Source organism: Centroberyx gerrardi, chromosome 18 (genome assembly GCF_048128805.1).
Source record: "Centroberyx gerrardi isolate f3 chromosome 18, fCenGer3.hap1.cur.20231027, whole genome shotgun sequence".
Taxonomy (NCBI): domain Eukaryota; kingdom Metazoa; phylum Chordata; class Actinopteri; order Beryciformes; family Berycidae; genus Centroberyx; species Centroberyx gerrardi.
Window position 1 is genome coordinate 5,673,479 of NC_136014.1, and position 72,089 is coordinate 5,745,567.

General features: G+C 42.5%; 2 protein-coding genes across 8 annotated transcripts; both read right to left on the reverse strand.

The window, feature by feature from the left end:
* Window positions 1-14,303: 14,303 nt before the first annotated feature.
* Window positions 14,304-27,713, reverse strand: tfap2b (transcription factor AP-2 beta). 7 transcript variants are annotated; one of them, XM_071921335.1, is made up of 9 exons: window positions 27,666-27,713; window positions 24,726-25,187; window positions 22,786-22,840; window positions 21,541-21,560; window positions 21,294-21,299; window positions 20,968-21,170; window positions 20,446-20,564; window positions 19,203-19,344; window positions 14,304-14,592 (listed from the first exon to the last, which is right to left on the reverse strand). In XM_071921335.1, exons 1-9 carry the CDS (start codon window positions 27,711-27,713, stop codon window positions 14,304-14,306), a joined length of 1,344 nt encoding a protein of 447 aa, XP_071777436.1. The 7 variants fall into 7 exon arrangements, with proteins under 7 accessions (XP_071777436.1, XP_071777433.1, XP_071777434.1 ...); XM_071921332.1 differs by lacking the exons at window positions 21,294-21,299; window positions 21,541-21,560; window positions 27,666-27,713 and adding exons at window positions 21,366-21,395; window positions 24,009-24,044; window positions 25,588-25,614 and having other exon boundaries at window positions 20,968-21,187; window positions 22,786-22,830; window positions 24,716-25,187; XM_071921333.1 differs by lacking the exons at window positions 21,294-21,299; window positions 21,541-21,560 and adding an exon at window positions 21,366-21,395 and having other exon boundaries at window positions 20,968-21,187.
* Window positions 27,714-35,752: 8,039 nt separating this feature from the next.
* tfap2d (transcription factor AP-2 delta (activating enhancer binding protein 2 delta)) lies at window positions 35,753-51,781 on the reverse strand. The gene is made up of 8 exons (XM_071921357.1): window positions 51,743-51,781; window positions 50,535-51,053; window positions 47,270-47,330; window positions 40,551-40,716; window positions 38,798-38,916; window positions 38,493-38,634; window positions 37,111-37,224; window positions 35,753-35,969 (listed from the first exon to the last, which is right to left on the reverse strand). The coding sequence occupies exons 1-8, from the start codon at window positions 51,779-51,781 to the stop codon at window positions 35,753-35,755; spliced, it is 1,377 nt and encodes a 458-aa protein (XP_071777458.1).
* Between the last annotated feature and the right edge of the window lie 20,308 nt (window positions 51,782-72,089).

Below are 72,089 nucleotides of genomic sequence, written 5' to 3' on the forward strand. Positions count from 1 at the left end.
TTATTAGTTACAGTTAATTTTGACTGGATGCTAAGAGGGATGCAAAATGGCTGCCAATGACCACTGTAACACTGAGTGAACAGCTAATATGGATATAAAATAATATGGAATAACGAGAATTTGTGATTTTGTGAGAGTCATCAAGCTCAAGTTCAAAATTCCTCAAAATGAGTTAAGTTATATTATTCAATAATATCAAACAAAGTTATTATATTACACAGCCAGCGAGTGGTTTAGCATTTAGTGGTTAGTTTTTGAAACTGTTGAACAAATTGTGGAACAGCAAATACAGACAGAGAGATAGATAGATAGATAGCTAGATAGATGGAACAGTGAATACTGTTGTCATTGGGCATACATGAATGCGTGCATGCAAGCATGTATGTGTGTGTCAGCATGTGTGTGTATATGTCAGTGTGTTTGTGTGTGTGTGTGTGTGTGTGTATGTGTCTGTGCATGCATGCTTGTAGCTTGAGGGAAAGGAGCCATGTGCACATTCAGGTCAGAGCTGTCAATCATCCCATCTGAGTGTATGCCCAATCTGTTAGTTGTTTGTGTGTGTGTGTGTGTGTGTGTGTGTGTGTGTGTGTGTGTTAACACGTGATAACACTAACCTAGAACTAGCCATAGCAGTAGCCATTGGAGAAGTTTCCCCACCCTGCATTAGTGCTGCAGGGGTGTGAGTGTGTCCAGATATGACGTAACTAGATTACATTTACACCTTACATTAAAATGTGTCTCTGGTATGCACAGTGAAATCTGATTTCTTTGTCCCTCGCTAAAACAAAGATCGCTGCACACGTCACTTCCTCTTGTAATACGTCCTTTAAAACTGACAGTAACCTTGAATAGCTTGTTCTCCGTCCACGAGTATCATGACAATCCATTTTGCTAAGTATTTTACTATCTGAGCTGCCTGCTGTTCATTTTTGTACACTTCCTGGTTGGATCTGCTCATGTAAGTTTATTTCTGTTTACATAGTTCTAGAGGGCTTTCAGGTGATGTAACACACCTTCTGGCGGCCATATTGGAGGTCTCTGCTCTTGGGCAACAATAGCTGTGAATAGCTGGTTGTTTCTCTAAATGCACAATTTACAAATCTCAAAAGAATTGAAAAGACCCGGTTAATTTTTGTACTGTTTTTGACTGAGAACTGATCATTTCACCACTGATACTGTAACCGTAACCAAATTGTTTTAGTTGCCCAACATTAACCCTAACCTTAACCAAAGTTGTTTTACATGCCTAAACTTAACCATTAGCTAACCTTTTCATTTGATGAACATGTGAAAATAGTGTGTCCAATTCATGCTATTGTCACATAATCTAATTTGGAATCTTCACATCATTCATGTCCACAACATATATTTCCTTTTTAAGTGTTTGTGCTCATTTCACAAAATTTTATTGTGTTGGATACATCTAATGGATTTTGTGTTTAGCTTAGGCAGCAGCTAACCATCAGTGTCTTCTTGTAAACCCAACCCTAGCAAATGTTAGCATTAGTAGTGGCTAGTAGCCGTATGTTAACATTAACATCGGTTGCTTTGCAAAATTAGCCTGCTGGCTAGTTAGCTAGCTAACAAAGCGAAAAACCAAGTTTGTTCTGGCTAACTGAGCTGACTCTTCTCAAGCTAAACTTCCGAGTGTTTTGCAGTAGAGACTAGGGCTAAAGACAAGACAGTTTCTTCTGTCAGCGTAACCTAAATCTGGAAACAAATATACCGTATCAAACTATTCATTTTCACTTATAACATTACTGAATTGACCTACATCCACACCACAACAATCTTTTTCAGATATCTCTCTTTTTCTAGCCCAGTTTTTAGATATTTAGCCGTTATTTGCACACAGCCAATTCCCCTGGACCTCCATGATGGAGTAAGACGTGGTTGCTCGGAGATTTGTGACACATCTGTAAAGCCTCTATATGTGGACAGGAGACAGGCTACATTTATACTTCACTATCAATGTGGTCAAAAGTGTCTCTGAACACCTCCAGAGGGTAATCTGGGTGATCAGATCTTCAATGCATCTTAGGTGCATTTACACCTAGATTTTATGCATTTTTGCTCTATCCGTTTACTATCTGTTCACCCAGGACGCATATTACTGTAATATCATGTGGAAAAGTAGGTCTACATGCCACCTACTTGATATTGTGGGTTCAAATCCGACTTGTGTCTTTTGTGAATGTCATTTCTTTTCTCTTTCTCTCATCCTTCCTGTCACCCTTCACGGTAGGTTGCTTATTAAAACTAGAAATGCTTTAAAACAATCTTTAAACAGCAGGGTTTCTCCAGTGGTAATATCTGTCTAAGTTTCCATTCCATAAGCAGCCAACAGCTAAACAGCTCATTTTAGCACAGCGGGATTCTTTCTCTTTCTCTCCAGGGACCCTCATTGGAAGCTCATCTAAGCAAAACACAACACGAAAATCAAAAGTAATAATTTTTGACAGGAGCTGTAAATATGAGAAACTACGCCAGAGGAGCGTGTCAATATTTTTTCCAAAAAGGTTAAAAATGATTTAATTTGCTCCAATTTGAAATGTAATTTCCTCAACTTTAGAACAAGAGAACAGACATTATGCACATCCCAATGAAATGTTTATCAGGTGCTGGAGTCTATAGTCTATAAAGGAGAACACTGCTTCCAATGTGTCCAAATATTTATTCAATTATCTTACAACATTTCAAGCCTTGGTTCATCAGGTATCTACCATAGAAAGAAACATATGTCTATTATAGTCAATCGATGACATCACTTCCTGACATAGAAAGTTGTTCAGATACAATAAAAACACATTACAAATTATGCCATACAATTCCAAAGTAGATCAGCATTAGAAAATATTCAATGAAGCAGAAAAGTGAGAAAATGCAGCAATCAGTATACATACACCAACATCAATTAACCACCTCATAGAAATGTATTTCGAAATGTATATAATTAAATCCCCACAAACTCCTCAAGTATAAAATCTACAAAAGCGTACCAGAAATACAAAGCGACAAAATATGGTGCCAAATCTATAAATTGACTAAATGGACACCAGTTTCTTCCTATGGCAGATACTTGATGAAGACCTATGGGTTGAAACGTGACATAGTTGAATAAATATGTGGCAGCATTCATTTTCTTTTAATCTTCTCATCGTTCTCATGGGGGAAGTGGAGTGGTCATCTTAGCTATCCAACGTTTTGGCCTAGCCTAAGCCTACAGTAAGGAACTCTGGTCAAACTATAAATAAAAAATATGAATGGTTATGATTTTGTCATTTTCCATGGCCATTCATGATGTTGGAAGGTCAGCAGCTAGCTAACTAGCTTACCTAGACAAACCTAGATAACTTACTTTGGCTAGATTGCAGTTTTTCAGTTAGTAGCGGAGTGCTAGGCTTCACAATATTAGCTTCCTCCTCTCTTATCTCTTGCCTTTTTCACTCTGCTTCAGTCTAACATTACTTAGCCAAAAAACTTGTTTGGCTCCGTCCATTGAAGTTTAGTAGTAGCTTAAGTAGTTCAAGTAGTTTACATGAAGAGTAATTTATCGGAAGAACAAGAATACTATGATATGATGTTTTGGCCTCATGCAGCACCCAGCCTGACCACTAGCTAACTGGTGGCTCTTTGTTTCCATTGGCTCGGCTGCCATTGACCTGGCCCTGATGTCAGAGATATGACATGACCTGCAGGCATCTGTTCTCCTTCCCTGGAAGCTTTAGACACACACACACACACACACACACACACATACACACCCATCACACACACTCTGCGACACACACTCCCCACACCCCTGTCTTGTGGTATTTCTCGGGTATCCACGCCCCGCGTCCCATGGTGTGTCTCCCGTAGAGGAGTGTATGTTTTGTTTATGGTCAGTGACATGCACAAGCACTGTGGGGCCTAACTGAATGTGAGCACTGTCAGAAAAGATTAGAGCTACGTGTGTGTGTGTGTGCGTACGTGTGTGTGTGTGTGTTGGCTAGTTGACTGGTGGGGAGACACCAGTACAGATGGGGGCTTCAGATGTGATGAGCGTCATGGCCGGGCCTCCTCCTGTCCTCACGGTTCAGCGTCAAGAAAAGCCCTGCCGCTGCCGTCCAAACCAGCCAAGCCAGCCTATAGGCCCGACCGCTCTAATGTCCCCTTTGTCTCCTTGTCTCTCTCCCTCTCTCTCTGTCTCACACACACACACACACACACACACACACACACACACACACACACATACTCGCACTCAGACAGACACACACAAGGCTTCAACTGATATGGGTTTTCAAAGGCTGTTACCAATACCGATACTTTTGGATTGAAGCTGCCAATAATAATGACTTGTCTATGGCTTCCCATATACAGCCAGTGTCATATTGATCAGTTATACAGTAAATATGTAATCAATCAAAATGCATCATATCCTCATATCCATCATATCAGAGGTAGACAACGCTGACATCCAATGCTGATGCTGATATCCAATGTTTAGTAAAAGGTCAATATCGGCAAACAAATATCGGTCTAGCCCTAACATGCACACACTCAGACAAACAGGCAGGCACAGGCACACACACTTGCACACACTCACACACACTCTCTCCCACACACACACACACACACACACACACACACACAGTGTTATGAGGGTGGGCTGGATGCTATAGGGGTAGATGGTTGGTTCATGGCCTTGCCCACTCGACCAGACTAGGCATTTTGTTCAGACACTGAACAGAGACCTCTATCGCCCTCAGGCTGTCTCTCTCTCTCTCTCTCTCTCTCTCTCTCTCTCTCTCATTCTCACTCTCTCTCTCTCTCTCTCTCTGTGTGTCTGTCTATCTGTGGGCCAAAGAAGAATTTCCATTACATCTCGTAACAAACAACAGACAATAGAGTTTGTCTGTTCTGGTCTCTTTCTCTCTCTCTGTCTTCCTCTTGCCCTCATCATCCTCTTTTGGAACCCATCATCAGCCTTCTTATTTGCAATGCATGTATATAGCATTTTTGGATAGAATTCAGCATAAGTCTATTAGTGACAGTATTCCAGTGATGAACAAGCTACAGAAATGACTTCACTACTAAAATTGATTCTGCATATTTTCCACTGTACAGCCCAGGATATTGTTCCTTGGTTGCAATTTGATTATATTGTTACAACTTGAATATTCATTGCCATTAATTTCCATTCACTGATAAAATGTTCATTTTCCTCGTTTTCTTATTCCTTCTTATTTCTTCCTTGGAGTGCTCTTAAAGGAAAAATCCACCCCAAAACACTTAAACACTGTTAACAAACAGCTTTTGGTGATGTGCTTTGCATTCCTGGGTCCATTTTGTTGTTTGGTGGTGTATTTTTGTTATTCCCGTGGAATAAGCTCTTACTCTTTCTCTTACTATCACTATTGCTCTCTTCACCTATAGGTATGACCCACAGCTGAGGGCAACAAGTTCACTCCCCTTATGTGGGGGTTGTCAAAAGGCATTCTGGGAAATGTAGAAAATCACTAAGTGAAGTAGAAGTAGAGGCAGGTTGAGAGTAAGTAGGTACACCAAAATAGTAAAAATCACAAAATAACTCCTGGAATGCACTGGACATCACAGATCCAAGGGTTTTTTTGTCCTCTAAAAAGTTAAGTTGCTTAAGCATAAAAGCACAAAGGCAGCTTTTAAATGTAAACTAATTCATTCACTAATTCATTCTGACCGCAACTCTTGCCGATAACATCCTTAGTCGACTTGTTCTTCCTCTTGTGGTGATCCTCTTGCTCCGTTGGTTTGAGTTTGAGAGTTTCATTCCCTCACTGGTTTGACCAATACTAAAAAGGTATACACTTTGGATGTGTGTAACGTATATTTATAACTCTTCTTTCAGCTGAGACCTCATCATCTAGGCTGGATTCCCTCGTCTCATTTCTGACATTCTACTGCGACAGCCTGCCTTCCCTTCACAGGTCCTGCCTGCCTGTTTGTATGTTAGTAAGTGATATGACCTGAGCGCGCCTCCAACAATAAACACAGCTAATAACAACTGGCTCTCAGGGGAATGTGTGTGTAGGGAGGAGAGGGGGGTGTCAATAATGCACTTACACACACACACACACACACACACACATACACACGCGAGCTGGAGTTCAATAGAAGTGCTGTACACACACACACTAATCTTTAAACCCCCATACCATCCACCAATAACTCCTACCTCATCCCCTCTTTCTTCTTACCTAAAGTACATTCACACACACTTGAGACGACGTCCATAGTCGTCCATAGCTGCTGCCTGCATTGTTTTGTAAGATCAAGATCTAAATATCTTTCTGAAATCAGTTCAAAACAGTTTCCACAGCTGTTTTAATATGAAGTTTTACCTTGTCAAGCCATCATAATGTGCATATTTTGTCCTTATTTGGATTGACATTGGACTTGGCCTCCTCCTGCACTTACTGTGCATGTGTACATATACGTATGTGTGCATATGTGTGTTTATGCATCAGTGAGTAGGCATGCATATGTGCATGTGTGTGTACATGTACATATGCACCTTCTTGCTTATGTCTTAGTAGGAGTGTTTCCGTCTAAGCCAGTGGTGTCCAGTCTTGTGCGATAGAGGAGTCTGCAGGTTTTCATTCCAGTTAAAAACTACAGCTGATTTCACTGACTAGCACACCCAGCAAGCATTTGATGGACAGTGACATGCAGGAGGAGGCCAAGTTCAAGTCAACCCAAACAAGGTATGGTAAAAATTCCTATTAAAACAGCTTTGGAAACTGTTTTCAACTGATATCAGAAAGATATTTAGGTCCTGATTTCACAAAGCGATGCAGGTAGCAGCTATGGACAACTACAGACGTTGACTCTACTTTCATTTTGGTGCTGTATATACACAGGTTTTCAACGTCGTATCAACATCTATTCAACATCAGAATGTTTGCTGGGCACCTTCAACCAGAGAGGAGGAACTAATCAGTGAAATCTGCTGCTGTAGTGTTTGGTTACACTGAAAACCTGCAGTCTCTTCCATGGCACAGGACTGGACACCGCTGGCTTAGAGAACATTGCTTTGTACATATGTGTGTGTATGTGTATGTGCGTATGTATGTGTGTCTAAGTGAGCGTGAGAAGCTCTGTGGCACGAGCGTACTCTCCTCTGCGTAACCTTGACCCGTCAGGAGAGGCGGCCCTGCCTCAGCAGCAGCAGCAGCAGCAGCTGTGTCACTTCAACTCAGCGTCTTCACTCCAACCTTAAGGGACCCGGACTGCCCCTGTCCCTGCCTGCCCACATATCCAGCAAAGGACCCCCCTGATAGAAGGACCGGCAAGACCCGCCCCGAGCTACTAACAAACACACACACACACACACTGATAAAAGTGTTCACTATCAGAGCAGCAGCGGCAGCAGACAGCGGCCCGGCCGGCCGGCCGGCTGGCTGGCTGGCTGACTGCTGACAAAGCCCAGACTCAGCCCGCCTGGCCCCGCAGACACGAGGACAGCGGCGGAGACAAACACTGGCCTCCAGCCACTCCCAGTCAGCTCTACATATGTCACATGTTAATGACATCAAGTCCGCGGCCACCCACAGACTGCGGCGGACTGGAGGGCAAGCAGATCAAGAAATAAAGTCATTTCTCCTTGGAAAACGCCACTCTTATCCCTTTGCCGTGGTGTCGCGCGCCGGGGCCCGGAAGGCGTTAACCCCGTCGCTTCCTCTTCGTCTCCGCTGTCACGTCTCTGGTCACCTTCCTCTGCCGTCTCCAGCCGCAAACTGCGTTCCCTCACACGCCGGCTCGGATCAGCACACGATTTCCGACTCAAACGCATTTGTTATATACAAATATATCATTATGTTTATAATATTTATGACTCATGTTGTGCTTCCTGTGAAATAATTAATATTTGCAGCCTCAAGGCTTCCTCTGCTAATTAATTACGTGAACTAGACTGAAAAGGGGGAAAATAAAAATCATTGTTTTGGTGCCTCAGTTCGCCATTCTGTGTACGTTCATCTGTTTCATGGCAAACGCAAGGAGTCATCCCTTTGTTCTTTTAGGGGTTTTGAGCCAAAAACGGTGACATCCACAGCTTTAATCCTTATCCCATTAGTGGACGAGTCGGAATAGTAAACAACGGCGATGCTAGACTCCTCCATGTGCAGAAAGGAAGCGGCGCGGCGTCTTTTGTCAGACACGACTGATTCACTCTCCCTTTTTTTGTGTGTGTGTGGGAGCTTTGCCTTTCATATCGATCACGGTAGTGCCAACTGTTTGTTTTGTCTTTTCAAATAATGAACCCTGGGCCCTCGGTGAGGCCCCGGCGGAGCTTTGCTCCACGCTAAAGGGCTTTTTGTGAGACGGTGTCACGCTCCCTCGTTCCGGCGAGGCTCCGCGTTTCTTATTATTCATGGCTCTCTCCCCGTTTGTTGAGCAGGCCGGGATCAAACAGGCCGATTTGCCACGCCTGACACCCACTGCTGCGAGTGTGTGTGTTTTGTGTGCGAGCGTGTGTGTGTGTGTGTGTGTGTGTGAACTGGGCTCTGGCTCGGTAATGACAGGATTTGTTAAACAGTAAATTAATGAATAATGAAATATCCAGCACGCGCCTGCCTTGCCTGCAGCACAGTGCCCCGAGCATGAATTACTCCCGACCGGCACTCGGCTGTCTGCATGCTGGATAACCTGTGTGTGTGTGTGTGTGTGTGTGTGTGTGTGTGTGTGTGTATGTGTTTGTGTGTGTGTGTGTGTGTTGGATAAGCATTTTTACAGCCCATTGCGTGACAGAATGCTGAGGGGCTTTGCTGATGGGGGACAGCTCTCTCACCTCCTGGCAAACAGAGAGGCAGACAGACCTAAAGACAGACATAGACTGCATACAGACAAGACTGGCAGTGCTGCTTTCATACCGTGTATCTACAAAATGTACCCATTTTTCTTCAGTAGCTCAAACCATAACCATCGTTGAACACCCTTCCATTGGTCCTCTCGTAAAGGTAATAATCTGTGACATTTTGCTGCTCTCTATCACTGATTGCTATAACACAATAGTGATTCAACCTATATCCAGTTCATGAAAGCTTTTACATTTGCTGTTTTAAACACCCGGTTAAACACACTCTGGTTGGTCTTTCTTGGGAAAAATCCTCTGGCGCACAGAAAGAGATGTGTTTTACGTTTCTGATTTGTTTGGAATAAATAGAAGAAGCGCTGGGTAGTACTACAGAAACTCAAACTTCAACAGAAACTCCAAGGTGATCTCTGGGAAGTGCAGTGCAGAAACACCACAGCAAGGAGCGCTGAGCACCAAAGAATGAGGAGCAATGAGGAACTCGAGGATTACCACTTTAGAAATTCACAGCAGTAACGACCCAAAGGTTGAAAGTCCTCTATGGCAGTGGTACTCAAACTGGGGTCTGGGGACCTCCAGGGGTCCTTGAGGGCGGTTTTAGGGAGTCTCATGGAATAGCCAGCCTCAGACTTTTGGGGGCTCTAAGCAAGATTTTGGTCGAGGCCCCCCTCTTGACTGAAAGCAACGTCAGAGGATCTTGGTACATCTTTCATCCTTGTTGATGCTGTATTGATGTTGGTCTTGGTATTATCCTACAGTTGGAATTATTTGGCATTACCCAAAGCTCACAGAAGACTTTTGAATGAGTGTCTAGGTAAGAATAGGCAGGGAAATGGGAGAGAGTTGCATTAAAAAGCTCCACTGACTCCTGTGTTAGTCTGTCAAGCAAAGAGGTAAACGGAAATGAAAGATGATATTTTTATATTGCGTATTCTATGTCTACAAATTGAATTTCCGTGTTAAAAATCAGTTGAAAATCAAAGCATGCAGCGTTTTAGTGGTGGGGGACGGCAGACAGAACAGCCAGTCTGTGGCTCCAGCAGTAATGGACACATAGGACTTTTTTCCAACGACTTTCCCCCCCCCCATAGTTGTGTATTTTGAATTGATTTCACAGAACGTGTCGAATGTGTCGAACTAAAAACATTGCTTTTATTAAATTTCACGCAGATAATCAGAGCCTAAAATTGCTCAAATATAGATCGGGCTGCATCGGTGTCCCTTGGAGGTCTGTAAGGTCCGCCAGGTTCCATATATCCTTTGACAATTCTGGAAAAAATTGTCTGTCTTCCTCTCAAAACAAGACAAATTATCAAACAGACAGACACACACACACACATACTAACATCCTGAGAAACGGCATTGATCGTGATTAAGATGAAATTTTGTCATAAGTTTAAGGTCCTTTTTAACTATATCCTTCAATGACTGTGACTCATATGCTATAAAACAGAATTTAACTCAAACACATTATCAACCAGTCAACCAATTTTGCATCTGCTTCTTTAGGATATTGACCATTTTATGTTGTGTATGCAACATAATATCTTATGCAAAGAGTTGACAAAACAAAGATATAATATTGCACATACAACACATATCATGTTGGCAGGGGATTAAAATCCTTATGCAAATTATTGGCTTGATTTCTGAAGGAAGAACCAGCAGTTACAATAATAGTGTTGGCTAGCAGGTTCCATCCAGGTTATTATAGACTCAATCTTAGTGGAACAACCTAAATACTATTTCTTATAAGCATTGCCTTTTTAAAGTCACCTACACTGTACAAAATAATTTTAAGTCAGCATCCAATTTTTGAGTATATCATGATATAATAGAAAAAAAAATCTGTTGCCTTCATTTTTGTGAGTAATGAAAAGTGTTGAAGCTTTTTTTTTATTAGCATTTCTCTGTATATTCAAATCTTTACACACTTTATTTCTAGCATTTTAGCATTATTTTTAGCCTTATAAAAAGGAAATGCTCAACAGTTACTTATGCACTTGAGTAAATTCCGATTGCTTATGTTATTAGAGGAAAATCTACCCAAAGCAAAAAACGATTCCTGTAAGAGTGATATTTGTATGGCCTTGGAAGGCTCATTCTATACGTTTGAACACAACAAGTATCTCCTTCAGGTAGAAAACAAGAGCGTAGACTCCGATTTTTAACATCAAGAGAAAAGGCCTGGAGCTCCATTGACACAGAATAGAAATCCAGTTGTGTGGGCACTGTGAAGAAATCCTATACCAGAATGTGGATTAGAACTAGTACTAGCCTATATACAATTAACCTAATTTGAGCATTAAGCTGATAAAAAACATTCTGTACACCCACAAAGTCAGTTTGTAGCCTATTTTAATGTGAATGGAGTAGTTGAAAGCAGAAAGTCCTTTCTGGAAGATTCCTTGACTCCAGGATTTCTCTCTTGAGGTTATTTCTCTGGTTTCTAATTTTGAGGTCACAAATATTGACTATACTGGTAAATCGCAATGATCTGCCAGTGAATTCTGTTTTAGGGAGGATTTTGCTATGAATTAATTACATTTAACATTTTCACTTTAATTAAAAAGTCCCTGGTCCTCCCTCAGTAGTAGCCTAACCGTGTTCTTTAGCACCTTTGCACCTTAAAAATTATTTTGTTGTCATTTTATTGAGTTTTCTACCCATGTATGTATCGAATGAATCACCTTTTTAAGCTTGAATTTTGGTCTGTTTTGGTATGCTATAGGTCTCAGAAAATGGTCAATTCCCCCACAAACTCCAGCACCCATAATGCCTCAGTATCACCCACCTCAATCAATGCACCTGCTACTTGTTAGATATTTGTTGAATTGAATTGGTTCATTCTTATGAAATGTTCAGCTATGTTTACTGGAGATTTGTTGTCAAATTTAGTTAATATTAGAATGCTTGCTCTTTCACTGATGCAATGTTAACTCATTAAGGTTTAGGCCTATTTATTGTTCGGTAATGAAAGTTGTATTTAAATTGGTATTTCTTATAGTTTTAATTCCTAGAATTCACAAAACCAATTGTAGCTAATTGTATCCCCTACTGTCTTAATAAATTACCTGGAACAATGTAGGACATGTTCCAGGACATTAAGATGAATCAAAAATCACAATTTCATTCAGTTGTTTTCGATTGAGGCCCGTGACTCCCGCCTTACATCTTTGATCGACTGGATGAACGGCCTGTTTGTCCCTGTATTTGTTTGTTTGTTTGTTTGTGTGTATTGTTTGTTTATTGTTCCAGCCAACCTGTCGTTGGTGCCGTCGATGCTGAGCAGCTTCCTGTCTTTGTTGAGCGGGAATCGCTCGCGGACATGCGGGTGCTGAACTCTGCACCTGCGTCACGCGGCGTTCCACTCCACGGGTCACACTGAGCCCGCGGGACACACTCTCTCTCTCTCTCTCTTTCTCTCTCTCTCTCTCTCTCTCTCTCTCTCTCTCTCTCTCTCTCTCTCCCTCTCTCTCTCTCTCTCCCACTCTCTCTCTCCCACTCTCTCTCTCTCTCTCGTCATTAGCACACACCGGTGGTAGATCCCCACCGCAGAACCGGGCCCGCGAGGCACGATTCTATTCCCCCTGCGCGCGCGAGAGAGGGAGAGAAGCCTCTCTGAAACGAGCGCCTCACTGGCTGGAAAATGCAGCCAATTATCTCCCTGGAATAAGACAATATCCATCATGGTGTGTGTGTGTGTGTGCGTGTGCGTGTGTGTGTGTGTGTAGATGTGTGTGTGTGTTCATTCCAGGTAGGGGCATTGCAATATAGACTGCAGACATTTTTAACAGGGCAAAGCTATCATATTGCATTATTATTATTCGTATTATTATTATCATTATTATTATTATTATTATTATTATTATTATTATTACGTTTTATGTAGCATGAAGTGTCATTTTATAATATAATTTTCTTGGACATTAATATACCGTATGTGATATATAGCAGCTTCAGTAGGCTATATCTATATCATTGCTAATATCATATAATATATTTATACATCTATCATTTCTAACAGCTTCAACATATCTTCTTCCCTGGAAGATGAGGGGCTAGATAAAGCTGAGTGATTTTTTTTTTTTAAGGAAATGTCTGAAATAATAATTATTATGTTCTATTTGTATTATTTCTGAGTCTTCATAATGATCAGAAATGGTTTATTGTTATGTTTAGAAATTATTTACTGCTGCAGCAAATAAAAATCAAAGGACGGAGCTTATTAGTTCAAATGGAAACTGGTGAAAAATGACTACAGTGGAATTGGTTTGCTCCAGCCGTTGATGGCCCGCTCAATAGATCTCCTAAATGGGTTTCATCAGACAGTTAAACTAGCAAGACGTTTTGGTTATGATGAATAGGCATTGGCAGGTAAACTCTTATTTCATACAAATTAGAATGACTCACAATGATGCCTACTCATTTCACACAACCCATGAATGGATATCAGGATCAGCGTTGGGGTCAATTCAATTCCAATTGCACCGATTCAGAAAGTGTCGTTTTCCTCTGAATTCAAAATTTGAAAACTTGCAAATGTTCATGTATCTTGAATGAAATAACTGACAGTGAATGCATCATTCACTATCACAGCATGTTTCACTTTACGTTTCCAACGGACCTGAATTGAAAGTGAATCGACCCCCGACCCCTGACCGGCACCCTTGTGGAGGATTTCCCTGGAGAAAAGGCGCAGGCTACACACCTCGCGTAATAAAACACATGGTTTATTATCAATGTGATAGAAATGAAATCACTGGACAATTAGAAGCATGTCTACCCATCATCAGCACCATGACAACAGCTCTATAGAACAGAAAAACACTGGATGAGTCCCGTCCCCCCGCCGGCTCACAAAGGTCAAATCACAGAGAAATAGGCCTACTCCAAAATAGCTGGCGCACCTATTTACACAACCGTTCATTTAAATTAATATAAATAAATATTTACACACATAAATAAAGACCCTCCTCCCTCTTCTTCGTGTTAAGAAGTCACCAGACAAACCTGTATCACAGATAGGATGCTCGTCACCCACTCTTCATACCCACAATGCTTTTTCTGTGCGAGGACACACACACCGATGTTGACGCACACACTCACTCAGGCGCGCACGCACACACACACACACACACACACAGTGTTGTGGGTCTGCTGCTCACAGCGTCTCAGTCTCACAGGATGCAGGCAGGGGGAGCGAAATGGATGTAACACAGTAACCAGCATGTCCTCGGGGGAATGAAAAGAACGTAACACAGATGAAAAATCCCTCTGTGCTCTCTGACACTGGCCCACGGGCGTCTTCCTCTCCCTTTTCTCTCCCTCTCCGTCCTCCTCCTCCTCAGCCCTGTGTGTGGTAGGTCAGTCGCAGTGGTGTAAAGCTAGAAGTAACGGTGTAACGGCTCTGTCTGTCTGTCTGCTCCCCTCCCTCCCTTCTTCTTCTTCTTCTTCACCCTCGGCTTCATTTCCGCTGCTTCTCCTCTTTGTCGGCCTTGTTGATGGCGTCGCCGTGCCGGCTGCTGGGCGGGTTGTTGAGAAACATCTTGTCGAGTCCTTTGAGAGCCTCGGTGAGGTAGTTCTGGAGGGCGGTGAGCGCGGCACAGATGGCGGGTGAGCCGAAGCCGTGCGTGATGAAGGAGAAGTGGGACAGGCAGCTCTGGATGCCCGGTTCCAGGATGGGGCTGGGCCGCGAGTTGCCCAGGGGAGTCCGGTCCTGGGCCAGCAGGTCTGTGAACTCCTTACACAGCTGTCTGCAAGGGGGGGGAGACACAACAAGACGTCAGGAGGGAATTCTACCTGGTATATATGGGGCTTTGAAGGCCGATACCCAGAGTTTTAGAATTTAAACTGCTGATTGTGTTGTTTGTGCCGATTGTGAGTGTTTCCCCCAGAATTTGAATCTTGTCAGAGTGGAAAAGCCTCTGAAACAGCATTTAGACCATCATGGGACACTAAAACTCTCCACTGAAACCCATAATACTACTATTACTATTGCTATTACTACAGCTACTACTACTGCTGCTACAACTAACAAGGATAAGAATAAGGATAAGAACATATTCATGCATACTTGTGTGGAATCTGATCAAAATGTCGTATTAGAATCAATTCAGGTTAAGGGCTTCCCATAGACTACCAGTGTAGCATTGATCAATTACACAATACATATGTAATCAATCAAACTGCATCATCATATCAGATGTGGGCAACATGACTGACCAATATCCCATTTGTAATAAAAGGCCAATATATGCTGCATAGATCTGCAAACCAGTATGTCGGTCTAACCCTACCTAGCATGCTGCAAAACTCAATGAATACACCCAAATAAAATAAAAAACCTCTCACAATGAAATAAGCTGCATTTTAAGCATCAGTTTTACTGTAAAATCCAAGTTTTTTTTTTTTTTTTTTCCTGTGGGAAAACAACTCCACAAGGCAGATTCTATCAGGGGAAAACAATGATGGTTGTGCTGATGTTACAATATGTTAGGATAGGTGATTTCGCAGTATGCCGGTTGCCAATTCTACATCATCAGCTGGTGTACTGCAAAAAGCCCCAATTACACCTAAAATCACACACGGCTAACTTCCTACACAAGGTGCCAATACAGCACAGCATGTTAAAGGTTTCCTCCTCACTTACTCTGATAGCCATGTCATGACATTTTCTTCCCATGTGCTAATCCCCTCCCTGCGGAGCAATGATACTGTCTAAATCCCTTACTTGAAAAAATGAGTATTATTCCCTTTACACTGTGCGGTCACACTGGCACCTAACATACTGTACAGATGGATCCACTGTCCTACTACTAATACAGCAGTAGTGGTAGTGGGTGGGGGTGGAAGGAGGACTGCAGCATATCACATATATCACAATCAACCATAATAATCCCAACTCACATACACTAACACTGACTTTTTATAAAGCTAAAGCAGTGTTTTCCCCAGAATTGTATTCTTGTCAGGGTGGAAAAGCCTCTGAAACAGCATTTAGACCATCATGGGACACTAAAACTCTCCATTGAAAGCCAGACTATTTCAATTCTTTTTGGCAGCTCCTTAAGGCCACCATATCTATTCAATGGGAGGGGAAACTCTGAGCTAAAGCACACTGCATCATGCTGTGCTAATTTCTCTCTTGACTTGAATCAGGGTGTTAAACCAGGATTGACTGACTTCTAAAATCCCTTAAAATCCTCCTCAATCACATGCCACAGATTCTACTGTGGCACCATGGTTCAGTAGCCCTAATAAATCTTCAATTACATATCAGGATATTATCTCACAGGGATATTCCAGGGTCACAGTGTTTTACTTGTATTGTCTTGCCGTTGTTTCATCCTTTGCACTCCAATGACTGCTTGAAATGTTTGATACAACAATTTAAGCTTGCACTGGAGAAGAGTATCTTCTAAATGCATAAAATGACATTAAAATGGTACCATAAGCCATAAGCAATCCCCTCTCAGATAATCCTACACTGTTATATATAATCAATCTGTGATGTTCAATGCATTCCAGGAGTTATTTTGTGATCAAGTGTTATTTTGTGATCATTCATTTTTTTTCGAACCCACTTTCCACCAACCTGCCTCGCCTACTTTTACTTTAGTTAGTGTTTTCCTACATTTCCCAGAATGCCTTTCATCAACCACCAGAGAAGCAGCATGAACTTGTTGCTTTCGGCCGTGGGTTTTACGCGTAGGTGGAGAGACCGAGCAAGAGAGCGGGTTTTTGCAGTCAAAAACTGAGAGTCGGCCCTTACTCGAAACACAACATGTCTTGTGGCTGCATTGCATTCTGGTCTATCGAGGCTGCTGTCGGTGGATGGTGAATCTAGAAAGAAGCCCTCGCTTTTTGGATTCTGTGGGACTGCAATCAAAACCGGACGTTTACTGTGTATGTTTTAGATCGCTGAGAAATATTTCTTCTATCAAACTCCATTGTAGTTGTGAGAAAAATGCACCACCAAACAGCACAGTGGGCCCAGAAATGCGGGGTACATTGCCAATAACTGCTTTTTTTCCCTGTAGCATCATAATAATGCATCGTATTCCTGTAAATTCCTCTCATATACTCGAATACTACACGAACGGTAGCACTGGATTCCTGGAAAATGAAGCGAAACTAACGCCAGAGGATGGAAGTTACAGGTATATCATGAAGGGCAAGTCTTATATGTGGCATTGGAGGTATAGACATAAGACATGAGGCACAAATAATCAAATGGATCCTCATTCTTAGATTTCAGGTGAAAACGTAAGGGGAAAACAATACACCTTTCCACTGCTCTCCTTGTTAAATTTCAACAAATCACCCACTGGTTTTAGGCCCACATTCTGCAATCAGACCTCTCTCTCTCTCTCTCTTTCTCTCTCATGCATACACTCATACTTGCACGCCCCATGCACAGGCACACACACACACACACACACACACACACACACCCTATAAGCGGCCTAAGGGCAGAGCAATAGCAAATGAGTGACAGGCTGTGCGGGCCGAGCCCAGCTGGGGTTAGGGGAGTAGAGAGGAGAAGCCGCCACCCGGGGCTACACTCAAGGCTCCGACTGTTGTTTTCTGACGACTTGAAACACTTCACTGCTAAATAATGAATTTCTAACAGGCAGCACCGACACACAGTATTGGAACAGGTTTGAATCTGAGCATCAAACATCCACCACTGAGCACACCGTACATACTGAGTGCTGCGTGGATGCACACACACACACACACACACACACACACACGCACACACACACACACACACACATACACACATACACACACAGATGGCTTATGCAGGCCAGCAGACAACACTATGAATGCAAGCTAAAAATATAGGCCTCCTGAAGGGATCTTTGTTTCTGCTTACAACTTTTTCCCTATATGGAAAAACTGAGTTCAGTGAGATTTCTTGAGGAAAATGGACACAGAAGAGGCTTACTACTAACACATTGTCCTAATTATTCAGCATCATAAACTACTCAGTAATTGGCAGAGCAGCTTTTGTAAAATATACTGGTTGAGTATCAAAAAAACTCAATAATCCACTGGGATTCTGTGATTAAATACATAACATTGTGTGTTTAAAAAATTCTGTCACAAGGACTGCTGCGGTGTTCAGTTGGCAAAGGTAATCAGAAGGTCCCGGATTCAATTCCACAGTTTAACGGCCATAAAAATTGGATTATATAATAATTATGAGGGGTACCAGCAAAATGGATGGCTTCTAAAAGCAGAAGTAGAGGGGTCACACATGCACTAGCAACCCCGCTGCTTGTAGTTTTTAATCTCTATTTTCTAAAGGGCTCTGCATCAAAGAAGGTTTATCTATGCTGGAGCTAAAGGTTGTGCTCGCTCATTTACAATGTGATGGGGATCACACCATCCAACGGATAATGCAGATAGTCCTAATCTCATCCTAATTTACTTTTAATTGCACCATTTTACGGGGTTAATTGATATTGCAATCGAAAAGTTAAAATTGTTCCCTTTTTTCTTATTTAAAAAAAAAACATGGGAAATTACTGCTGTAACGATTTTAACGTGGATTTGGGCTTTCTCCTTAAATTGAACTGAAATGTTTGAATTGAATGTAACTATTTTTTCAGTAGCTATGGCAATGCTTTATTCAAACATTTTATTACAGATTAAATCCATATCATATGCAATGTGTTTTATTAAGAAAAACTCCTTTCGCCAAATGTCAATGCCATTTTTGCTGTGGCAGAATGGACTGTGTGTGTATATGCTATAGGTGTGGCATATTCACACATAATGTGTAGTATAAGCTATAGCAGTGGTACTCAAAGTAGGTTCTGGGCACCCTTAGGGGTCCTTAATTAGGTGCCATGGGGTCCCCAGCAAAATAGGGAATAGTTTAAATTCACCACAATTGAAATCACTAGAAATTATCCTTAGAGAATGTGGATGACTGGGTTTCACTCCTAGGACTGTATTTTTTACCCACTAACAGTGAAGACAGTTATGTAATTCAAATCAACAGCAACAAAAAATTTCCCTTATGGGTCCCTGGGACAAAATCTTATCAAATGGGGGTCCGGGGGCCCTAATGTGTGTCTATTCGGGGACTTGTGTGACATGAAAATGTGTGAGAACCTCTGCTCTATTATATCATCAGCTGTTTTTCTCTTGGCAAGGCAATATAGTTGACTGATGTGAGGTTGTGTTGGAGTTTCTAGTTGTTATGGGCTATACAGTACATTACATATAATTCAAATCAACAACATAAATCTTCCTCTAGGCCTATACGGGGCGTCCCTGGGACCAAATCTAATCAAATGGTCTCATGTGTGTCTTACTGGGGGTGCCCTGGGCCAACTGTAGGACTCACTTTGTCGCCAGCAGCATGTTTTTCCGCGCGTGCAGCTCGTTGGGGTCCGCGTGCTGCCGGTTGAGGTACTCGCTCACGGCCTTGGTGGGAAACTCCGTCTCGCAGATGTAACCGAAATCCCGGGCCAAGTGGACCGCTTCACCTGGGGGGAGGTATGAAAGTATCATGTATTAATGCAGATAATGTGAATAACACGCGTTACCGCAATGTTATTTAGCCTACTTTCCTCAGTAACGAATAGTGTAACGAATTACTATTTAAATTTCAGATATGATGTTACAGTTACCAATACCAAAAAAGGTATGTTGTCGGAGGCTACGTCCTCTTTTCTATCCACCGGTTCGTTTTCCACATAATTAGCCGTCGTCCTCTCAGTTGCCAGCTAGCTTAGATGCAAAAATGGACGAAAACTGAACTTTCTCCGGGTGGAAATTATCATTTTAGTGAGAAAAAGGAGGACAAGAACATTGGACATCTATACTGTTTGGTTTCCTCGTCATTCAAAGGAGTCGGAACTGACCTAATTTTGAAGGTAAGAGAGCACACCAGTCGTCAAAGTTGGGGGTGTAACGGAAAAGTAGGCTAATGTAGCGAATAGTGTAACGAATTACTGCTCCCAGGCGGGAAAAAAGTAACCGATAGACTTTTGAAGAGTAAAGAGTTTTAGGCAAAGTAATAGGCTAGGCTACATTACTTTTTCTACTTGTAATGCCTGGGTGGAAGATAGTTGAACTGCATTTTACAATGTGAGGACAATATTGTCTGACAGTAGAGCTGCAAGATAATTATTAATGGAGATGGGCAGATGGGGCTAAAGCAGTCTCTAATCAATCTCTACTAACTAAAGAAAAAAAATCCCCTCTATCTCTCTCCTTAGCTTTCATTCTATTTCTTTTCCTGGCACTTCACTCGGGAATAGGCCTATTGTAAGGCTTAGATCCTGACCTTTGCAATCCTTCATTTTGGTCGCAGTATTTTTTTTCTGCTGGACTGTAGGCTACTCATAAGTGGACATGGACAAGATGTCAGCTAAACAGACGCCTAAAATCCCGAATGTAACTTTCGCGTTTTAGCCTGTTGCCACAAATTCCAAAGTTATAGGCTAGGTCTAGAAAAATATTTACACGACATAATTATTTTTTTTTTATCTTGTTATAAACCCATGGTAATCCCCTCCAGGAGAAAAATAAAATGAGAAAATTGTCATTTGGTATGTTTGGGCGAAAAACCATGAGACAGTCACCTTCTACAAGAGATGTTAGTAATGTGACATTGGCAGCCTTGCGTCTTCCAGCGGGTAAATTCAGCCCAATCTTCTCCAGCTTTTCCCTCAGAGATCTTCCACCGTTTTTGGATTTTGCTCTACGAACACAGGAAAAAATAAAAATGTAATTGTGTATACAATGTAGCGTGTAGGTCTGTTTGTTCTGCATACATGGGCTATAGGAAAGTGGGGTAAGATTTATTGTGATGGCGCATTTATTCATGGGCGTCAAATTGGTATGGAAAACCAATGTTCCCTCTAAGATCGTATGTCTAATAATTTATCACATATTGACCAAATAATATCTTGTCACTGCTCCACTTGATATAATTCTGTTGATATAATTGGAGGTTTTGGTGGTAAATGACATCAGATGCAGGAAATTAACCGTAATGTGTAGTGAATTTGCATATAGTTCAGCAGGCCTAAGCTTTGAGAAATCATCTGGTTATTGGTGAACATCAGGGCCTGTACCAACTCTGTCTGAGGCTGTAGCCATACCTTCTCAGCACGCCTCCCAACAGAGAGGCGTTGAGGCACTCGGGCGGGGACAGTCTCCTCTGCACCTCCCCTACAGTCACTTTGTACTTAGAGGTGGAGCTGAGCAGCGACAGGCGGCCCGGTACCGAGCAGAACACCTCGTTTATGTTCACGGTCACTCCACCGATCAGCCCGTCCTTGCCGAGCATCAGAGAGCCCATGCTCTTGGGCGGCATGGGAACTGAAGGAGGGGTTAAGAGGAGAGGAAAGGTCAGGAGGCATCCTATTGCACCGCGTGCCATCAAGTTTTAAAATCCCTTGTTTAGTCTGTTGCATCCCATTTATACATCACCCTTCATGATTGACGTGGATTTAATAGGTAAAATAAATTAGGCATCATACAGTAGCCTAGCTGTCACCACCTGATCTCGAGGAAAGAGAAACTGGTCCTAATTGTTTGTGCAGTCAGTGTGGAACCAATCTCTCTCTCTCTCTCTCTCTCTCTCTCTCTCTCTCTCTCTCTCTCTCTCTCTCTCTCTCTGTCTCTCTCTCTCTCTCTCTCTCTCTCTCTCTCCCTCTCTCTCTCCCTCTAACTTTGTTCAGTGTTAATCCTCCTGACCACGCGCTCCGAGGGCGGCCCTGGCCTAATGAGGCGCCCACGCGTCGGGCATTTGCTGTTATTTAATGTCGCGCGACATTCTCATTACGATATTATCGATTGTTGATTGGCTCGCGCTCCCAAATCGCATTAACCACCTCCCCGTCTTTTCTCCACGGCCGGTTTACTCCCACCAGCGAGGGAGCTTCTTCATCCCGGCTCCCACGTTAATGCTCGCGCTAATGGTGTAAAGAAGCAGCCAGCTATAGTGCGCGAGGCCAGCGCGAGGGGTTTTGATGGCTCCACGGGGGATAATACCGCAGATTAGCTCTAAACGAGCTCACGAGATCTCCGTGAGCGGTGCCATTTATTACATCAGCGGCTTAAATGCCCCGCGGGGAGCTCAGTCACTCAACATCCCGTAACTAAATCACCGCACATCATCAGAGTGGCAGCGCGGCAGCCAGTCACCGACACACTGCCTGGTAGTCAATATACCGGGATCCGTAAACCGTCTTAAACCTCCTCACCCTTGGACCCAAACGGAGAGAGCTCAGCCTGACCAGGCTTTATTAGAACCTGCTGCTATATGAGATCCACTAGAAATACAGTTCCTGACCCATTCTGGGTCCCAGCCAGGGATGCAGGCCCAGCTAAAGCCCTTTATTTGCCAGCAGTTTACCCTGCACCTTTCTAGGCTCATACAAATATTGAGGGCATAAATTCATAGCACACACCATGTTAATATGTAGGTTATATGAGGATAGAAAAAAAAACTTGAAACTTTGACCATCCCCATGGGGGAATAGGGTCGTTGCAGCAAACAGGATACAGCAAAGACAAATCAGATAAAAATATAAACAAGAAGATACCAAATGGCGTTATTAAATAAAAAACGTTAATCTCAACACTATATAATATAAGCCATATAAAAAGGTTTACAGCATTATAAATAAATTATTTTCTGAAAACATTTGATTTTTGTTGATCTTGGTGGTTCTTTTCCTGATGATGATCATGGACTACGAAGTCATACCCACCTTTTTATTTAGCACTACATGACGGTTCCCAGGAGTTTAAATGAGATGCTGAGGTTTACTTAAATCACATCAAAATATAGGCTACAACAAACTAAAGCCTACAATTTAATGATAACATTACTGGCACCGTTGCCATTGTGTGCGTATGTGTGTGTGTGTGTGTGCGTGTGTGTGTGTGTGTGTGTGTGTGAGTGAGTCTACCTTTCTTAATTACTGATTGATCCAGTATGTTCATTCCGTTGTTGTCTTCAATGCCCTGTTAAAACCAAGATAAACACAAAGCATTATAGTCTGCTGCTTACAAGAGGCTCAGCAAAACCCTGTTTAGGGCTTAGTAGGTCTACGAGTCCTATTTCTAATATTTAAATCGAATTAAATCACAACTGTTTTCACATAAACACCAAAACGAATCAACTAGGCCTATTAAATAAGCCTTAATCAACCTTGATTCATTTCGTTCACTTAAAAAAAGTTAATTGAAGTTACTTTTCCCGTAGCAATCAAGTCTGGTTTATAATCCATTCTCATTCTTGTTTATTAAACCTCCTCACCGCACACATTTGTTCTTCTCATTTGTTCTCATTTTTGTTCATATAAGACGAAGTTTGAAGCTTCAAGTTTAAAGCTTCATTCATTATTCAAATCACCCGGAGAATTATGATAATTTCCTTGTTAAATAGACATGTTGTCATCTCATGTCATTGCCTCACACTCAGAGATAAATAAAAAAAAAAAAAAAAAAAAAAAAAAAACAATAATTCGTTAAAATAAATTAAACAACACAAACAAATACAGAAAGCCAGAAATGAGAATCTATTTTAGAGGTTAAATGGCAAGATATTCCTAATGGTTATACCCTTAGGGGAAACTAGGGGAAGATTAAATCCTACAAAGCTGAAGTCTGAAGACATAAAGTCTATTTCATTCATTCTTCGGCAGCTTGCTTTGTACATTTGACACCTTAGCAGCAATACAACACTCACAAGCAGCAGTTTCATAAAAATAGGCTAACCATCCCCAAAAAATAAATTCAAATTTCAACAGAAATCATAATATTAATAATATCAAAATATGAATTCTATTATTATCAAGACTAATTACACTATTAAGAACAGCAATATAATAGCCTAATAATAATAATAATAATAATAATAATAATAGTAATAAATGTGATATTGTTACAGCAGTAACTGCGTAATGTCCAGGTAGGTTAAAAATATCAAATGCCATGAAAAACACACAAAACTAATGTTAAATATATTTTCTTCTGCATTAAAATGAAATGTTAAATGTAAGATGTTGCAGCATCCTCCTCACACCAGTCTGCTGTAAATATATATTGAACGGTCGTAGTGAGGGCTTTAATGCAGTATTTAACTTGACACAAGCAACATTTGAGCTCCACACAGCAGTTTATGAAGCACCGATATGGCAGTTATGATAAATCTGGGTAACATCTTCTCATCAAATAGGATGGCCCAGGTCTATAGGACAGTTTTCTTAGCTGTGGGCCATTTGCATTAGGCTACAGCTGCTGTAAGACTCCAGCCCTGAGGGACTTTACTCACTGACCTTAACTCTGAAGGCACTGATACACGGGCAACATAAGGAGACAATATAGAAGGCTAATGCAAACAATTGTGACAGTATGCTTTCATTGTAAGTGTTAATTTTGCCTATTCTTTTATCGTTTATTTTCCAAATACAGAGAAATAGGCTACTGCCCACATACATTTCCGCCTAAAAGTTGACCATGTATCATTGCCTTAAAAGCAGGGGTTCTGAAATGTTTTCATGTCACATTTGCGAGATTTTGCACCAGGAACCCCTATATTGAAAGATTTTTGTTGTTGCTGATTTAGTATTGAATTGTGGAACTAGGCTACATTGTATGTGGGGAGAGAGGAGTCCATATAAAATTCTCACTCTTGTGCATTGTGTGTGGGTTGATTTCTAGTGACTATTGCTCATTTTGTTCAAGGACCCCACTTTGACAACCACATGGCTTTTTGAGTAAAAACCCATTATAGTTTTCAGCCTGATACTAATCCAGCAGCATTGGAAAATAAAATCTAAAATGTATCACACGCAGTTTAACCCCTGTAGGACTACTTAGCTGTGACCTTTGAACCCAGACTCACCTGAACGTCCTCCATCCCGTGCAGCCCGTGTAGCAGTCCGTCGCCCATACCGGGCTCCAATCCCGGGTGAGCGGAGTGGAGCAGCACGTCAGGCCGCCGCACGCCGCCGTAGTCCCGCCGTGGGTCCAGACCGGACAGCTGAGGCAGCGAGGCCCGGGGCTGGGCTAGCAGAGAGGAGCTCTCCATCCGCTCCCCGGCGGCGTCCTGCCGCTGCCGCGCCCCCCAGGCGCCCTGCTGGCTCTGGTGCAGGGAGTTCAGGGAGTACGGGTCGCTGACGTGGGAGTACGGGTCCTGGCTCTGGTAATGAGCGAGCGGCTGGTACGGCGGCGGGAAATATGGAGGCTGGAAGTCCGAGGAGGGCGCGTGAGACAGCGGCGGCGCGCTAGAGTAGGGTCCCGCGTGCGACACCGAGCCCAGTTGGGACAGGCGCGAGCCGTGGCTCGGGACACCGTCATGCCGGTCCTTCAGAAAGTGCAGAGAAAACAGATAAAATAAATCAGCTCACTGTATAATAGAACATCTAATGACAGAAACTCAGACACGGAGGCCTAAAGACATCAAGTCTGTTAGGGACAAAACGCAGCAAATCCAGTGGTACATCCAAACAGTGACAGAGCAGCTTAACATGCTGTCATATTTACTGCCCCTAAACAGCACTGATATTATCAAAACTGGCATGGGTTCGTCCAAACAAAAACATATGGGGGCCTGAAGAAAACAATGCAATAAAGATTTAGTGATAGACGACCATGTGTGCAAAATCCTCTTGCGTCGTTAAAAAAACTATCAGCAATATCTATGGATTCACTATTTGCACAAACGAATTCTGAAATACAGAGTCTGCAGCGGGGAAAAAACTCACCGTGGTGGAGTAGGAATGAACTAACATCTGTATACCGTCTGCTGGTGTCACGACCGGGTTCACGGTAAAACAGCAGGGCAGGAAAGACCGGGTTGGGCCGGGACACCAAAACTCATTCCAGGTAAAAGCCGCGTGTTTGTATTTGTCGGGACGGTCTGGTCTAAAGCTCCACGCAGAACCTTCTTCAGCCCGGAGCTGACGCCGCTCTGAGTGTGAGCACCGAGCTCCCGCCTCTACCCCCGGTATACGGTGTAATTGTTATTCATGACTGAGACTTACAGGAATATTAATGCGCGCGAGGCAGGGGACTGGCGACACACGGAGCGTGAAGGCTCTCGCGCAACCGTGAGTGACGTTTAAATTCCGTGGAGAGCCGAAACGGCGTGCACACAGCAAGAGATAGAAAGAGGGGGACTCTCTCTCGCAAGAGAAAATGAACCGGTCGCCCAAACCCATAAGGAACCCCCGTCACCAGAATTGTGCACGTTGGGGGGCCTTTTACAGGCAGAATCTGACGCTGAAAAAACACTCCTCACATCACAACTCCATCTGCATAAACCACCCATGGCTTTTGCACAAACTTTTCCACAAACATGCTTTGACATGATAAAAACCAATACAATTAGAGGGTCCTGTATAGGTCACTGGATAGCAATATAAACAGGGGGTCCTGTACAGCTAAATGGGTCGAGCATGACACTAACTACCAGGGATGCGGTTGTATTCCCACTGGGACCACTCAGCCTAAAACATGTATGCACTCACGACATTGCAAGGCGACGTGGAAAAAGCATTCCACCAAATTGACTACAACATTCAATATAATTTACTTTTACGCACAGACACAAACTAACTGCGTAAAGCTCCTACCCATCTTAATCATTAAGATGAATCATTGAGTTAATTAAATCTTGGCTCCTCTGAGTTGTAGCCTAATTTAACTCCCTATCCGATCCTTACTCCCAGGCCTTTTACCTAAACTTCACCCCGCCTGCTAAACTAACAGTCCTGAATAATAAAGCCGGTTGACGTTTGGCTGCAGCTGCCTTTGATTACTGGCACGAAAACACACCCGAGACACTACTGGGTGAACTGGGGGGTGAAAAGACGCGTGAGGGGCTCGTGTGAGAGGTGTCACGGGTGAAAAGAAGCGATCAAACTGTATTGTATGCCGGCCTTTTCTGCCCTCGCGGATCACTTGTATAACAGCGTTGTAGTCCCCCCTTTGCGCCGTGGGAGAAAAGCCATGTGCGGCACGAGACAGCGGCTTCCCACCGGGTTGAGCCGAGGGGCCTCGCGAGCTGCCCTTTCTCCGTGCGCTTTGTGCTCGAGCCCATTCAGCGCGAGCCGAGGCAGCATTTCGCCCCCGCGCGCGGCGGTGCTTTTCCCTTCCTCTCTATGACTTCTTTTTCTTTTAATTTATTGTTCTGGGATCAAAGCCAAATGATTTACATACCTCTGACACTTCACCCTCCTCTGACCCAATGTTTCTCAATGAAAGTTTTTTTTCCTGTTATTCAGCATCTGAAATTATTTCATGTAAACTATAATTTCGTTTTGAATGAACTTTTTTGCAGCACCACAGATTTATTTTATATAGCCTATATATATAGCCTATATTTAAGACCTAAAAAAAAAAAATCTGAAACTCAATTTAGATTTCGATTTTTCAATACCCCATTTCAGTACCATATTCCTATGTGAAATTTCACAAAGGTAACATACTCTAAAACAAATTAGCTGTAGACAAATATTTCCCTCTAATTTTACGAATAGCCTTTGCTCCAATGCGTAGGCCTGCAGAATATTCAGAAACATAACTACAAGATAATTGACACTCAAATAGATGTGAGCGAAAATGAGCAAAATTTCTGCCTGAACGAAATTGCCATTTAATGGAATGTCCTCCAATTCCTATTCACAGTCGCCGCATCACAAAATAACAGGCCTAAAGCCTACTGGAAAACATCTGCCGTAACTTACACAAGATAACAATTCATTTATTCTAAAAAAAAAACAACAACATATCTATTAAGTCTGTTTCCCCCAAGACACAAACAGCTGGACGGTAACGTTACCTCGTAAATATCTTCATACTTGACATTCTCAACTAGCTTCCACAGCATGGTCGCTTCTCCGGTGTCGGTAAACCGAATGCAGCCAAGTGAGGAACGGATGCCTCAACTCTCTCTCTCTCTCTCTCTCTCTCTCTCTCTCTCTCTCTCTCTCTCTCTCTCTCTCTCCCCGCCCTCTGTAACGCCAGACAGGCTTTGTGAATGGGGAAGCCCTGTAAGGACTCTCCACTACTGAGAAGAGCTATAGGGCAGGTTCAGAGCAGGCTGATGCGTGTATAGTATAGGGAGTAACAAATAAATACATGGAATACATATTTTATTGATCATGTAATTTTCCATGCACAATAAAGAGCACAAGCAATTCCAAACAAAAGAGCCTGCATGTGCTACACACACCAGGGATGGGTAACTCATGGGTGATGCAGAGGGCCAAATCAAATTAGGCAGCTGCAGGGGCATCATTTCACTAAAGCCTGAGCTATGGCAAAGTCCCTGCATCTAATATTATTTGCCACCAAAAGTTGCACTTAAATTGACTGAATTTCTGGGGACAAAGTGGAGCAACGAGAAGATATTATTATTTAGTCAATGTGATAAATGATTAGACATAGATCACCAAACTATCAGCCTAGAGGGAACATTAGTCCACAATGATCCACTGATAGGATTTTTTTTTAGATATGGCTTCTAAATAGATTTCTGGTGATTTTGCTTGATCTTTGCTCTGCATTATAATGATAAAAAATACAAGATAAAATTTGGACTCACTTGTATATGGCAAGAGCCACACTCACCAGTATACATGTTATGAAACTCATCCCAGGCATATTGCAAAAAGGCAAGAGAATATGGCCTGTAGCCTAACCCTGCAGATGTAAGACGGGTTTGCTGTTAGGTCCTCACAGAAAAGAGGACAATGGATGTTTCTGAATGCAGTTACTAACAAAACAGAGCCTTGTAGTATATGGGAGTAATGGAGTAATAGCAGTAGTGTTGATGAGGATATATACCTCTCTCTATAGTTATTTGGAATTTATTAACCTATTAGCTTAACTAGCATTGAAATACAGAATGATGGGTTTAAAATAATGACCCTATCAGTGTATTAGCATTGACTCGTGGGATTGGTGGAGTCACCATCTATACCCCCTTAGCAGAATATACACTTTTCAACCACCTTTACACCAATAAAAATACATGATGAAAAACAAAATAATAATAATGTAAGTGCGTGTACACATTGCTGCACAGCCATCACAACTCAATATCAAATGAATTTGAATTTGAATTTGAATTTGAATTTGAGGGTCCAGCTTTGATAGACTGCGTTTCTGGCCATGTTTTAAAACAGCCTTTGGTTATCAATCACATCACATCACATCACAACTCATCACATCACATCACATCACATCACATCACATCACATCACATCACATAACATAACACATCATAACAGCGGGATGATATGCAAGAAATGGTTTCTTTATGTTTTCCCCTTAAATTAGATTAGTTGTATTTACCAAATCTGCACAACAAGGAAGACATGAATTCCTAATATTGAGACATTGTTCATGTCTCAATAGTCTCAAGGCTTAAAATCTTTCTTTATCCTCCCCTTCATTTACTGTACATCTTCACTTTATTAATAAAGTGGATTTAAAAAGCAAAAATCAGTAAACAATCATAGCTTTCACTTGGAGTCACCAGGCCAGTATATATTCTATTTAGTAGAAAGACCAGGTGTTTCTAATATTCTGTATCCTTGATGTATGTTTCCCCCTCTCTTAGTGATCCACTGAGAATAAGCACAGAGGAGAAAACCCTGACTAATGTAACACATATGAACTGGTCGGTGGGAAACGGCCTGGTGGGAAAACTCCCCATTTAAATCTATAGGCTAGTTAACAAGGGGCATGCATGTAATAATCACTGTGACAACAAGGATGCCATTCCCCTACATCCACATTGCCTCCTTGCGTGTGTTTGTCCAAGTGTGTGTAAACTGCTCCCCCTAGTGTCATAAAGGCGCACATGCAGTCTCCTCTCCACATTGGTTGTTTTCAGTGTCTTATTCTCCCAGACTCTTCCTAATCTTTGAGTTCAATTTTACCAGGATTTCCTGGTTCAAAGTGTAACTTACTCTTAATTTCATGACCCGGTGTTGCAGATCTCAAATGTTTTTAAATAATAATGGATAATGGGAGATTTTGAATGAAACTGAAATGGAGGCAATATATGTGTGTGCATGCCTGTGTTTGTCTCTCTCTCTCTCTCTCTCTCTCTCTCTGTGTGTGTGTGTGTTTTCTCATGTATGTAATCTTACTATTCCGTCATCCATACCCCTTAAATGTGTGTGTATATCTGCACACATAACGCTGAACTCTTAACAACTATATGTGTATAAGGGTGTGTGTGTTTGTTAGAGCTTGCCATGTATGGCTAAAAAATGCACTTTATGTTTTTATAGCTGGGTTTGGGATCAGTCAAAACTATACTCCTTGGGTTCAGTTCAGGTTTTGACTTAAAGTTCATATGTATGAGGCCCAAGTCAAGCTCTAATAAGGTTATCTGTGTTCTTGTATGTGTCTGTATATGTGTCTGTATGTGTCTGTATGTGTGTATGTGCTCTCTGACATGGCTGCCATGGTTAAGCCCCTTTGATGTTCGGTGCAACAAAAGCCACCGAGGATAGCAGACATGAATGTTTAAGAAGCACGGCTGTTCCCCATGTTCTCTGGAATGACCTGCTGCCAAAGACTCACCCATCTCTCTCACACACACACACACACACACTCTCTCACACACAAACATGGCAGGGCATATGACTGTTAGCAATGACAGATGTCCTGACAGGCTGGAAGTCTGGAGGCATGGTTGCGGTTGTCGTCCTGCAGGGCTTTGACACACGATGTATCAGCATACATTACGCACATGTCACACTTACAGTCCCGCCGCCTCCCCGCATTTTGTTTGCAACCACGTACAAACGAGACACATGGATTCGTTTTTGTACTCAGTCTTCACTCTCACTTCATCCTAGTGTGTCTGCTCTTCTATTTTGGCATCCTCTATGTCATCAATACCCTGCTTCACATTCATACAGTCGGACACCAGTTCTACTGTCAGTCACTGAAGCACTGTTAGACATTTTCATAAGGTAAAAGTACTAATTGTGGTTATAGTTATTTCTCTATTGGCTGACTCAGTACAGAGGAAACAGCTTCATAAAAATGTTTATTTGGGTATTAAAAGATATGAGTAACTTAGTGTGGTGTAGTAGCTATTACATGTGAATGAGTAATCCAGGTGTTACCACCAAATACCACAACACCATAAAACACCTGTTCCCTCTGTATGTTACCCAAGACTACCTTTAAGGCCTTCATACCCAATCCAGTGTCATGTTGAGTTTAAATTATGCAGACTTGTGGCTGCGGTTCTGCTTTCGGCCACTAGGTCGCACTAGAGCATCACAGAATAGAGGTGAAGCCCAGTTGGAGAGGCAAAACACTGATACCTGAGTTCAGCTTTGATAATTACCTACATTGTATGTCAGTAGATGTGGATCTGGGGAATGGGTCTCTAAAATAATTCAGGGAAAATGTGAGCAAAGTATATTTCTAACACCCACATATTTTCTTTTTTTTTTGTCTTTTTTTTTGGTAATTTAATGAATATTTGCAGCCTCAAGACTTATTAGACAGCATTATGTACCCGTGTGCTCATGTGCATGTGGCAGACTCACTAGTGGGGCATCCAGTTGGTTTTAGGGTTTGTTAGTTAAAAAATAATTGAGGACTAATTCATAAAATAGTCAGAATATGGAGGTGGGGGGGGGGGGGGGGGGGGGTATCTTTGCATCTTTGGGTTGAGGGTTCCAGGGTTGAGGGTTCCAATCCCTGTCTATCTGAACAGATGGAGCCTTCCTCTGACACTGCCACCCATACCCATACTACATCCAAATGTTATGCTGTAATAGCTTCCACATTCACATTATTCTCAGGATGTGGCACTGATACGTGACAAACAGAAACAGCAGAGGTTAATAATGGCCTAATGCAGAATAGTGCGTTCCTGTCATTTTGGCTGTGGGAGGCTGTTGTGTGTCGATGGCAGGTTTGAGGTGCGTGTGGCTTTACAGAGAGTGACAGGGACAGTCCAGGTAACGGCTGAGGAGAAAAGGCCTGAATGTTCCTGGGACCGAATGGGATCAGGGCAGAGGAGGAAGAGGTTTTAGCAGTGAGGCAGGGGAGGAGGGTTACGGCTTTCAGGAAGTCGAGATTTGGACAGACAGGGCTTAGAAGTTGAGTTTGGCATTCGTGACTATGGGGCTCAGTCAGCAGCAGTTATAGTTCCTCTGAGACCTGGGACTGTTTTATTCGGTTTTACGTCCATGGCAGTATTTATGGTGTTTCTGGGTTGAAGATGTGCAATTTGTGTTTGCTTTGTACATATTAGGCCTTACTTCTATGTAAAAATATCTGTAGATAGGTAGATATACATGCATGCATACATAGAGGTAAAGATAAAAGAAGCAAACAAATGAATGAATTAATTCATAAGTAATATAAAATGAATAAACTCATAATGTATTGAAGGCTAGGTAAGAGAACAGTGTTTTGGAAGATACTGAATTCAGAGTACTTACTGCTCAGCACTATAATATGGTGATTACGGAGCGCTGCATTGTAATATGATCAATAGCCTGTGTGAATAATGCATCGGCCGCCCCATCACATTATGCATTGCTGATGTCAAACTTGTGATTCATTCTTGTACGTTTGTCAATTTACAGAAACTCTGGCGGAGGCAACATATTGATTTCATTTTCCAGCTCATTTTGATCAAGCTGCTTATTATTCCGTCAGATGAGGGATGTGGGGTCAGGAGTGATGTCTATCGCTTGCATTACATGTTTATCATGCAAGTATTAACAGACAAAAGTGTGTTTAAGTTACTTTCTGCGAGTGTGTGTGTGTGTGTGTGTGTGTGTGTGTGTGTGTGGGCGTCTGTATAAATGCGTGTGCACTTATTTGTTTGTTCTCGTAGCCTCCAGCTCAGTAAGATCCTATCCACCACCATCAAAGAAGCAATTTAGAAAGCTGCTTTGTTTCATACATCACTCTGTTACATCTAAACATACCATGGGTTAGACCGATACGTGGGCTTGCTGATGTATGGGGGCCGATATTGGCTTTTTATTAAATATCAGATATCAGCCAGTCACTGTTGTCCAACTCTGATATGATGGAGGTTTCTCTCTGACCACAGCTACAGAAAAAAAACAGATTCCTTTGATTGTTCAATAATGTTTTTTGTAAATCAATTCTTCATTTAAAGGCCTAATATACCGTGTCCCAGAGTTTCCTTGGTCATTGAATAGGTGTGTGTGTGTGTGTGTGTGTGTGTGTGTGTGGAAAGTGTCACTCTGCCTTAAAGAGCTGCTAATCCTAAAATAGTTTTATTATCCTGTGCTTCAGTGGTGAGTTTTAGTGTCTCCTGATGGTCTAAATGTTGTTTCTGTTTGGCAAAAAATGGCAATTTTATAGATATTGAATATTGGCACAAAATATCTGCTTTTGGCAACTTACGATATGGCAACGATATGGGCCTTCAAAAGCCCATATCGGTCGAACCCTACAATCCTATGAATGGCTGTTGAATAGCATATCATCGCTGTCGTGCAAAAACCTTGTATCGCTTACAAAAAGGCAATTTTTTTTTTTTTAGGAAAAACTGGTTGAATTTCTCATTTGACATCCATGCATTTTTTTTTGACATTTTACAATGCATTATCAATGGTTCAGCTTGGTCCCAGGATCATAAAACATTGAGGACATGTGGGGGGACAAGGCCATCTGTCAACTATAACACCAAACAACAACAGCAAAACCGGATATATGGGAATACTGCAACCATGTCAGTTTTTTTTTATCTCTGTCTTTACTACTATTACTCTTTAACATGAGGCTTTACTTGTATTGATTCAGGGTGATAACTCAGCACTGACCTCGTTGTAAATGCATCCTGTTTGACTACATATGTGACCTCCTTTTTAAATGACTGGAATATTAAAGAGTAAACATAACCTTCAGAGTCCGGATGGAGACACCGGCAGGCAGCTGCTCATCTCCCTGCTTTCTGATAATTTCGAAATATAAATAAGCTGAAAACCTGACAGAATTCACTGAAAACGGAAGGGAAATACACACACACACACACACACACACACACACACACACACACAAAGGGAGCTTTTGAACTTTTCTGTAGGTAGAGCCTTCCCTCACAACATTAGAGAGAGGAACTCTGACTTCTTATAATCTTAACACTGTGAACTCATATGGATAATTCACACTAGCTAGCTTTGATCTGTACTGCCTCGCTTTAGTCTCTGCCTGCTCTATTGTTGTACCACTTCCTTGCATGTGTGTGTGTGTGCGTGTACATGTGTATGTAAGCCTGCATGTGTGTGTGTATTTGTGTTTGCACATACATGTGTATCTGAGCCTGTTTGTGTTTGTGTGTATATGTATATAGCACATGTGCATGTGAGGCTGTGTGCATGTATATGTGTGTGTGTGTACATGTGCATGTGACTGTGTGTGTGTGTGTGTGTGTGTGCGCGCACCACATCTTACACCAAGAGTAAATAGTAGAACACGTAGCAACTGTCTTTATTGAACACCAGCATTTTAGAAGGTAGGGATTTAACATATATATAGTTGAAAGCCTACAAGAAAAGTAATTTAAATATTTATATATATCTTTACAAATGTTCATGAGGGAGTCAGAGAGCTCGTGTCGGCTAAACTTGCGATCTGGGGAGTGTACAAAGATAGACATGCACAGGGAAGAGAGTTACGACGGCAACCGCAAAGTCACCTTTACAAAATGGCTGAGTTGGACCCTTCTCTCTCTCTCTCTCTTTTTCTCTCACACACTCACACACACACAAACACACACACACACACCACAGTGTAGCCTACCCCAGGCAGTAGCGTTACATCAGTCCCACATTCAGAAACAGTCTCTTCTCTCTTGTCCAAATGGTAAACACACTGGATGCTATGGCACTGATTGTACGGCGTAGAAAAACCATGAGTCCTCTTCAAGTGCTCTCTCAGGTATGGGGGGGGGGGGTGTCGTAAACCAGACTGTGTGTGTGTGTGTGTGTGTGTGTGTGTGTGTGTGCATGTGTGTGTGTGTGTCAGGGTTGGAGGGTCAGTTCATTTCAAGTCGAGCTGTTGAACATGTAAAGCGAAACTGGAACTTCGGTGGTTGATGATGAAGAATTTATTCTCAGTTAAAAGTGAAGTAATTGGATTGAAATTGAATTGCCCAAAACCCCTAGTGTATGTGTGTGTTTGTGTGTGTGTGTGTGTGTGTGTGTGTGTGTGTGTGTGTCAAGGTTGGAGGGTCAATTGATTTCAAGTTGGTTCACTGAAAATGTGAAGCGGGAACTTCAGCGGTTGATGATAATTTTGCTCTCAATTATTTTATTCAAGACAGAATAAATTAACCTTTTGAAGAGAAAAAAAAGTTCAGTTCTTGGATTTTTTGCAGAAAATCCACACCTGAAGTTAGTTGGGTTGAAATCAAATTGTCTAAAACCCTTAGTGTGTGAGTGTGTGTGTGTGTGTGCGTACATGTGTGTGTGTTCGCAGTTAACCACCCCTCTCCTGGAAATCGGTGCCGTCAGCATTATCCATATCTACTTCCTGTTTTCAGAATAAATAAACAAACAAAAGTCTTGGGCGAGTTGCAGCCGTCTCCATGGCGATGCTCCTCCTTGTCATGACACAGACAGTCTCACACACACACACACACTTATACACACACACACACTTAAAAATAATGTGCATTTTCAACATGTGCGTGTCTTCTTTGGGACAACTCACATTTGTGTTACTTTACAACACAACATATATCAATAACAAGAAATGTGAGTTGTCCCAACAAAGACATACTGATGTGTTGAAATTGACAAGTCCTTTTTAAGAGTGCGCACACACACACACACACACACATACACTCAAGCACACTCTTAAATGCAGCGCTCCAAGGCACGGGCATGGGAGGTGGGGGGGCTACTCAGTCTTTTCTGTTTTCCCGTCTTTGCTCTGGGGCTCGGCTGTTTTCCGGAGCGGCGTCTTTTCCGAGCTGTTGTTGATCTGTTGGTCGGCCGGGCCGCTGGTTTTCCCGCTCGAGTGTTTGTCCAGGTAGTTGAGCATCTCGCTCAGGACCGTCTGGAAGGTGCTGAGGGCCGCGCAGACCGCCGGCGTGCCGAAGCCGTGGGTGATTAGACTGGTGGGAGGGAGCCAAGACAGAAACCACCATCAGCAACCGGCTTCAGAACCAGTTTACAGAGCAGTGACACACTAAAAACTTTTCTTTGTTCACAACATCAAGGGTATAATTTGGGTTAGACTGATATATTGATTTGCTGATATGGTGGAGGTTCCAATTCTTTTACTCAGCAGCTTCAGGGTGTCAGTTGGTAAAACCTGCAGTGAAACCTGCCTCACCCTGCCTTAAGGAGCTGCTGACCCACCTAAAAGAATTTCACTATCCTGGTTTTCAGTGGAGAGTTTTAGTGTCCCATGATGGTGTAAATGCTGTTTCAGAGGCTTTTCCACCCTGACAAGTAAAACAATTCTGGGGAAAACACTGAATACTTGAATGTGTTTGGAATTTTTGGCATGAAAATTGTCAAATTTAAAGTTACTGTATATCAGCAGAAAACATTTTCTGTCAGCAGCTTCAAAACAAAAATATGGTATGGGTCTTCAAAATCCCATATCATTTGAGCCTTTGTTAAAATAATAATTATTTTAATAATTTATTTATTAAAACCAGTAAAAATAAGAAGGTACCACAAGATGAAAGGATAAGAATAGACTGTAAAAATCACAGTCAAAAACAATGGGATAAAAGATATAAGCAAGCCTGCAAAAATGGGTGTTATATTATTTTATACGATGATAGTGATTCTGCCAACCTGGTCACCTTTAGTTTTCAGCCCAGACCGGCCATAATCCGCTGTTGTTCAAAATCCTGGCATTACTGTATATATACAACCCATTCTGTATTTTTGTAGAAACTCATAGCTTGTTTCTCTGCCTAGCAGTCCACATCTCCCTTTGGAGCTTTGATGAAACTGTATATATTCTCCACAGGATGACGCCATAGATGTGACATTTCTGCTAATAAGCCCCTGTTCCCTCCTCCTCCTTCATTTGTGCCAAATAACAAACCGCACAGCTGTATCTTTCTAAAATGGCAAAGAGGTCAGAGCTCGGCCAAAACTGAGAGCAGCAGGGTTCTGCAGCGCCGCCCAAGAAAACTGTCTTTGCTGCACGGTTTTAATTGTGGAGGATGACTCAAGATTGGAAGCATACATCACAAAATGTCCACTACTTTCCAATGCGTTGTATGTGTGTGTTACCTGAAGTGTGTGAGGTGTCTCTGGATGTCCAGGTCCAGGATGGGGGTTGGTCTGGAGGAGCCCAGAGGAGAACGATCTTGGCTCAACAAGTCCTGGAACTCCTTACAGATTTGCCTGAGAGACAGAAGGAGGGAGGGAGGGAGGGTTTACCATCTGTCTCTAACTCAACCGTCGCAATTTTTCTTTCTCTATTGCATCCCTAAGTAAATAAAAGTTATATCCTCTCAGCAAGCATTTGACGGACAGCTACGTACAGGAGGTGGCCAAGGTCGACATCAACCCAACAAGCACAACATTTTCACAATATGATATTAAAAATTCATAATAAATTCATATTAATAGCTTTAGAAACTGTTTCGAACCAATATCAAAAAAAGATATTTAGCTCCCAATTTCACAAAATGATGCAGGTAGCAGCTATGACTACGGTCATCATATAAACTTTAATTTTTATTTACACAGGTTTTCAACATTGGTGCAGGCCGTCGTATCAACATCTATTCAGCATCAAAATGATTGCTGGACTGACTTTATTGGCAAATAAGTTCTTTGATCAAGAAGTGTGGGAGCATATTCAGTATTCAATGTGCAACGGCGTTTTTGACATAATGTAAATTCACTCATAATCATACTCATGCTTGCAAGTCTTGTCTCCCGAAATTTTATGAAATGAACACAATGTCTTAAAATGCAAATATGTGCTTATAAAGTGAGAGAAATTTGTTTTCCCACCAGGAAAAGATTAGATAGAGACACAACTAGAAACAGCCATTAGTTTAACATTCAACTAGTGCAGTGGAAACTAAGCATGTGGAGGTAAAGAGGCGTCTACCTTCAACTGATGACCCGGGTACAATTCCCAACTCAGGTCAATACGTTTTTTACTGTGACTGAAGCTTTCATTTACAGTGAGTTTTTCTTATTTAACCATGACCAAACCTTACCCTAACCATAACCAAATTGTTTTAATTGCCGAACATTAGCCAAAGTTTTACTTGTCTAAACGTCAAAGAAGTGATACTGCCACCAATTCTCTTGTCAGAGAATAGGTTGGTCAAACAACTCTTATGCTAAAAAGTCAGTGCATTCCCTCAAGAAAGCAAAGGCAGAGGAAAACAGGGGGTTTAAATTGGTTCATTATGATTTTCACCTAACACTATAAACATATGAACATAACCCTGACCTTAACCTAACATTGGACACTGGCCTTTAATAGAAATGAAAAAATGTGATGATTGTTTTTTGAAGTTAAAACAGTTTTTGACCTTGTGGGCGGGCCAGAAAGTGAAAAAACATGTAAATCCTATCAGGGCAAAGCATCAGGAGAATGTTACAACAAAAAGTGTGTGTGTGTGTGTGTGTGTGTGTGTGTGTGCTCTTACTTCGTAGCCAGAACCATCTTCTTGCGTGCACTGGTTTCTTTCGGCTCGCTGTGCTGCCTCGCCAAATGTTCCCCCACCGCCTTAGTGGGAAACTCTGTCTCACAGGTGTAGCCAAAGTCCCTCGCCAGGTGGAGCGCCTCACCTGTGCACACACACACACACACACACACACACACACAGAAGAAAGACTGATAAGACAGCGCTTAAGGTGATAATATCAAAACTAGAAGATGAAATGAAACAAAATGGAAGGTGAAGCCGAAACCTCCTGGAAGATTCTGGGATATTTCCGGAAAGTTGCTTACCTTCCACCAGGGAAGTGAGCAGTGTGACGTTGGCAGCTTTCCTCCGTCCTGCCGGCAGGTTGAGGCCCAGGCGGTCTAGTTTTTCACGAAGACACCGGCCGCCGTTCTTAGACTTAGCTCTGTGGGAGAATAAATAACCGACTCAGATATTTTATGATATTTCGTCACCTTCAAGAAGGAGAGACAAAAAAAAAACCAGACTGAAGGCCTGGATCACCCAGCGTCGCTCACCAGTCATCATCTATTCCCCCATTTTTAAAGAAATGGTACTAAAATGCAGTTTGGAGCGTCTGGCTTCCTGATTCCACAACAATATGTTTGTGTATAATTAGGTCTAGTAGTATATAGCTATCAGGTATTTGAAATAAAGGAGAAAAACATGTTGAGTGTAAACCTCACAAACAAACTGTGTCATATACTGTATATGCTCTCTTTATATATAGATATGGTCACATGTCCCCCCTGAGTTTCATATCTTTCATTCTCCAGGCATTCATCTCCTTCTATACCTGCAGTAAAGATTTCTATTTTGGATGATTCTATTTAGGTGAAAAACATCTCCATCTCTTATGAACATTTGAAATTATATTTACTACCTCTATTTGTATTGAGCTAGTATGAAACCTTAATGATCCCTGTGGGAAATTTGGATTAAAATTAGTAAAGGTATTGTATTTTACTGCCCAGGAACAACAAATGCTCAGGAATTCAAATCTGCACCGAGACCAATTCCTGTACATTTACCTGACTTAGAGAATAAAGCGACGTTAGTGAATGATACAACATAACACCAACACAGATGTTTAACAGGAGTAAGAGCCTCTGTCTGTTAGAGTGACGACTGAGACGTTGACGTGATTTATTTTATTCCAGATTAGGAGCAACACCTCTCCGCACATTTTTCACATGGCTGACGCCTCGTCTTGTGAGACCGGCCATGTCCTCTGCTGTCCATCTCTCTCTCTCTATCTCTCTCTCTCTCTCCCTTTCTCTCTGCCTCATCAATAATACAGCGCTGGCAACTCTTGCTTTCCTCTGGTTCCTCTGATCCTGGTGTGCTTTGGCCTGGTCTCGCCTCCCTCCGGCTCCCTGGGCATGGCAGCGCGTGCAGCCCCGGCCCTATTTCGCCTACAATAGTCTTTGTGGGCGCTACTGTATATCCTCTGTTTTATCTGAGGGCTAAAAAAAAAAAATCAAGCCGTGCTCTCTGATGCTCACCAGCTAGCTTTAAGCTATCGCAAGTGTTTTCACTTTTGATATCCCCCTCCATCACACTCACCTTTCTCTTCAATGTTATTTTGACAGCAGTTGCGTGTAACCCTGCTTCAATATCGACTTGATGATGCTCTTGTTTAAGTCGCATCTCCTGTTTTAAGTTTGTGTTTCTCCTTTTACAGGGATGATGTTGAACCAATGACATGGCTCAAACATTTCCCCAAAATCATTAAGACCAATGGCCACAGTGGATTTATCAGAGGAACTTATAGGCCCAACAGTTCCTCTTAACAAAAAGGGTTCTATATAGTATCAGAAAATGGTTCTTTAGGCTTGTGCCATAGCAGAACCTTTTTTTAATGCTGTAAAGAACCATTCAAGAATACATGAAATGACCCCAATCAGCAGTACTAAAAGAAATTTACCCTAACCAAAGCACCATTGAAGAAACCATCCTTTTTCTGGGTGTATTGCCAAATGTCTACTGTGTGTGTGTGTGTGTGTGTGTGTGTGTGTGTGTGTGTGTGTGTGTACTGACCTGCGCAGTATACCGCCCAGTAGGGAGGCGTTGAGGCACTCTGGCGGGGACAGTCTTCTTTTCACCTCGGCGATGGTGACTTTGTACTTGGAGGTGGAGCTGAGCAGCGACAGGCGGCCTGGTACCGAGCAGAACAGGTCTGTAGGGTTCACCACGCACGTCCCTCCTGCACACAGACAACACACCTGTTAGAGTAGGGCTCAGCGTGGAAAAGCAGTAACACCGTTCCTGTATACAGTTCCTGTTTTGTGCCGTAAAGCAATCCAGCAGATTTCCCGCCAAATCTGACACACAATGTAAAATGCAGTACAGAGGCCAGTGCCAATCTTCTTGGTGATGGTCTTGTTTGTTTATGGTAATTATACTAATGTCTCAAAATTAGTGTGGTAATGATTTATTGATGCTAAAATGCTGCATATAGCACCATTTATACTTTTTTCTTTTTTTCTTTTTTTTCACCAATACACAATCAAATCTCTTGTGCTACTTTGGTAGAGCACCTATGTAGAAACCAGCTTGGAATGTTCTGCTGAATTATGCCCACAACACCTCATAAAATATCCAAAATGTTGGATCCATACTATGATATCTCAAGGTTTTCTACTAGTTTATGGACTTTGTTACTGAGACAAGTACACATGATGTACTAACACTCGTCCCTCCAAACAATTTATGAGCAGTCTATTATCAGACAGGCACAGAAAATAGTGTCTGATCCAACTCACATTCTCCACCCAGAGTTCCAGCTCTTACCTTCCGGTAGAAGATTCAGGGTTCCCAAGAGCAGGCTGAACTGTTATAAACATTCATTCCTGCCTATGTCCATTAAGCTTCTCAACACTAACATGTAATGTAGATGTTGGCCATGAGGGTTGTGCTATATGTCGCCATTGTCAGTAGGTGTGTATGTGTATATGTGTATAGGCAAACTGTTGAATATGTGTATGTGCAAACTGTGTATGTGTATGGAAGCCATGAGTTGTTAAGATGTTGACATTTTTTACTATGTAGTATGTATGATTTTATCTTCTGTGGAACTGCAGGATGGAGTCCAGAACAAATTTCCCTACGGGGACATTAAAGTATATCTTATCTTATATCTTATCTATCTTAAAGTATATCTTATGATTCAAAATGTAATGCAAACAACCAGGAACCAGGCATTTCTGGGTTCCACTTGACTGTGAATGCTGCCAAATTGACAACACTGCAAAACTGAGTATACGGTGACTAAAAATGATGTGTTTAAGGCTACATGCCAAAGTTCTCCAATGGAAACAGATCAGGTTCTTTTGGTTTCCATCTGGTAAATCCGACAAGGCAAAAACACCAAGACAGACAAAACCAAACCAAGTGATCTGATTACCTGACAAATCACCTGTGTGTTTTACATAATGAAGTAATGGAGGGAGCATTACATCGACCTTATCTCACTTTGTTAAGCTGCAAAACCGTCTCAGCGCCTGTCTGTAAATAAGCAGCAAGCATTTCCATACATAAATATACATTCATTGTTTAAAGGCATGGCCATTACCCTGCTAAAGAACTACATACATATCACAGCAAAACTACATACAAGTCCCTACAGGAATATATGCCATATGAGATAGAAATTACCATAAAGTACCACAGATATAAATCCCTTAGGAATATTATTTGAATTCAGTAGTGGTTTTTTTTAGGGTATGCATGATATTAATTAATTATCAGTTTAGACTGTTAGACTACTTTACTTGCTAGTTAATGCTAAGCAATCTTAGCTTATAACATATTACATACATACATACATAAAGCACTGTGATTTATTATTAAATGCTGGAGTAGGCTATGTGTTGCCTGAAAATTGTAAAAAGATTTAGCTATCTATATTGTCATACATCACTATAACACAATAAACTAATAGATGAAGAACGTACTCCCATTGCATAACGTCATCGTAACTCATTTGAAAACAATAAGAGGATTATGGAAGTTGTGTGAAAATTGTAGCTAAGATGTGAAGATTTATGGTTCAAAGTTAAATGTTCATCTTTGATTAAGTAGATACTGCTCAATAAAGAACAGACATGATTTGTAGAATTTTCTTTCTCAAGTGCTGTAAATTATTATGAAGTTTTATAGTGTTTTATGGCATAAAGGAGTGATGTATCTCACCTCGACTGATTACCCCAGCTCTGTCATGTTAAAAAAAAAATGCTTGTTTACACAATAATCTAATAAACGCAAAAATGCAAAAATATATATATATATATATAAAAAAAAAAAGAGAATTATGCTCCACCCTACCAGCCAGACAACAAGCACAAAGGCAAGCTGGGTGGAAGCCAGATCCTTCCTCACAAGAAAACACAAAGCACAATGTCTTCAATGAAAATATAGAACTCATTGAAATGTATTATGGGGCCCAAAACCTGAGAGCTGGTCAATTTAATTTCACTTGATGCCCCAATTCATGATATTGTGTTTTTATCACAGGCTAAAATAACTATTTCTTAATTTTTAGTATAGGTGCATAGTCTGTAATATCTGAATATATCTAATATTAAATCCACCTAGGTGATATTTTCATTAACTAAGTTCTGATTGTCAGTGTATCTGTGAAACCTTTGTACACTTATTTGTACATTTTGGTCCAAAAAAGAACAAATAAATGTACCTCAATGAGCCTCAATATTGGCCCACCTTTATCGCAGAAGGGTTTGAAATATGTACATTTTTAGCAGAAAATGTTCAAAACTGTTCTTCTTTTACCTTCATAGGGTGCCATGCACAGACACGGATCCCATGTTGTACCTTTTCTGAGAATGTGGCTTTAGCTGTGTACACACTTTGCATGAGGTCTCCTCAGTTCTCATTTCAAAGAACACCCAATATCAAGACAGTATACAAGCAACCAAGATCACCTCTCTGTGAGCAGAGCAATACAGCAAGTCTGTTATCTCTTCTCTTTGTGCATTAGCAAATGGCGCAATATTTTAATTATGTGCATTGTGTATCAGTGCAGCCCCAACAGACCCACATGCTCTGATATTACCTGCAGCATCTAACTAGTCACAGTGAAAGGATATTTCTTAGACTATAGAGGGAAAATGCTCAATACTAAAGCCATTGCACTTGAGTAATAATAGTAACTATCATGATCAGGACCATTAGGCTTTTATAGCCCATGTTAGCCATGCTCATATTGTCACATACATGCCAATCCCCATCGCTGCATTACCTCAAAAATTGGCCTCTATATCAGACTGAAGACGCAACCTATTTTGATCCTATTATATCCATATTATATGATTAAATAATGTCTAATAAAATAATAACATAGTGCATCCCACCTCTTTCAATAGGCCAACTTATGGGACTACTCTTTGTTGATCCTAAGACGCATATACTTGATCCTATACATATATATATATGTATTTCTGTATCAGCTCAATATTTCTGTCTGTATGTAAGAATTGTCTGCACTAAAGCCAGGAGGAGAAAACAAAAACTTCCTCTAATCACCTTGCACCAAGTCGATTTCTCTGTGTACTTGAGGCTACTGAAACTGTAAATAAATGATTCTGGTTGTGATAGCTGAACGTTGTTTCACATTATTAATTGTATGTATCTGAAACAGTACTGCTGGATCCTCGTGGAATATATCGACTGCTATGAGTAGGCCTATTATTAAACTTTCACTCCAACTAAGGTCCCAAGCAGCTGAAACCCGAGGTTTCTGTCTGATGTAGGCTATATTCTATTATTCATCTGCCTCATTATCAAATCTATCTAACAGCAGGGCGTGTCGCTTTGTTTTTAGGCCATGCTAAATATGACGGAATGAAGAAAAGGACGCCATTTAGGCCGAATAGAACAACGCTACAGGCAAAGATACACACGCCAAGCTTTTAGGGCAATGTGGGCTATTTGCCCAATAACCAAAGCCTATATGACCAACTGGAGCTTATATTGTATGCGCTCGGAATCCATTATTCACAATGAGAAGAATGTGTGTCAGATTTGTACCATTTTCTGGTCCCTATCCCTGCTGAAGGCGATAGACCTGTAGCTTCAGAAATGGTCCCGGTGTATCATTCAGGTTCAGCACCGTGGAAGTGGACAGCGACTGTAGCGTTTCATTTCAGCACCTCGACAGCAACCGATGCCCACAGCACAACCATAACACTATAAAACTATAATACTGTAGTACTGTAACAGCCTTCTGTATTCCAGTGGCCAGGAGTCGAGGGTATCGATTGATATTATAGGTTAGGCTAGACCTCTATGATGTGTGTGTGTGTGTGTGTGTGTGTGTGTGTGTGTGTGTGTGTGTGTGTGTGTGTGTGTGTGTGTGCGTGTGTGTGAAGTCCGGCTCTTCTGTGTGTGTGACACATACCGGGCAGACCTGTCTGTCAGACTCACGCGCTCTGACAGGGGCGCGCGTCTCTGAAAGCCGCGGGTTCACATCATATTAATTCCCCTAAAAATGTTTTGATTCAAAGTAGTTTGTATTTTATGTTGCCAAGGGCAATCGAAAAGAGCTATTGCCGGTAGTGCAGTCAGTGGAGCGCGCGGGCCCAGAGGCGATAACGGTATTTAAGCAACGGAGAGTAGCCTCGGGCTGCGGCGCGAGCGGCGGGCGGGATCACACGCGGAATCAAGCGCCTTTTACGAGTTTGCCACGAAAATTAAAGAAAAAGAGACACGGGCCAAATGTCATTCTCCTCATATTTTAACAACAATGTTTATAGCTCCAAAAAAAAGCCCGCCAATGTCTTGACAGAAAAGAGTGGGGCGCGTGCACGGGCTATGGCGGGGGCGCGCGTCTGAGAGATCAGCTTGATCTGTGAGGCTGCTGTTAGAGCTGAACGGGGAAGGGATAGCGGGGTGATTAAAAACACAGACGACTCCTCCTAAGTAGGATCCGCGTTTCTTGAGTGATTTTCTTTTGAAAAAGGTTATGTGAATATTCATGCCGCCAAAGCCGCAGTCAGAAAGAACAACATTAATATGATCTCGGCTGAATCCGGGGCCCCGCTCGGCATTAGCATATCAAAGCGTCCGCCCGAGGCGAGAGAAGCTATCGATACGGGAGCGGGAGGTAAAGCAAAGATTATTGGTTGTGATGGTTGCAGCGGCTGAGCTCAGGGCCAAATACGGCGCACCATTAACCGAAAGTGATAGCGGAGGGATTCCCGCGTCAATCCAAGAGAAAAGCCCCAACACCTAGGCAGGGCTGATGAAAAATTAAACCCGAGACACAGCCTTCCTCTCTGTATGGAAAACTACACATGTGGGTATAGAGTCCCGACTAAAAAACAGGGGCAGGCTTTGATGGAGCGAGCGCAGATCCGCAGCGGGTTCAAACCAAACCCCGCTCGTGAGGAAGTTGGCTGGCCTGCTGCGTTCATGCAGGCCGGGTCCACACAGCCCAAATCTTTACCTGAACAGTCAACCCGCTCATATGGGCTGCTGTCACGACATAACACATAGATTCACTCCCCTTTCCTTTCTATACAGCTTTGAATTATTCCCATCTCAGAGGAGGGCTATAGGACATATTAGGGTTTATCATACATACATGCAGCTACAAATAGTTATTACACTGAGAATAAATATAAGTATGCCTGTGTTATGGTATACAATAATAATAAAAACAAAATAGCCCATAGGCAAGCAAAGGATTCATAGTAAATATTCAAAGCAGCAAAACAAAAATGATGTCCTTGAGATATTGTCCTACTTGTTATTAGAAGTATTAATTTCCCGAATTTGTCATAGGTTATAGAGATTTTTTTTCACTAATCCATTACCTAGGCTATAATAAGCTTTGTCGTTGAATCATTATTTCGTTAACATAGGCCTAGCTGTAATTAGTACGGGATTTGTTTGCTAAGCTTAGCCCGATAGACTTTTAAATGTAGTCTATATAGGCCTACACCTTCTGATGATTAATATTAGGCTATAAATTATCTTTGAGCCTACTAAATTGTTGTTTTATATAATGATAACAAAAGATAGAAATAATAACATATAAATCATTATCCTTTTCATATTATCCGTCCTATTTTAATTATCATATTTCAGAAGAGGGATAACCATAAACAACGATACCATTAACACCAGTAATGCCATTAATAACGATGTTTAGGAATTATGAGAAATTTAATATTAAGAATATTTTAGAATATTTTCCAAAATATAGGCTAGTCGTCTGGCTATAGGCCCATACATTGTCAAAATGCAATCTACAGGTTTGTCTTCAAAAAGGATGTGTTCGCGTCTATTAATGTAGATCAGAGCATATATTCTGTCAATAGCCTATACAAATACACAATGTTAAATAGAGCCTATTATTTTAGTTGTAGGCAATGCAAGTCGTGCACTTTCCCTAACATAATTTTATGGATCTAATATTAGACCAATTTATCACGCTGTTGACACACTATTTCCAAAACAAAACACAAAGTCAGTGTTGAGGGTGCGAGGTAAAAACAAACCCCAGTGTTGAGTGACAGTGCATTTCATAGTGGAAACGGGAAGCACCGTCTCCGCGCTTGTACAGTGTGTTAGTGTCTAAATAGGCGAGAAAAGGGGGCCGTGCCTGCTGTAACATGTTGACAGCAGACAGGAGAGGAGTGTTCCGCCTGTTTGTCTGTCTGCTCGCTGTCTTGTCGTGTCAAGCCGCGAGTGTTAACGGCCTCCGGTACAACAACGGAGAATAAACGGGGCCTTACCTCTCCGGATGACGCCCCCTTGGCCGTTCAGCACGAGCCCACACTGCGCTTCCACGGAGCCCTGCGGAGACACGGATTCATTAGGATGAGGCGGGATGTGAAAGCACTTTACCCAGATTGTTATTGGTGGAGTACAGTTCATCCAGCTTGCAGGCTTAAATTACAGCAGAAATGAATGCTTTTCTGAAAATAGGATGGATTGTTGTTGATGTGGGGTGTTGTGATGACAGTTTACCGAGCTTTTAAATTAACACCACACAGAAATAGGATGGGGGTTTCTTCAAGGGGTCTATAGAACCACAGTGAAAGAACCCCCTGATTTGTTATAATAAAAATGCCAAATAGAAAACCCAGTGTGGTTCTTAAGAAGTTATTTTAATGCTGCTGATTTAGAGTATTTGATGTCTTCCTATGTTCCTTTACAGCACCATAAAGGTTCCATGTAGAACCACTTGAGCTTATAAAGAACTATTTGAGCATGGTGCTATAATGAACCTCTCCTATGGTTCGCTATAGCTCCAAAGGGGGGTTCTGCTATGGTACAACCATGTTCTGGTTACTATAGAACCTGTGCAGCTATAGCCTATGTAAAACTGACTGAAATAAACAATGCAGCTCATGCTCAGACGGACAGCAGTCTTATTTTAAAGGCTTCAGGCTAGAACCGAGGAGCAGAGCTCGTGCAGACAGATAGATAAGGAAAACGAGTCCAGAATGTGGTTTACCAACCTGTTGTGGTCACTTACACAACAACTAAGTCTATATATATGGAAACCTGTTAGCGCCGCCATTTTGGTCCGGAGCAGGCTCGCGTGCTATCAACAATGTCATCAAGAAAGGAGAACACGCGCTTTTTATTCAGAAAACACTTAATCCCTCGTGCGAGCCTCGAGGCCGGGCCAGCGCAGAACCCCCTGATTAAAATAAACTGGGAAAAAAGGGGGACCTTGTCGTAGCTCTTTCTTAACCAACTCCTGCTCTGTTTCTTTTTTCTTTCTACTCCGAAGCTAAAGTGATTATAAAATCAATATACAAAACGCAGAGGTCTTGCATGAATTAGCTTAGTGACGGGAGAAAGGTGTGGCAGCTCCTTTTGTTCAGCATGAAAATCTCTTTAACGCGCTCAAAGATGCGACCGGGCTGCACGAGACCATGGGCGCATCTGTTCCGTTCTACATCCGCCTCGTGCGAGCTCAGGTTCACGCGCCGTTTCTTTCTTTTTTTTCAATAAAAGGTCGAACTTGTGTTAAGCGTATGTGTCTGTCCCCCAATAGCCCAAAATATCATTATTATTTGTAATACATAGAGCCAGTATGAGCCAAATTTTGAAAATAAAATAAAATAAATATGCCTAAAAATGAGGCAATGTGACTTAGTGATCTATAGCCTAGTTGTTATCAATTAATAGGTGACTGAAAAGTAATGATTTAGCGACTTAAAATTAAATTAGGTTAGGTCGCATATGTTTGTCATTATCATTGGATTCAAAACTGTTGAATCTCATTCAATTGAATAATAAAAAAAATGGTTCACGATAATCACAAGAGCATTTAAAACTAGGTTAAATTTAGGTGCAACACTATAATATTTATTACTATTTTATTACTATTAATTCCCTAAACTCATGGCAATATTTGTAAGGCAACGAACATTATTTAAGAATTTTAACGTTATTTCATTATTCCTAACAGTAGGGTATTTCTTTAATAGCCTACAAATCATCATCCTCATTTTCATTATTGTCAAAAACAACATTAGCCTTATAGCAGACCCTATGAATTAAATAAAAAATATGTATCACAGGAAAAGGCAATTATTACTGTTAAATAAATTTGAGATTACTCTTCAAAACAAATCAGCGATGCTGTATTATTAATATTATTATTAGGCTATTAGGCTATTATTATTGTTATTATATTATTATTGTTTTTTTTTTACGCGAGTCTGAAAGAATAAATATTGTGAAAATAATAAATGTTTGACTATAAATACTAGAGCCTACAGTGAAGTTTTAAATGAAAGTTAAAAATAAGAAATAGGCTAATAAGAGCAGCCCCGGCTTAAGCGCCGCAGTTGAGCCTGAGCAAAGTTGGTTAATAGTTAACGTGACTGAAATTATTTGTCAGTATGTTAAATCGTGTTTAACTAGAGAGGATTTTAAGTAGCTCAGATGTCGCTGCATAAATAACGAAGTTGATTGACGTTAAGTCGGTAATTGGATAAACTACGGTGCTTTACGGCGCTCGAGCTGGGCATTGTGCCCCGAACCCCGATCCGTTAATCCGCCCTTTACCGGAGAATAGAGAACCAGCGGCTTTTCTTTGCCTCAACAGACAGCCGGACACACACACACACACACACACACACACACACACGAACCGTGCGAATTGGTTTTCATCTCGACCATTTCTTTACATCGAAAAGAATTATGTAAAATATGGGTCACGTGTGTTTCTGGAAAAAATAAAGGGCGGATTTCACAATAGGATTGTATAGACTGCCAGTCAATTAACCTTTAGAAATAGGCCTGCCTTTCAGAAGCACGGTACCGTGTAGACTTGACTCTCACTTAGCCTATGCAATCACTTTGGATTTCCACACTTATTCTTGGCATCGAAATTATCTCAAGATGAGATCGAATATTCGGCTGTTTGTCCCAATATGGAACACAGTCTCAGATGGAGATGGAAGAATAACCTATAGGCCTGATAGAATAGCCTTGTCGGTGTCGGTAGACAACAGACAGATAAAGCAGACATGCAGACAGACAGACATCTGGCGCTGTCTCTCTGTTCAATATTTTGGAATTGCTGTGTGGTTTGTACAATGGGGGGGAAAGCTGTTCTACAATAGTAGGCCAGTGGGGCAGCAATACTGGGGCACTGGGCCTTGTGGCTGCTATGGGGCTATGATATCCTGTATCCTATCCTATCTCCTATCCTATCTCCTAGCCTATACAGCAGTGATCTACTACATTGTGCCATGTAAAGCCATGTGTATGCAGGTTTTCATTCCAGACAAACACTCCAGCAGCTGTTTTCACTGATGAACACCTTCAACAGGAGGGGGGACTACCATTGAAATGAGCTGCTGTAGTATTTAGTGTGAATGGCTCTCCATGGCACATGGTTGCAGATCACTGCTGCAGATACAGAAGAAGCTAAAGGAGGGGAAAGGGGGGGGCACGGTGGCGGGGCTCAGGCCTTTAGGTGCTGGGAGACGGTGAGGTGAGAGGGGAGGAGAGAGAGAGGGAGACCGCCGGTACCTGCAGGTCGTCTGCCCCGGGCGGTTGGAGGCCCAGGCCGGCGGCGGGCAGCAGCCTCTGGTCCGGGTGGTGCATACCGACGCCGTAGGCCTGGGAGCCGTGTGACGTCATCAGCGACAGGTCATGGCGCCGGTAGGCGTCGAGGCAGCCCAGCTCGCGCCGCTGCTGCTCGTCCAGGCACGAGGACTTGAGAGCCGAGCGCGCGTTGTGCAGGTTGATGAAGTCGGCGGGCTCTCCGTGGTGGATCTGCTGGTAGTACTGGCCCGAGTGCAGCGAGTTCAGGCCGTAGGCCTCCGGGGCCACGGCCGGGTGGGAGTGCTGGAACTCGTAGTGGAAGGACTGGTGGTGGAGGGGCGTGTACTGGTGGTTGGCCGAGAAATACGGCGAGGCGAACTCCGTCCCCGCCGCCGCCGGGTAGGTGAGCGGGGAGGAGGAGGAGTAGGCGACCGAGGAGTTGGCCACGGACTCCAGGCAGCCGAGCTGCATCAGTCGGTAGCTGTTTGATCCGTCGTGACGTATCTACGAGATAATAAAGAGACGGGAAAATATATGAGCCGTGTCATTTAGCATCAGCCGGTGTCTCCTCTCGCTGCCTCCCAAACACACTCAAACACTCCAAAACACAACTCACACACACTCAAAGCGTTTTTTTCCTCTTAAAACCACCTGAAGGAGATGTCATTTCCACACGCCCGGGAGGGGAACGAATGCACGGCAACAGGAGCCATCGGTATTTTTTTTTTTTTTTTTTTTTTGGCATGCCTGTCACTCTCCTTGCAGTATTTTAAAAGGCATGCTGTTATATATTATTATTATTACCGAGCTGCTGGCAAATTTACTGTCCCAGCTCTCTCTCTCATACTGGATGGGAGGTAAGCAGAGTGAGACACAGCGGAGAGTGTTCCGCCCTAAAATGTTCTAATCACACCGTTACCGGCTCACACACGAGCCTCATTTACTTCCCCACACTAATAAAAAAAAGCTCCGTTTTTACCGGCAACGCCAGTGAGATGCACGACCCATTTCTCCCTCCATGCTTATTTTTTTTTATTATTATCCATCCGCTAGATTCCAATTAAGAGTCTTCCTGACAACAGATGCTATAACGAAATTTCCCCGTAACTCCGCTTTACCAACTAACTCTATCACACACATTCTAGGCTATAATTTCATAAATTAAACGAATGCATATTAAGTAAATAAATTACCTCTGCGTCGTGGACTAGTCCGGGGAAGGTCGCTGACATTGTGCTTTCTCCAAAGTAACCCGTGTTTTTTTTCCCCCCGTGCTCGCCCGATCGAATAATAATAAAAAATGCGTTAAAATCCCACAAAAAAAGCGAGAGAAATGGAAAAGTCCCCCCTCGCGCGCACTCGGTAACGGCAGAAAGCTGGTGGAACGCGAGCGTCTCCCCTCTGCACGGACGGGGCTGGCTCACGGATTTTGTACTTGCAGGGTATTTCTCGGCTGATGTCGTAGGTCCCTTGGTAATATAGAAGTTTTGAAAATTAAGCATCAGCACTGAGGAATGGGAGGACAATAGACGGAGCGGAGCATCCCAGGAGACAAGGAATAAATATTGTATCTTCGCCTTAATAAGGAACCAAGTGCTTCTTTCAACATTTTTCTACGCTTTTTGTGGACATTTTCCTTTTTGACCCGTTTGTATTTTCCACAAGGTCTGCCACTCGGGTTTCGTCGTGTTATTATTATTATTCTTTTTTTTTATAGTCACACCGGTCCTTTTACCCCCCAAAAAATGTATACGGATTTTCAACGGAAATGTAAGTTTGTTTTGAAATATTACACAGCTAAAAATCATTATTCGCAGAATGAATTTGGATTTTCGGTTTTTTTTTAACGCACTTGTGATTAATTCGATGAGCTGAACGGAGGAATTTCATTTGGAAACGGGATTGTTTTCGATGCTCGTCTGCCTGCCTGCAGAATAGGCGACTCTTCTTTATTATTGTTTTAAGGCAGTTTTAATACTGTAACCCACACCCGGATTTATTAATAAAACAATCATATCTTTACACACATTTTTTTCCAACACAGATTCATTCGATGTAACGGGCAGGGGATAGATTAGAAATGATCCTATATCCTATTAATATAACATTTAACAGATTATTATTATATTTTTTTCTTTCCCAGTGAAGACAATGGCTAATATGACTTTGCTCACATTTTTATGTACAAATGGTTAAATCGACAAGACTGTACCTAATTTTGTTTTGATTTTGTTGTTTTTTTTCTCATCTCCTTTTTGCTTGTGGAAAACAATAAGAGGAATACTGTTGCATATTTCTTCATGTGGCCGGGCAGCGAGGCTGGGAGGAAGCAGCTTTTGATATATGGAGTTTGGGGTTTTTTTTGTTCTTTTTTTCTCTTTTTTGAGGGGAGGTGGAGAAGGGGGGGGGGGGGGGGGTACTGTCAGTGTTGCCTTTGTGAAGAACCGACAGAAGCACGAGACCCCTTTCTCACCCGAACCCTGCATTGTGTGTGTGTGTGTATGTGTGACCGCAGGCGCGTGCATGGCTGGATGGAGGGATGAATGGCGAGTGTTGCTTTCGTTTTATTATCATTATTATTATTATTATTATTATTATCATTATTATTATTATTATTATTATGTTTGGACCGGCGGATCAGAACGGAACATAGACTTTTTTTTTTTTTTCGGTCAGTCGGTCAGTCTCGTGACCTCTCTCTCTCTCTCTCTCTCTCTCTCTCTCTCTCTCTCTCTCTCTCTCTCTCTCTGCTGGCGCTGTAACTCACCTGGGCGCGCGCCCTTGGGGTGGTCCAGCCCCATTGAACGGAGCCGGTATGGTATTATAAGGAAAGGTGGTGGTGGTGGTGGTGAAGGCTTTTATATGTTTACATGTACACAAATGTTTCCTATATATATATAGGCTACAGGAAAAAAATAAAACATATATTCCATCATTTAGTCCAAATACGTCCATTAACACACACAGGTTAAGTCTAATGGTAAAATTAAGATTTTTCTAATAGCAAAAGTATCAAAATAGGAAAAGGTTTAGTGAAGCAAACCAATGAGTTTAAGTCAAAAATACCCTCCAATCAATCCTATATATATGCCATTGTTGTAATTAGCATAATAGAAACACTAGTGTACACACATCATAGCTGCCTTGCCCGTTGGCCACCCGGGAAGCAACAGAAATACAAAACGAAGAAGAAGAAGAAGAAGAAGGCAGGGCTTCCGGTCACGGCCTGAGGAGAAGCAAAGGGAAACGAGGAGAGGAGAGGAAAGGGGAGGAGAAGAAAATAGAGGAGAGGAGTGAGCGCTCTGTCTTCACTACACTGACTTATTCTGCTGTCTGTCAGATTATGTCTGCCATTCAACAGACCAACACACATCCAGAGAGAGAGAGAGGGAGAGGGAGAGGGAGAGGGAGAGGTTTCTCAGTGTTTCAAAGCCTCCAGCTCTCCTTAGTTAACCCGTATTATCGCAATTACACCGGGCAATCGGTAAGCCTGTAGTCTCTCTCTCTCTCTCTCTCTCTCTCTCTCTCTCTCTCTCTCTCTCTCTCTCCCTCCCTCTCTCTGCCTCCCTCCCTCCAACGCCGTGATAAATCAATGGGAACAGAAATAAGCCCTAATCAGGCTTGTTTTGGTTGTTTTTTTTTTTTTTTTTTTTTTTTTTGCTCAGCTGTAACTGTAACCAAAGCGACTCCCTGATATTATTAAAGTGCAGACTGTGGCCGCGCTGACGCCGAGACGCCGGGATTGACTCTGCACTTTAATTAAGCAACTATTTCCCCTCCCATCTGTTCCTGCATGCGGCTTTCTCTGTCCTTATTGCTTATGATCATATTAATAATAACAACAATAATAATCATAATATTATTATTAATAATAATAGCCTATAAAGTTTTTCAGAGGGTATACAACCCAACAATATCAGTTTCCCCAACATTTTATTTATGGAATAGAACTATAAATAGAACTGCATTAAAACAACAAGAACTACAGTAACACTTTCTTGGCTGATATATATCTTTAGGATGCAAATTCATAGTGCACACCATATTAAATAGTGTGAAACTGTTGAATAGAGTTACCAAAAAAAAAATTTTTTTTTTTCTTTACAATTGTGGTTGTTTGCATTATGGTGATCACCAGCTGGAGGTTTTAGTTCACCCACCTTTTTATTTCCCATAGTCATAATGCTAAATATTCTGCAGGATCTAGTTAGGAGATGAAGAGTCACATATCTTAAAAAACCTCCACACAACAAACACAGGCGGCCTAGGCGGAGACACAGGCGGTGCAGGGGGCGCTTTAAATAGCCTCCTTTAAAAAGTTCTCAAGGCCTTTTATATTTTAATTAACCGTTACCGATTGTTTTGCCTCGAGGCTCGACGAAACCTCTGCGCGAGGAGACCGGTGAAGGCCGGTTGTCGCACGCCAGGATTTAAAAAAAAAAAAAAAAAAAAAAGAGGGAGAGAGAGAGAGAGAGAGAGAGAGAGAGAGAGAGAGAGAGAGCATGGGTGTAAATTAGATATGGCAAGGACCCTAGCAAGTGATTCCAAATGGGATCTTGTATGTTTTATCATTATAATGGAGAGCAAAGATCGAACAGAAATGTCCAGAAATCTATTTAGAAGCCATGTATATATATATATATATATATATATATATATATATATATATATATATATATATACATATATATATATATATATACATAGCCATACTGTAGGCTAGTAGCTTAAATGCAACTCTGTTTACCTTTAACTCTGTTTAACTTTCATTTACTTGAGGAAAGTCTGCAGGTGTGAGAGAGAGTGAGGAGAATTATTGTCAGACACAAACTGAACCCTGATCTGAAAAGCAAACATGACTCCAAATATGAAACCTGGTCGTCTAATCTGCTGTCAGAATGTCTTACAAGGCATTAAAAGGAGTTTCAAACAACTAGGAGAAGGGCTGTTTGCGCTTGTGACCAAAGCCAATCAGTAAAGCTCAAAATTAAATATATGAGATTGTGGCAGAAAAAAATTGGGGAGGACAATTCATCTTTCTTCTAATAGTGGGGGTGACATGTCCCTTTGTTTCTCCCCAAATCTAGGAGCATTCAGGACCAATGTCCCCTCTAAGCTCATAGTTCTACGTCTAATAATTTATCACAATGACCAAATAATATCTGGTCAGTCATCAGTCAAATTTAGTCTATTCATAGAAGCAGGTTTGGGGGTTTTGGTAGATGCAGGGACTTTGCCATATAGCTTGGTTTGGTGAATTGACGCCCTGAGACAGATACACAGTACGCGGGTTGTGAGCAGCCACCGTCGCCGTCAACCCGAGGCACCAGTTGCACGGTAGACGGTGCTAATAGGGCTTAACGCCGACGAGTGGCCCCGCTTTTACCGGGGGCTGGGAGCGCCGCACCAGATGCGCACTGATCTCCGGACAGGAGCCAGTCCATCTGCCGCCTGACGAGGCAGGGAAAAGGCCCGAAACCCCGCACAGCCAGCCCAGAGGCGAGAATTTAGATCAGCCTCACGAGATCTCTGCATGGACCGGTCCTGCCAGGGAGCAGTCATGTTTCTAGAGCAGGTGTCAGGAAATAAGAGTGAAGATTAAGATTTGAGCATACTTATGGGCGTCAAATGGGTATGGCAAGGTGGCGCTTAACCATACATTTGTCTGAATGGTTGATAATTTGATCTTGTCGTTTTTTTTGCATTATAACGGAGAGCAAAGTTAAAGCAAAAATGCCAGAAATGTATTTGGAAGCCAAAAAAACCCCACCAAAACCAAAAATCACATCAGGGACATTCAGGACCAATGTTCCCTCTAAGATGATAGTTGATGAGCTACATTTAATAATTTATCCCATTGACTAAATATCTTATCAGTCATCAATCATTGCTCCACTTTGCCCCCAGGAATGTAAAGGATATAAACAGGTTTGGAAGTTTTAGTGGGAACTGGTATTAGATGCAGGGACTTTGCCATTGCTTAAGGTTTAGGCCCAAAGAAATTATCTTCATCTGGCCAGTATCTATTCATCTCTCTCTCTCTCTCTCTCTCTCTCTCTCTCTCTCTCCATAATTTGTTAAAATCAGTTCCATTATAAAGTTCTGCAACCCTAAAAACAAGAGAGATGCATTTCCCATGTGGGGAATGTACCCCTCTTCCCACTTGCTTCCCTGTATTTACTATTGGACTTGATGGTGATTAATTAATTTGAATGGTTTAATAGACTCATTTGAAATGAATTAACATAGCCTATGTAGCCCATGCTTAAACAGTAATCCCCATATAGGCTTGTAGACTACTTCGAGTATAGGTTGTAACACTTATAGGAGGTGATGGTGTGAGTTAGCGGGTATATGGATCCATGCTGAGTTATAATGGGCCTATATGGGCCACACAGGCTAATGTGTATTCCTTATTCAAATTTTGCAATAATAACCCTAAGTCTCCATATCCATCCTCAGGAAAAGCACGGGTAGAAATTCACAATGGCTGTCTGCCTGTCTACATCAGTAATACTGGCAGTGTTATGTGCACATGTGTTGGTCTTGTTTATGAGTCTGTTTTCATTCAGACACAGGCCTCATATGGCGACGAGCGTCCGTTAACTCTGTGCAGGCCTATACCTTTTCCAGCCCAAATAACGACTGGCATAATGAAGGCAACATAACAAACGGCCCAGAAGATGTTTGTCCTCCCATCAATAGCGAAAGCAATTAAGAAAATGGTGTCTGACCTACATAAGGATGCGCCTCGGAAGGAAGCACAGGTTAATATGCTAATATGGATCTGCTAATTGTGGGGATTTACTGTCAGTTTGGAGAGGGGAGGGGCCGGGGGGGGGGGGGGGGGGGGGGGGGGGGGGCGTCACTGCCTTGTTTAAGCCTTAAAGATTTGCAGCAAATTAATTTCCCCACTGTGCGTGAGGTGAGGAGAGGAGAGGAAGCAGGAAACAGGTGGTCGCTGTTTAAATGGACAGTCAGGGAAAAAGACTATAGTCCAGACTGAGGACAAACACAGCCGATATCAAACTGGAATCTGGATTACTGACACTGTTTTATTCTTTTCTTATAGGCCTATACTCCCCACTCCCTCAGCTTTAATTCCGTTCCTATACGGATGAACCCAAACTTTAACATGGACTACACCCACTGCACTGCACTGTTAAGTGAATACGCTGTGAATAGGCTACATATATCATAATAAAGCCGTTGTTGTAGCCCCGAGGGGGGGCTCCTCCTCCCCCCTCCCCAAAACACACACGGCCACGGTCGCATTAGTAGGCTATGTCTGAGGGGTTGAGTCTCAACTTAACTCGCTGTGCCAACCCCCCCCCCCGCCCCTCCCCCAAACCCCCCCCACACACACACACACACACACACAACACACACGCACTCAGACAGGTCTTGAGATCAAGAGCCGCTGGACATTTACTTCAAGGACCCTCCATGCCTCTCCGGGGACCCTCCCCAGAAAAAAAAAATATATATATATAATAGGGAAAAAAAGTCCTAAATCAGCAATGTTATGGCTGCTGTGTACATTACCTGTCATGACGGTGCAGAGAAGCAGCCAGCGGTATCATTGCCGGTTTGTGTTGCCAATTAGCGGTTGTAATTGTTGTTCTTTGTTGCTGTAATTACTCCTGAAGTTCATTCAGGGCAGACACGTGTCAGCTGCTGCTAAAAACACTAAAGAAAAGGCCAATCTGCTGCCAACGGACGGCCACTCACCAACATATTGGATGCATATAATCCATGGGCATATATGGAGTGGTAGTAATAATAAAAATAATAAAACCAAGCCCTGCATTTTGAGAACATTTTTTTGTTTTTTTTTGCTATTATTGAATACCAACGTGATTAATTGAAAAAAGCTCCCGTCTATTTATTTCGATTTCTGGGTTAAATATTCCTAAAGCTGAGTTTAAAAAAACACAACAGTCAATAGCATTCATTTACAATCACATTAAAGTTGTTTTCCCTCCAAAAGGCTGAAAGGTGAAGTAAAATTAAAAGCCACGCTGAAGTGATCGGCTGTTAAAACGTGTCTGTTGAGGGTTTTTCTATTCAGGCAATCAATTCATGCCATATAGGCTTCTTCTTCTACGGTGAATGATTAACAATATTTTTAATAGACAATTACAGCCATCACCCGGTCATAACTGATGCTATAAAATTGATCTCTAAAACTTAACTTCAGCAGCTGTTGGCCCAGCAAGCGTGGTGTGCGCACACACCACGCGCGCGAATGTGTAGCTTTTTGAGTGCCGATCGATGCTCATTAACTTCTCTTTTCAAGAGTTTCTGAAGTGCTCCTTAAGATCACAGGAAAGCCAAAACTATTATGACTATTTCCCATCCAGTTTTTTAATGCACAGATGGAGAAAAAGAGCGAGAAGTACCTTCAGATTTTCATCATCTTCTACCTCATCCTCATCCTCTTTCTCCCTATTTTTTCCTGCAAGAAACTGCAGCTTTTCAATCCAATACAGGACGAGCAGATGCAACAGGCAGTGCAGATCTGACTTTGTGTGACTTGTAAATTAATAATCCCACTGAAGGGCAACAGAGTGATTTTTGGCTGCCCTGACCCTACATGGCACATTTACCATTAAAGCCCCAATGCAGATATAAGATGCATCTCGATTGTGTCTATGGGACTTCAAGTTATATTTAAATACAGGCTGGAGTAAAGAGATCCACAATTTGATTTGAAGCTTCCTGGAAAGTCATTTTTGCTGTATTTGCACATGTGAGTGAAAATGGCTTGAGGCCCTAATGGAGGCTTTCATCTGCATGGAGCTTTCCATGCCTACTGTAAAGCGGGTGTGTGACCTGTTGACCTTATTCCCAAGGCAGACATTTTGAATTTATGTCACACTCTGGGAGGGAACCTCTACCCAGAAGATTGGCATGTATATAAAACTAGTGTCACTTCAACACTTAAGTGACAGACACACTTCAGATAGACCTAACAGTTATCAAATTAGCTAGAATTTGAATTTAGCAGGGAAGTTAACTAGCTTACACGCTAGTTAGCCACTAGCTAGCTACCTTGCTAGATTGCAGTAGGTAGCTATACTGGGCCCAATATTTTACTTTGAAATGTGAACCTATATCCCTACATATTTTTGAAATCTATTTGTTTCTAACGTGTTTTTCAATGGGGAATCAGATCAGTGCAATGATAAATGTTTGTATGATGTGTATCTTGGTACACAACAGTAGGATAGCTGGGCTTTAGGCTACTTGCTCTTCCAGGTAGAGTTTCCCACCCTGAGTGTGATGTAAGTTTTAAAATGGCCGCTGTGGGAATAAGGTCTATAGCAGTAGTTCTCCAACTTTTTAGACCTCTCATCACTTCATATCACACCACGGCATCCACGTACTACCAACAATAAACTGTCTCAGTTTACTAATTTATTCAAAAGCCTTGCAATAGGCCTAGTCATTTGCTCCTCACAACAAAGTTACACTGCGTTAATGCAGATTGGCAATATTGCAGAAAGCTATGACCAACATTATTGTATTGATTCATTAGTAAATTTTGTCTCAAAAAATGCCTGTTGCTAATCTGTTACTTCCCCAATCAGTCTATTTCACCACCTTGAGTGTTCAGGCCCAGTTTGATCTGTAGTGATTTCTATCTTCTAACTACCCTACTGTTTTCTCAGTCTCGTTTGAGTCTTAGCTCGTGTTACTCCTCAGCTCAACGTGTGTTGACTTATACTGTCAGACCAGTCAACATGCGTTGCTATTGGTACGTCTTTAGCACACACTGTGCTGAAAGCAACACAAGATCAGTTGGCAGCAGGAAAAGATGTGCTGAAAATGAAACGTGCTTTTTTAGAGTTTCTGCACAGCCTGGCCTATTCTGGCCCCAGCATGTAACTCACTGGTTTAGGATCTAGATCTGCCTCTAGACAGACATTAGATGCTTGTTAACAATATGTAATAATCCTGCCTGGAAGAGTGTATTATGTAGTTTTCATGTGTGAAAAAGGGTGATTCCCTGTTATCTCTTTTGCTGTTCTTGTCCCGGCCAGCAGAGTGCGCCGCTTTGGCAGTGCAGCCTGAGGGGAGATTAACCTACAGGTCTCTGAGAAAAGAGAGGGCACACACACACACACACACACACACACACACACACACATTGATACACAGACTTATACACGCACTCTCACTCTCAAAGCTAGTAAGCATACACATGCAAGGGGGGCGACGCAGGTTCAATGACTTTGATCGTGTAATTCCTGTGTAATCTCTGTAATCTTTTAAAGCAGAGCTGTTTGAATGTATGTTGTGTGTGTGTGTGTGTGTGTGTCGGTGTCGGTGTCGGTGTGTGTGTGTGTGTGTGAGTGAGGTTGTGAGTAATGTACATCGGATTAACTAGATGAAATAGAGGACGAGACCTCTGTTAAAAGAATGAATAAAATCTATTAGAATCAAACGATCCGGCCAAGCTTTCTTAGACAAGACAGACTGGCAGATATGGACAGGAGTCATATACTGTATATCTGCAGTGATGGAGTCAAACAATGTGTGTGTGGAGTGTTGGGAAAAAATGACAGAAAGACATGGACAGTGCAAATATGTGGACAGGCAAAAAAACACCAGTAGAGTTGGAGCCTCCAGGTCATTCAAAACGTTCGACTGTTTTCATTGTGGGGATGCAAGTGTCATCAGACAGGCGTAGTCTAACTTTCATGAATGGGACGATGAATAATCTCTCCGTTAAAGACAATGTTTAGAGGTGAGATGAAGGCCTCCAAGCAGCACACTGCAACTGTTTTTAATGGAGAGGCCAATGCACCTATCTGCCACAGGGTGTACATAAGTCACCAGTGTTCCTTCTATTTGCTGTATAACAACATGGAAAATAAACATTCAGATCATGAGAACTTCATATTTGTGTGTTGTCTTTCTTTCTATTGTGGAGGATTGGAAACACAAGTCTTTCTTTATCTTTATCTGTCTATCCAATTCTTTTATTATATAGTAACAATCTTTGTGCCTAGTAAGTTACAGGCTTTGATTACAGTAAATTAAGCTTGAGCATATTCTTGCTATCATATGATGGGCATTATAAGCCGCTTCGTGATAACAGCCTATTGAACAATGGTGGCATGATTGTAAAAACCAGTCTAACTTGTTGATACAGCAGCTAATTGACTATTCTAATCATAACGTTCACTCTTGCTGCTATTATCTCTCCATGTACAGTGTAGAGAGTTCGACAATTCAATACTAAATCAACAACAAACGTCTTATCAGATGAGTGTCTGTGGTCCTAATGTGTATATTTATGGGTCTGTGATATGAAAACACTTGAGAAAACCTCCTGCTTTTCTGCTTTTAAACCAACATTTTGCATTTGTCCCTCACAGGCCACAGTATTAGCCATATTGATTCCCCCCCCCCCCCCCCAAAGTGCCACTGTCAATTTCCACTTTCTTACAATGTTGCCTTTGTAGCCTCTATTGCTTTTGCTTCTCCTCCAAAATGCAACAGAGGCAGATCTGAATGGGAAAACGCGTTGATAAAACGTTACTCAAAGCGAGGCGGAAAGGGCTGAGAGAGAGATGGTGGGAAAAAGTTGAAAGCAGAGTTGGTCAATTATAACAGACTCCTCCGGCTTTGTGCCTTTAGTCAGTCATAAGCTCATACGCTGTGTTCGTAAGTCATGTGTTGCCGGTGGAATCCTGTTTACTGTATAACAACCAGTGTGGATGTCAACCGCATCGTATGAGCATGCACCTGAGATCACAGACCTGCTGCTTTATGGTAAGGCAAACACCCACATTACACACACACACACACACACACACACACAGGGAACACACCACAACAATGTCGATGTAAGGATATAAGGGTGTGAATGTGTATAGCCTCAGTGTGTGTGCATGTGTGTGTGTGTGTGTGTGTATGTGTGTGTGTGTGTGTGCGGTTACTTGACTGCTCCTGTATAATTACCAGGGAAGTCTCCTGATGTGGAACCTTTGCTGTTCTCACAATGAACCCATTTACCGCTGCAAACCATCAAACACCTGCCAAACACACACACACACACACACTGGTGGTTACATATACAAGCATACACACACACACACACACACACACACACACACACACACACACACACACACACACATGTGGGCCTAGACACGTACACACACACATACACACACACATAAACCATTTCAAACGAATGCAGGGAAATAAACAGAGACGAGAGCACACAACCCCTTCACCCCTCTGGGAATTTTACTATTCCGCACTTCTCTGCTTCTCTCATCCCTCTCTCTCTCGCTCTCTCTCTCTCTCTCCCACTCTCTCTCTCTCTCTCTCTCTCTCTCTCTCTCTATCTCTCTCGCTCTCTTCGTCTCTTCCTCTGCTCCTTTGTCTCCCTGATTATGCAGCCGATCCCAGGGTGCGCTACTCACTGAGATCATCCACCTGTCAATCTGAAACACACACACACACACACACACACGCACGCACACATACGCACACCATTCCACCAGTGATATTGATACAGAGGAAATATTAATGACTTCACTCACCTGCAATACACTGTTGTATCTTGCACTTCCAACACAGGGCCATGCAATTCATCAAGACACAGATGTGGAAACTTCCACTCAGAAACGACGTGGTGAAATAACACTGGATGCTTTGTCCCCGATCACACACACACACACACACACACACACACACACACACGTATCCAAATGTGTCGAGAAGCGTCACACGGAGTGTTACAAGACGGTGTGTAATTTTTAGCACGTCTTTAACACGCGTCATGTTGTTTTTAAACGCATTGGCATGTGCGTGTTTGGAGATTACACATCCGCGTCTCTCCTTATTTTGAATTTTGGATGGCAGCATCACAAATGATACGTGTGTTGTGATGTGTGTGATGTGTGTGTGTGCGTGTGTGTGCGCTTGAGGAGGGCGGATACATAATGTACATATTAAAGCCTTTCGCACACAAGGGAATGCAGATAGAGAGGGATATGGATAAACAACTGAACATAAGGGATAAATATATCATGAAAGCATCCCGGTGGTCATCACTTTTGAATGCCTATTGAATGATCGTATGCATATTTGAATCTATATTTATATTGTATATTGTGGCATGTCTGTGTTTAACCTAGTATCTCAATGTGAGTGTAGCACTGTGTCTTGGCCTACATATGAACTCCTGTATACACCATGCTTGTCAGTCAATACTGTATATGTAAAATATATGCGCTCTCATCTGAATTGTTAAAGTTTTCTTCGCTTTGCTATTGAAGACCACTATAGATTTTGAGGGCTGCTATACCGAGACTGTTAGATTAAAGCTGTCGATACTCAACAATATACAGACATATGACTATTTCCATGCCCAAAACATTCTAGAAAAGTGACAAGAATTCAGTGTTTCCCCCGGAATTGCATCCACGTCAAGGTGGAAAAGTCTCTGAATCAGCATTAAATCATCATGGGACACTAAAATGATACTAATGAAACAGTTTCAGGTGGGTCAGCAGCTCCTTAAGGCAGAGTGAGGCAGGTTTCACTGCAGGTTTTACACACTGTTGAGTAAAATCCTCCCACAACACACTGGAAGGATTTCTCTGGTCAGACATCTGATATAAAAATAATAATAAAAACATATTGACTAGCTGTGGTCAGGGAGGAAGCTCCATCATAGGAAGAGGATACTGACTGACCAACATCTGTTTTAATGAAAGGCCAGTATTGGCCCCATATATATGAGTCTAATCTTAGGTAAAGCACACATGTCCTTGCCTCCTTCACACAATAGGCCACATGTGAATTTGCTAGTCTAATAGTGTCCAGCTCACCAGTGTGATAGATAGATAGATAGATAGATAGATAGATAGATAGATAGATAGATAGATAGATAGATAGATAGATAGATAGATAGATAGAGATGAATCATCCTGTCTCCATAGCTCATTTTATTTCTCAGTCTCACTCCATCTCTCTCTCTCTGAGATCCTGGGCCTTAGCCTTGTGTGCTCTGATGGTAGAGGTTACCATGGCAACGGAGTGGTCTTGTGGCCTAGGATACACACACACACACATACACACACACACATCTCCATAGTCTCTCTCTCTTTCTCCCTCGATCTCTCTCCATCTCTTCATGCATACATATTCGGAGCTACAGGTGCCCCCAAAAGTCTCATCCTTCCTGATTTTGATTGACAGACTCGAGGGGCGGCGGATCACAATTAGTGATGCGGCTAATTTCCCACAATGCCCTGCAGCCACTGGGCACCCACTGCGCCCTGCAGCCAGCTCATTAATATGCATGAGCCATCTGATGAATATGCCAATGGAGGTGGCGGTGTCCAGGTGAGCTACCGCAGCTCACCAATCAGAGGCCACGGTGCGCACTCGACGTCCAATGGCGGCAGACCTGGCAGGAAATGGCATCTTAGTGCATTAACAGGGACTCATCGTAAGTGTTATCATAACTATGGCATAAAACTATTATGAAACCTAAAATCTAGATGAACCTTAACCTTAACAACCCAACTGTAGCTTTAACCTCCTGGATTTTAACCTTCTAATCTTAACTTTATGGATGATAAACCTAACTCTAACCTTAATCCCAGCCTAAACTCACTGTTTTTTAATTTAACTCCTAATCCTAACCTAAATCTAATGGATTATAAACCTAATTTTAACCTTAATTCTAACTTTAACCTTACTGCAGACCTTATATCCACAAACCTAACTTTAAATAGAGATGACAAAATGAATACTAGAAAAACACTCTAGTCCCTCACTAGAGTAGATTCCCATTCAAACACATATTCCCAGATCATAAACCATATGTGAACATGTGGGCCTAGGAGGTTATGTTTGTATGTGTCTGTCTGTCTGTCAGCAGAATATCTCAAAAACGTGTGAATGGATTTCCATGAAATTTGTCGGACAGATCAGCCTTGAGACAAAGCACAATTGATTCGATTTTGGTCATGATCTGATCTGGATCTGGTATTCCTGCCATTAGACAATGATACTTTTTCAGCCATAACTATGAACTAATGGAGCTAGAGACTTCATTCCAAAGCTTCAGGGTATGTTTGCGGGGTCAAGAAGTCAACTCAACTTAAAATGTAAGTGATAGGAATGATGTGTTTGGGCGTAACAGCAAGTAGGTGAATTCTCTCTCTGTGTTTCCTATAGTTGACAGAAATGAATCCCCCCCTTAATTGTTGGAGGGCGAGTTCAAAGCTATTTAAGGGGTAAATATAGTCTGCTCACCCTCCAACATCTTGTAACATGTTATTACACTTTTATATGAAAGTCTTCTCTGGTGTTTCGAGTGCTTCAAACACATAATCTCACACACACGCGCGTGCACGCACGCACACACACACACACACATATACACACATTAAGCCACACTGGGAGCTGCTCTGCTGCAGATCCGGGAGAAAAACCAAAGAGGACAGATCAGAGCGGAGATATAATCAACCCTGAGTTCTGAGGAAAAAGCGTTTCACTCCTTCCTTCCAGTCCTCCTTTACCTCCTCTCATCTTCGCACCATCTTTCACCACCACCACCCCCTCTTCCATCCCCCTCTGTGGAGCTCGGCGCGGCGGCGGGCGGAGCCGGCAGAGCCAGACCCAGTTTTGGGGGTTTTGAACAGACGAACTGGCAGCCAGCGGAGCTCCGGGCCCACAGTACCAACTCCGAGATGGGGCTCACGTCGAGGCAGCACTCCGGTGCAGAGTTCAGCTGAACCAGAAGGTTTATTGCTAGGTGTGTGCATGTGCTTGTGCGCGTGCGTGTGCATGCATGTGTGTGTGTGTGTGTGTGTGTGTGTGTGTGTGTATGTGTGTGTGTGTGTAGGTGTTATTGAGAAGCATGGCTTTCCCCAGAGAGATCCTCCATTAATTGTGAAGTGAAGGAGCCTGAGGGCGACACCAGGGACCTCCATTAAACACAGACAGGCAACTGACAACCTCTCTCTCTCTCTCTCTCTCTCTCTCCCTCTCTCTCTCTACACTTTCCTTTTCTCTCAACCCTCCTCCCCTCCCTCTCTTATCCTCTAAAATTCAAATTCACATTCAAATTTAAACAAGGTTCATTGCCATGAAAGGAGCAACCTAATGTTGGCAAAGCAATAACAACACACAAAAGAAAATAGTTTTGTTGATTCTGGGAGACTGCAAAGACGGAATATATCACCTAATGCAGTGTGCATGCATAAAATATCTATTTCTGTAAATTATAGAGAGCAATTACCTTTGTTAAACATCTTTTGTTGTGCGGGAATCCACTTTTTTTTTTTGTCTGATTCCATCAGTCGAGGTTGACTCAGGTTGGTTTTCAATTTCCATTGCCACACACACCTCAGACATTTACTAATCAAGCTTGAGCTCCTGCCCCCATTATACTTTTTATAATATTTCACCATTTCACAATCCTTTAATTGGCTTTTTATGGCTCATTTTTGGTCCGTGCCATACTGCGGCTGATAACTCTGCAGTGGAGATAAACTTTCCCTCTTCAGAAGCAGGTTGTGGTTGAAACTTGCTAATGGTGTGGGTTCTGTCCTTGGAGCCTGCCTCTACTATGGGTGCTTTTTGTAGCCGGGCTGTAAGTCCCTTATGAACTTATTTCCAGAGCAGGGTAATTATTGCAGGTACAGCGCCTCAGGACGAGTATCTGATTCCCAACAGGATCTGTCTGGACTCTGAATAAGCCCATATTGAGATCTGCTGCAAACTGCCAGTCAGCGGCTAGATCTCCATAAGCACAACTCAAGGAAAGGTCTGTTTTCCTGTCCCCTGGTAAACCTCTGGCTTATAAAAATACTACCGCTATAAATATAAAAATACCATAAAAATACTCGCCAATCATCATCATCGTCGCTCTCTCTTCTTCTCATTTTTGATTCTTGGTTCTCTTTCAGTGCTTTTTCTCTCAAGCGTTTGTGTCTGTGAATGTGTCCTAGCGTGTGTGTGTGTGTGTGTGTGTGTGTGTGTGTGTGTGAGCAGTGAGGGTCACCCGCCACTAGAGGGAGCAGCAGTAGTGTAGAAAAGGCTCACATATGTCAGTTCTCACTCACCCACACCACAACTTGACCCTCACACACACACACACACACACCTACCCACACACACACATATACATACACACCGCTGTGGGGCGACTACCAAAGCACCTAATGGAGTCCACCTTAACTCTGATTATCAATGGATTCGCCGGGCAAAGCACTGATGTGCATTTTATTGTGCACGCAGACGCCGGCATGCGCGCGCACGTGCACAAATACACACGTGCATTCGCTCATATGAACACAGACACACACACATATACACATACGCTATAGCAGATGTTAAGGATTAGTGTGTGTGTGTGTGTGTGTGTGTGTAGCCTCAGGCACTGTTCAACAATGCATTATTCCTGAGTGCACCAGTTAAGAGGGGCACTCCGTCTCCATGGCAACCACCCCGGCTCTGATGTAAACATGGGGGTAGTAGAACGTCAGCCCCGATAAAGTGGAAGATTTACCCCCCAGATTACAGAGAATAACACACCGTGATAACAGGCCGGAGTGTAAAATGCCACAGTATTCCTTCAAGTGCATTTTGGGTAAATCCAAGGTCAAATGAAAAAGGTTCTGGGAAGATTTTGCTATGTCGGACACATTACGAATAAATCTTCCTCCTCGTTTTAATCTAGGCCCGGCTCTGCTGAAAGTTTGTGCACAGGCTCCTCAAAATGAAGCTGAGTGCAGTTTTGGTAAAGTGAAGGTCATATGAAAAGGTATGAAAGATATTGCTAAATTGCCAAAAAAATCACCTTCCGCCGAATCTAAAACCCGAGAAATTTTGTACCTAGAATGCTCAAAACGAAGCCGATTGGCCGTCGTTCTTTCATTTTTAACCTTCGAGATAAAACCCTGCACCTCTCCGCTTCCCGGTGCAACTTCTGAGGCAGCGCTCCACTCTGTTGCACACTACAGGGCTGCCAACTTTTCCGCCAGCCCGCAGAGAGGCGGTGGATTTCTGCAGAGATTAGTATAATCACTGAAGTCCCACAGGGGCTAAATATAGGTCAGCCCGAATCATAGAATCTAAGCTGAGAGAACAGTAGATGCCGATGGCCACGGGCAACATTTTGAGGCAATGTTGCAGGGCAACTCTGACCAACAGTGTGTTCCTCATTATACATTTGTTCCTTAGAGCCCCGCTGCTCGGCGTGACCCGCACCGGATTGGTCCCGTGTTTCGGACCCGGCTCCCAGCCAAAGGGAATACAGTCCGTGACTGTTACCGGAAAAAGTTGCCCACGTTTCACTAGTTTTCCTATAGCTGTTCTTAAATCAGTGTAAACTCTATTGATCATGGTGCTGATCCCAGTCCCTTTTGCATGTTTCAAAGCATATCGGCATTTGTACCTTCAATCATGGCATGAGCAAGATGAGAAAAAAAGTATTGTATGTATGTATTTACTTCTCTGAGATTTATTTGCAATAAGAATTTCTAATATACCTTCTCAAAGCACAAAGGAATATTGATATGAATTCACCTTCAGCAGGAAAATCAAAATGAAGTATTGCATGCTTGTTGTACCATTCTATCGTATTGCCATTGTATTGGATCCTGTTGTATAATACATCATATATCCTTGTGTCATATCGTATTGTATTGTACTGTACCATTCTGTATTGTATCGTATCATAGTGTTTCATATTGCATCATAAATTTTACTATACTTTACTATCATATCATATTGTATTGTTTCGTACTGTATCGTTCCATATTGTACCAAATCACATCATATTGTATCATGCTGTATTGTATTGTAAAGTACCATAATGTATCGTTCTGTATCACATCGTATCATATCACATCATATTGTATTGTATTACAAAGGCTATTTCCACAGATGGTGGTATAACTGGATCAAAAATCCCGCAGCGCTAACCCTCGATGAGAGTGCAGTGTGTCATAAGTATAATGGGAAAATATTTTCATTAAAATCTTTCTGAATTTCTGAAGAGCCCGTCCCGCGGTTCACCAGGAACAAACAGGAGCAGCGCGGAGTAAAAGCGGCTAAACCCAGCATGTCATGTCCACCACCTCATCCAAGCAGAGGCATCATTGTCTGGAAGTCACACAAGCAGAAAAGTAGGGGCGACGGGGGTTATAATGCTCATGTGTGTGTTTGTGTGTGTGCGGATCCTAAACTCTCTCCACTGGAATGGGTTCTAGTGTGTGTGTGTGTGTGTGTGTGTGTGTGTGTCTGACAGCTCAGATGAGGACTGGCTGCAGGCAGCTGCTTTGCTCGAGGCCACATTCAGTTCCGTCGAGCTGCATTAGTCCCCAACCAACCTGTCACCCCTAGCAAGAGAGTGATAGCACGCAGCACACACACACACACACACACTAAATACATTTGCACACACTCATCACCGGTTTCCCCATGTGTTCATGAGCGCACAGTGGCACATAACACATTGACACGCGCAATGTAAGCAATGCAAAGATTATGCACACTTCATTTAGTGTTGATCGTAACAGCAGTGGCTTTCTGTCCAGGCTGATACGGACCTGTTTATCAATGGGGAAAGTGTTAATCAGAGCCACCATCGACTCCACTGAAGTGTATTGTGTGTGTGAGTATGTGTGTTTGTGTGTGTGTGTGTGTGTGTGTGTGTGTAGTCCGTCAGTGCTGATATGGTAGTGAGGGGGACTAACCGGAGTTGAGTGGAGTCTTTTGTAGCGCAGGCGAGGCCCTCAGGCACAGCCCCAGACCTAGACCCCCCCCCACCTCCCCACCCCTCACACACACACACACACACACACACATACACACACACACACACACACACACACACACCACATGCATATGCCTTCGGCCGTCGTGCTGTAGATCTGATGTGACAACTACAGCGGGGCAGACTTTCCTACCAACACCGTGCGTTTCGACGGGATGTGACCGTGTGTGTGTGTCTATGCGTGTGTGTGTGTGTGTGGAGTGGGTGGGGGTGTGTGTTGGGGTTAGTTGAGGGGTGTCATAATGAGGCTTGGGTTGGTGGGACAGATGTTGGGATTCGGAGGGCATCGGTTGAGACAAGGAAGTGATGGTTCATTAGTACGAGGGAATCTATCTCTCTCTCTCTCTCTCTCTCTCTCTCTCTCTGCTTCCTCCTTCCCTCTCTGCTTCTTTCAGCCTGTCTGCTTCCCTCTGTGTTTCTCTGTCTCTATCACTGCCTTTCTGTCTCTCCCTCTCTCTCCCTCTCCCTCTCTCTCTCTCTCTCCCTCTCTCTCTCTGGTATGATTTCCTGTGCCCGGAGCCACTGACAGAGGCAATTCTTCCCCTCTCTGCTGCAATGGTGCATCTCTGATTAACTTTTAATGAGTTCAGTATAACAGTCAGACACACACACACACACATAGAAGGCCCGGCGCCGGCTGGAGACGCGGGCCGGCGATGAGACGGATGAACCGGGAAGCTCGCTCTTTGGCTTCGCCGGGGCTAATGGCCTGTAATGGAAGCCGCGCGTCGGAGCGATCAGAGAGGATGCAGGGATACGGTGCTGAGATACGCGGGGGCAACTGTTTTGGCCTCAGTCGAGTCGAGGGCGGCCGGGCAACAGTTCTCCAGGAGTTGCCTCAGCATCACTGCTGTAATTATAGAGGAAAGTCTGCCTCTAATAGATTTATTTAACCCTCACTTTATCGCTTGTTGCTGGGAGTGCTGCCCGTCTATATTTACATTACAGTTTTAGCTGCTGCTGCTAAATCCCCCCCAAAATGTCCCTGTGACCATAGAGCAGCCATGTAAGAGCAAAGTGGCACAGAGTAAGAGTTAAGGAGAGAGGGATAGAGGGAGAGGGAGTAGAGTGAGCAGAGAGGGGGAATCAGTCAGCGGGAAGAGAGGGCGACACGAGGCGCTGCCGCATTACCACAAAAACCTGCCAAGCGCCTCAGCACCCCGAACAAATGGATGTTGAAGACATCGCCGAGGAATCTGAGAATAGCACCACCTGTGGTAACCGAGACTGACCCACTTCTTGCCTTCAACGCCCCCTGCCCCCACCCCCACCCCCACCCCCACCCCCACCCCGCCCCGCTGCTTTTTTTCCCCCACTCTCAAATGATTTGACTGCAGGAAAGTTAACTGTGAGTTTTAAATGTGTTTTGAAGCGGTAAGTAGTTTATTTATGCTTGTATTTTTTGCGAATGTTAGGGCACAATTGATATTTCCAGGTATGGGGGGAAATCTTGAAAGTCATTTTTCCATCAGCGAATACATACTATCTATAATTGATACACTAAAGAATCTGGGCTTTAAAGTGCCTTGCATATTGATATAGGATTGAATTATCAAGTCATTTCACATAAAGGAAGGCTGCCATATAACAAATGGCAATCTCGCCCGCACCACGAGAAAACAGATTTATCACAGCTCATGTATTTCAGAGCTTCTCGGCGGCGTGTCAGGGGCGGCCATGTTGATGAGGGGGAGAAATGAGCCGTGCGGAGCTGACAG

Coding starts and splice junctions, on each gene's coding strand:
- tfap2b (XM_071921330.1), bottom strand. CDS start 25,614: ATGTTAGTTCATTCCTACTCCACCACGGTGAGTTTTTTCCCCGCTGCA. Junction 22,841..24,725: donor ACGGGATGGAGGACGTTCAG/GTGAGTCTGGGT, acceptor TGGTTTTAACAG/GGCATTGAAGACAACAACGG. Junction 14,593..19,202: donor AACATGCTGCTGGCGACAAA/GTGAGTCCTACA, acceptor CCCCCCTTGCAG/ACAGCTGTGTAAGGAGTTCA.
- tfap2d (XM_071921357.1), bottom strand. CDS start 51,781: ATGTCAGCGACCTTCCCCGGACTAGTCCACGACGCAGAG. Junction 47,331..50,534: donor CCGGGGCAGACGACCTGCAG/GTACCGGCGGTC, acceptor GTGTCTCCGCAG/GGCTCCGTGGAAGCGCAGTG. Junction 37,225..38,492: donor AAGATGGTTCTGGCTACGAA/GTAAGAGCACAC, acceptor TCTGTCTCTCAG/GCAAATCTGTAAGGAGTTCC.